This window comes from Onychostruthus taczanowskii, unplaced genomic scaffold, assembly GCF_017590055.1.
Source record: "Onychostruthus taczanowskii isolate IOZ18803 unplaced genomic scaffold, ASM1759005v1 scaffold1, whole genome shotgun sequence".
Classification (NCBI taxonomy): domain Eukaryota; kingdom Metazoa; phylum Chordata; class Aves; order Passeriformes; family Passeridae; genus Onychostruthus; species Onychostruthus taczanowskii.
The window spans coordinates 21,902,589-21,974,677 of NW_024496525.1; the positions used below are offsets into that span (position 1 = coordinate 21,902,589).

Consider the following 72,089-nt stretch of genomic DNA (forward strand, 5'->3'; position numbering starts at 1 on the left):
TGAGTGAAAACCTATTGTTGATAAGAAACCTTTAAAAAGCAAAATAGTATGATTAAGAGATCTTATTAGGCAAAGCAGAATTAAACCACAGAAACAGATGTTTCAGTATAGTGCTAAACCAGAATGTTCATAGCAGTTAGTTCAGTTCAACATTCTAATTCAATATGTAGGATGAATGTAGGAAAACACAGAGGTTGAACCAGGACCAAAAAATTCCATAAATTTATTGGAAAGAGGACAAGCAGTTTCAACATCCCTTTGATTATTAGTATCTTCCTACTACATCCTACCTTTCTCTGAGGCATGTGCTTATAGTGAGGAATTTCACCTTCTTTCCTTGTGAGACACAAGAGCTTATTGTTCTGAGCCATAAGCTCATGGGAGGATCAAAGGCAGCCCCTTGGCAAGACCCAGCTGGGAAGGGAAGAATTCAGGCTTGTTTCTTCTTTTGTTCTTTTGGAAGTTTCTTCTGCTCCCAACAAAATTCCTCTGTGTTTGTTTCTAGCTGAGTATAGATAACATATCTATATGCTATTAAGCCACACAAAACTGAGTTACAATAAAGACTTTAAAATGAGAGTTGTACTTCTTCCTCAAGATGCCCAAAGTTGCACCTGTTATAACAGATTCCATACATTTATTTTAAACACACAGTCAAAATATTTCAATCTCTTATGCTGGAGAACAGTAAGGAGAAGTATTGCGAAACTCTTTGACATATCTCAGCAGCTGTTATTAATATCTTTTAATACCTCTTTTCTAGTAGGTACCTATTTTCACAGCCATTTAGACGCATATCTACATACCTTTGAAAAACTTGTAGTTTTCAGAAATGTACAATAAGGCTGAATTTATTTGAGGAGGAAAGTTAAAGGACTTGAAGTTCTTACACGGCTTTTACTTAAACTGCTCGTATCAGCTTTCTGATTTTACTTCTTTCTGTACATTCCTATCAGCATGCGTGTTATTCTGGGTGTGAGAATACACTTGCTTCATATATCTGGATTTTTGTTTCTAACTTAACATTTGAATTCAGAACTGTGAAATTTTATTGGATTCCTCCTCTATTGTCATACTTCAATCCTGTTAAGCAGACTATTGGGTACTATTTTCATATTTGTTTTTCTGACCTCTTATTTTGGTCTGCATTGTCAGGAAAATCTATATAATGTTAGTTTATTATTGTTAATAAGCCACGTGGTGCCTATAATGTAGCTGTAGCCAAATCAACAATAAAGAAGCAGGAGTAAAATGTTATTTCATTCCAGAGTGGTTATGTATAGGATGCTACAAGGTCAGCACTGGGTCTCGATGAATTCACTATTTTGAATGAAGGATTAAATGATGAATAGTCTTACTGCCTTTGCAGATAAGGAACTGTGAGCAAATGTAAGAACAACGAAGTGTGGAATTAGAATCCAGTCTATATATACAGAAAGAGTTTGAAAATGGTTGAAAAATCTTCAAGTTCAGAGACAATAATTTGTAAGGAATAGGTAACTAGAAAGCAAATTAAATTCTTAAGTGAGTTACATTATGAACTAGATTATGAGTTGAAGAAGAATCAGAAACTCTATGCTCTTGTGAAGCAGGTAAACTTCACTGAGGATTTGGGGAGGGGATAAAAAAGAAAAAAACAAATTTCTGCAGAACAAGAAAAGTAGAAGTAAAAACCAAAATGTTCAACACTGTTATCATGTCAGCTTTTGGGCCCTGCATTACAAGAATATATGCATTGGCCTGAGCTAGTACAGAGAAAAACAACAAAAATTGAGAAACTTTGCAAACATGACACGTGTAGAAAGATTGAAAATATATGTTCACTTGTTTAAAAAAAAAAATGAAAAAAATCTTCAAGGACAAAAAAAGTCTGAAGAAAAATGAATGGTACATTCTCTACCCGTGGCACAAAGTAGTAAAATAAATAAGGAATTTTCCTGATTACATAAATATTTTTTTAATAAGATAATATCAAAGGTGTTTAAGAAAAAGTAATTTACTGTCTGTAAAGATTTTTTTTTAATAAAGTTTAATCCCATCCTGAGCAATAAGGAGGAAAAGAACAATTTTTTTTTCACAGCACTAGCACAGAACTCCTCCATATTAGAGCAAAGGATGGGGCTGAGACAAAGGTGGGTTTTTTTCAGTTATCTCATGTGTAGACAAGAGAGGCTGACTAGAGAAATATCAGAGAATTTACTCTATAGGTTAAAAGTCTGAAACAAGAGGAGGTTATGCTGTGAACAGAGCTTTGAAAGTGAAGACAAGAAACTTGGACTTCATATAAAAATGAAGAGTAAGCTTAGAAAAGTATGCAAATCTATGTCATGGTGTATGACCTTTGTAGGCTTTCTAATTTTTTTTTTTTTTGCTAGTATATCCTTTAGCTAATGTAAATTCACCACTTAGAATCTTGTGGAGTTGATAAAGTGTTTTACTATGTCTTCTCAGTAGCTGTTTCTGTTTCTGGTTACATTGTTCACATATTCCCTCTTGTCTCTTGTCATGCAATTTTTACCTCTTTTTTGTCCTTTGTTTTAGACAGATTTATTACTCCTTTTCCTGGAAGTGTTGTTGGGGAGCTCATGTTTACCTTGGCTTTCTTAGCACTGTTCTACACATTTTCATTTATCCAAATTTCATGTTTATATGGCTACAAAGTGGCAAGTTATTCTAGCTGGATGTTAGCATTTATTATTGATAGCAGCTTTCAGATGGTGCAGTACCCAGATAGTGTTCCATTCTCTCAGATGCTGATTGGCTATTCAGTTTTGTTGTTTATCTTCTGAGGAAGAAGATGAGTACCAGTTTTCATCCATTTGTTTTCTATTGTGCTTTACATTTTATTTTCTTAATTTGATACCACCTTTTATTTAGATGCCAAGTTCTGTATTATAGACCAAAATATCAATCATCACATGGAAAACTTCAAGATAGTTTATCTTCATAGGGAAATAAGTTTTATTAATTATGAAAACATAGTTGTACAATTTTTCACTATTTCTTTTGGCAATTAAAGACTTGGTGGAGAGTTGGCAGTAAAGTCTTGTGGTGCATATCAGACAGGCTTTAAGACATTGCCAAAATCTTGAGACAACTACAGGCTTGTTCACTTATCATTTCAGGTATAGGTTATGTGCAGACACAGCTTTTCTATTTGAAATCTCTGGAAAACAATTGTGGCTTTTAATATATTGAAGGTTTTTCTGCTTTTTAGAACTCAGTGCTGTTCTTCCCAAGGGGCAGTTGCCTGACCTGAGGGAATTAGAACAATATTATTTTCTGTAATAGTGAACTCCTTCTAAAGAATTCCTGACCAGAAACAATTAAGAGTTGTAAGAGACCTGACACACACACTTATTGACAGCAACACATACATCAATGATGTAATTTAGTGAATTAGAGACTTAAGTACACAATTTTTTTCCAGAAATTAAGATATCAGAACCTTGTTTTCATGTAGGTTTGCAATAGGATATTGTTATTTTCCACAGACTATTTATTAGGATGTCTACCTTCCTGTGTTTCTTTAATTTTACTGTAAGAAGTTAAAAAGGCTTTTGGTTTCTGGTTTTCACCTATTTCTTCTCCTCTGATCCAACTTGATTTGCAGAAGAAGCAGTTAAACTTCTTCCATGGAAAGTGATTGAAAAAAAAACCAACAAAACCAATGAATTTTAAATGAAACAGAAAAGAGGAATCTTTAAAATTATTGTTCTAATAACTACTAAAATGAATGTAAAATACATGAGGAAAAAGTTGGTTACAAAGTTATTTCAAAATCAATGGATTGTTACATGGATTGTTATACATTGTTATGAATGAACCAAAATATAAAATGTCCTCTCTCCACTCCCCTCAGGATCTTTCATGCCATTGTCTTTAGAGCAATCCTTGGTTGTGCCTACAAGTGGGAAGTCATCAAAAATCCTGAGAGCAGCTACGTGCTACTGCATCTGCAACAGAAGAATTGCAGACTCAGGACTGAGTCTTGTCCACATTGCCTCAAGAGGTGCAAGCTTAGATTCAAGGTCAGTATTATCGCTGACAAAGCAGACAGTAACACAGAGTGGCAAAATTACAGGGAAGGCAAATCTCTACCTCCGAGATAAAAGAGGCTGGAATCTCCTCCAGATACTGATGGAATTTCTGTCTGACTCAGAAGCAGTGGCAGATTTCTTCTTCCAGAAACAAATTACTTCAGCTACTTTAAGGGACTGAGACTTCATTAGATCCTTGGACCCAGTTATCTCCTCCTCACCTCTACTTACCTCTTCCTTCTATCCATTGCTTTTATTGTGGTTTGAGAGAGACACCCTCCAGTTAGCTCGCTGCTGCAGTAAAGTGCACACATCCCAGCGGGCTCTTTAGTGCTTCTAAAATACAGCCCTGCTGTGACAGGAGGGTTTTAGATGGGATAAGGAGCAGAGTATGACAGAAGGCCAAAGGTACAGTCAGTCTTCAATCAAGAATATTGATTATGACACTGATTTATTTTTTGTGTCCAGAATTCCTTGGAAAAATAAAGTTCTTCTCACTATCAAAGCCTCAGTAACAGGACATCTCACCTTCTGTTTAAAATCTAAAATCATAGCAAAAACTGTAAATGTAAACTGCGCAAAGGTCTGCTTACAGCAGACAGATGCATTACCAGTGTTTCAAATGGAGGTGGGGCAGGGAGTAAATATTAGCCAAAAGAGCATAATCCAGACTCAGTTTAGAGGCTTTTACAAAGAAAATTAACTCAGTGAGGTTCTGTCAATTCATAATGCAAGCATCCAGAGGTAAAACAGAAAAAATACTTCCCCCACATGCAGCTCTCCCTTTGAAAGGTTATCAGCTGGAATGACATGTTCACAGATACTTTTGACCCTCATGTGCTTTCACACATTTTTGAAAACACAGAGGAATCACAATAACAATGCAACTCATATTGAACAAGACAGTAATTAGATGCTTAAAAGGTGAAGAAGTAGAGGGAAGAAGGAATTTGAAAACATGCTAGTCAGAATGATTTTCATTCTGTTATTTCTTTCTGAGGTACAACAATTAAATTATAAATTATTTATTTTCTTTACATACAAATTAAAGGAAATATCAATAAGAATGCAGAAGAGACAACAGATCCAACCATTCTGTTTTCTCTCATCTTTTGAATAAACCGTTTTTAAAAAATTGTTTTTCTTTTACTTTTTTATTTTTCTTTTAAATGGCAGTTTTTACATTTCCAAGCTGAGCAAGGTGAAAATAAAGTTACATACAAAATGTGAAATGCATCTATGAGGTGGCCTAAAATCAAAGTTTGTCCATTTAGTAACTGTTTAGATTTGTTATGAGTAACTCTTAGGATTTGTTTTGTTGTATTTTGATTTTCAGGGGCTCTTTATTTTATCTTAGTAGCTAGTTTTGCCCATCCTTAGTCATACTTATCCTGCCCATAGTGAAGTCTATTTGTTTGTATTAAATCTGACCACAAAATAAATTACTAAAACACACTCAGGTTTTAATGGTTGTCAGCCCATTTAATATTTTTTATTTCCCAGTTCAAATAGCAAGTTTCAAGAACAGATCTCTACATTTTAGGGGATGGTGTATTGTGCTGGCTTTGGCTGGAGTTTAGTTGATTTTCTTTACAGCAGCTGTTATGGGGCTGTGTTTAGGATTTGTGCTGAACATGGGGCTGATAACAGAGAGATGTTTCTGTTATTGCTGAGCAGAGCTTACACAGAGCCAAGGACTTTTCTGCTCTTCCTGCTGCCGTGCTGGTGAGGAAGTTGGGATTGCAGGGGATATTGGGAGGAGACACAGCTGGGACAGGTGACTCAAACTAACCAAAAGGATATTCCAGACCATGTGGCATCATACTCAAAGTGGGAGGAAGAAGGAGGAAGAGGGGGGGCACATTTGGAGTGAAATTATTTCTCTTCCTAAGTCACCATGATGTGAAATGGGGCTCTGCTCTCCTCCTGTTGGTGCAGCTTTTGCTACCCTTTGCAGCTTTTGCTTTCCCTTTTAAATAGTCTTTATCTCACCCCATGAGTTTTCCAGCTTTTTTCCTTGTGATTCTCTCCCCAGTTCCACTGTTGAGGGAGTGAGCAAGCGGCTGCATGAGGCTTGTCTGCCAGCTGGGGCTAAGCCATGACATGCAGATATGTTTCTATGATTTCTTATTACTATGATGCTAGGAGCTTTAAACTGGAAACACAGTCAAAAGAGGTGTTAGTCATATCTACAGGTGTATAGTTTTGTGGGATTTTTTTTTCTAGAGAGAGTTAACAACTAACATACTCAAAAATTGAGAGGGGAAAATATGCAATGACAAGTCACTATTGAATTGAATGGAGTTAACCCAAAAGAAATAAATTAATCCAAGTGACTAAGTCTTTCACTAATAATACATTGACTAAACTGAGTGTAGAAATTAACAAAAGATATTTATACCTCTGGTAAATATATTCCTACTTAACTAAGACAAACCATTCTAATGAACAAACATACCAGAAATTATGCACATTTTTTTTTCTCCACACTGATCTGCTATACTGCATCTGTTAAAATCTTTTCAGTATATCAATATCTAAGGTAACTGTGCCTTTTCATGGAACACTGACACTTCTGTCAACAAGAACCAGAGGGTCAGGAATGGTCATTGCCCTAACTGAGAAGCAGCAGAAAAAGCAAACAGATTCTTATAGAAATTAATATGAGAACTTGTCCAACTATCATTTACAGGTCCAAATGTACTGGCAAGTATTTCTCATCTTTACTGCACCTTACAATAAGGGTTCTGTGGTAGCTTCTTCCTATATAAAGACTTCTAATAACTTCTATGTGTCTTATGTCTTCTCTGATTAATTTAATTTCATATAAAAATGTTACATTTAGTTTATTAATATTTGTTGCAGTGTAGATTTTTATCTAACAAGATGGAAGACATTTTGTCTGGGATAAAGACATATTGAAAGCTGAGTTAACATAGTTTGAAATAATGATTATGATACTAAATCTTTAATATACTTTCTCTTTGACGCTTCAGCATATTTATCAGTAGATTGAAGAGAATCATTGCCAATTTCTAAACATAAAGTTATCAGCCATAGTCACCTGGAGAATTCTTTGCATGTTTAGCTATTAGTCATACCCTTGGGGCCCACAAATTCATGAAACAAGAATAACTCAAAAGGTGTGAGGTTTCCCAATGCTACTTATCACATCGCTACCTTCAAAGTAGAATATGAATGGTCTATATAGAGCTTTGCATGAAAAACTGGGTAAGTGATCAGATGAAACCCACTTGCTTCCTGAATAAACATTCTGTTTTAACCCTGGATGCCTTTCCAAGTTTGAAGAAAGAACCCTTCACCTTTTAAGAGAGAAGAGAAGAGGAGTGAACTTTCATTTACTTTTAATCCTTAATAGAGTTGGCTTTTCTCAGCTGAAGTAATTAATTTTTTTTTAGTGTATTATTGGGATGTTATAATAAAATATATATTTAGAGGTTAAAAGACACAGTGACTATAATTTGAAGTGGTGGGGAGTCTCTCCTCAAGGCCCCCAAATTAATACGTGATTAATTATTTGAGGGTAAATTGGAATAAGTAAATATAAACAAAATCTTCTATATTAGATATTAATTGGTTTTCTGAATAGTGATGACTTTAGAATAGATCTTTATGTGTAGAAAATTTAATTTATAAAAATATTCCTAGTATCCTGGTTTGCCACAATTTTCCTTTTTAAACTGTACAAGTTAAAATACATTATAATTTCCACAGGTTATTTATCTTTCCTGCTGGAAAATTCTTCTTTGGACTGCAGGACAAGCCTGGAAATAGGACTGGAAGAGAACAAAGAAAACATAGAATTTGTGCACAAAATATTCACTTATAAAAAAGTTTTCAGGCTATGAGTTTACAAAAGAAAACAAACAGTCTCCTCAATTTAGGACATTTGTTACTGGATAAGGAGTGATTTTTCCATGTAAGACAATATTATCTACTACAAACTGGCTTTTTTGATTGCATTTCAAGCATTTTTTAAGAACATTTTCGCTTACAGCCTGTATGGGATTAGGTATTGTATGTCCTCTCCCAGCTGCTAGAAAACTGGCATAAAATCAGAAATCTGGCATAAACTCTGTTCAACTCACTCTTGGTGATTTGCTAGAAATGCCCTGATGATCTGGACCAAATTTGTATCACATGAGCTATGTCTGTGGAGGCAGATTAAATGTTCCAGGTCTTGGTTTATGTCACTCCTAAAAAGTAAATGTCACAGATAACAACCACCTGGACACACTTGCCTCGTCTGTACTTTTTGTGAAAACAGTTCCAGGTGTTCAGGAATTTCCTGGGATTGTCCAAGTTTCATGAAATATAACCATGCAGAACATGTGGAAAAACAGCAGGACACGTGTCAATGTCTGACCCCCTGCCTTGGCTCTTTGGATTAGTAGAGTAGAAGACCTTGACGTTATCCCTTAGCACTGAGATCTTTACCTCATGAATACAGAAACAGTCTCATGTTCAGGATGAAAATTCTTGTCTGAGACCAGGTCCAGGCAACATTTGGCACACATTTGGGACATGAAATTTCATGTTCCTTTTTCATCAAATTTGTAGTACTGCTGGAGTGACATCACCATCAGCAGTGGGCGACTGCAGATTAACATTTTCCTCACAATAATTCAATATAGGCTGTTTCAATTGACATTGTTGGTATGAAAATCTTTTCAGGTTTAAATAAGTACACTCTAAGAACTGTATCTAAATTTCAGATACAAAATTAATGTTTAATGGAGCCCTTAAAGCAAGTGTTAAATTTTAGTATGCATTACATTTTGAGTTATCAGGGATTTGCAATGAAATTTGAAGGTTTGAGAAACTACACTGATTTTGGATTTCAATACAAGATTTAAAATAAACTTATTCTCAGAATTTATGATAAATTTGGAAACTAATATACAGATAATTTTCCTTTTTTTAAGCTGCTAAGGGGTTTTTTTTTGTTGTGGTTTTTGCTGTTTGGGAGGTTTAATTATTCTTTTTTAATTTGATGAAATAAAGCTCTTCAGACTGAACATTATGAAAACCCCTGAGAGTAAAAGAGAAGCTGCAAGCACATTTTAGCAAACAATTAGACAAAGTTAAGGTCAGTGGGTTCATGTTAATTTTTATCAGATCTAATAATTAAAACAATTAGTGCTATGGATGTTGTAAGTTTGTTAATATATTGTTAAAAGTTTAAAAATGTCAGATTTTTTACAAATGCAATTCATTGTTTTTCAGCTTAGAAAAAAATAACATGGAACAACAGCAATAAAAAATAATCAAGTGTACTTTTAATAAAATGAGATTTTTTGACTTGGTTTATTTCACCAAATCAGAATTGGTTGCTCAGGCATTTAAAAAAAATAGAGAGAAAACAATCTCTCTATGATGAAATCATTACTCTTAGAAAGAGAGAGTTCTAAAGCTACAGTTGTTCAAACAAATTGTTCTCCTTAATTAACATTTAGCACACATTGATGATCTCTATGTACGATAAGAGTGATCAAACTAAACGAGAGGACAGTTGTTCTATAAAAGTCAATTGTAATGCTTCAAGGCGATGCAAAATTGAGGCTAGATGGTCACACATTTCTGTTTAAAACTTTCCATTTTCATCTGTTTCAATCACTTGTTATTACTACTTATTTAATTACATAACCAGCCTTATTTAACAGTGTGGAGATAAATTCTTTGCAAGCACTTGGAAAGACAAGCTCTCTGCTCTAGAATTTTTAAGACAATGTTGTGCAAAGGGCAAAGGAGAAAGATATGTTTAGGTATCTTGTAATTATACAAAATATGAAAGAAATATAGTTTAAGTTTCAGAGAACTTACTGTTCTTACAAATAAAGAATAATTGTCTATCCATGCTTGCTTCTCAAAATATATTTTCCTGCCTAAATTTTAAAGACCCACAATTTGTTTATTGGACTCTGTAGCATCTATAAGTGATACAATGCTTCTGTATTTCCTCCTTGCTCTATTTCTCTTAGCATGTATCAGTTGTAAATTCCTCTGTCTAATAGGGAATTGGAAGAGATGGGAGGCACAGATTACAGCCAGTATTTCTTGGAACACCTTTATGCATTAAGCTATTATTAATAATAGAATCAAGCTGTTGCTTTTAACAGACAATAGCAGAGCACACTTATGTACTCTCACAGCTCATTGTCATCTTCTCCTACTCCTTCCCAGCTGAAGAAATAGCCGGGCGGTCAGCCCCAACGGGTGATGCCTTTTGGGTGCTCCCCTCAAGCAGTGGGGCTGGCTGAGATGTGCCAGGACCTTCTAGGGGGGTGTTAGGAGAGGCCCTTGGGGGCCTGTGGGTACAGAATCTCTCCTGTAGACTTTGTGTGTGCACAGCAGCCACTGGCCATGTGGCACAGAGCCTCAGTGGGTGCCCATGTGTGCTTGTGATTTTCCATGGAGGCATCATGTCCTTCTTGTCCTGACTTTACCAGTTCTGCTGGGTTCAGCACAGTTTTATCACTCCTTGGGAAGCTCTTACACAGCACCTTCCCAATACACACTTTTACTCTTTTGGCCTGTTGTTCCTGAGCTCTGTTTCTCCTTGCTTACCTATGGAGCCCATTCTCAGCCGCTGGCACTGATGGGGATTTTATGATGTATGCATTTAGAGAAAAAACATTATTAGATTTCTATTAGAGAGCTATTTTTAGATTACAATTAGATTTTTTTTCTCTCTAATAACTTTTTACATTTTTTCTTTCCATTTTTTCTTTCTTCCTGCAAGCTACACATTGCAAAATATGAAATATTTACTAAATAATACTTAGACATCTTTTCTATCAAATTCTTTGACTTTATAAAGTAGATTGTTTACAACTGTGCTGCCCTTCTGCTTAATGGGCACCCTGGGGGAATGTTGTTGGCTTTGAGACTCAGCTACATATTTTCAATAAACAACTCCTGAAGCCAGTGAATGCCGAGAGCTGTGAACATTAATCAGTGATCTATGTGAATGGAATACTATCCTGTTCTCCCTTCGGGAGATGGAAAAAAAAGGACACACATCATGATGCGCTATTCACAGTCACACACAGTCAAATAAGCCCAAAGAAATATTTTAATATTCTCTTTTATTGCAAGTTTTTTGGTTAGCTTGAAATTGTGATAGCAAAGCTGACTGCCTTATCAACAGATTTTGCCAACTAGAAAAAGAAAAAAATCTTCCCCAGGATAAGGAGCAACTTCCAACTATTAAAAGGTTTTAGACTGCTGGTAGATTATATTTGGAGTTATTGCATTTGCCATGTCCTTTAGTCCTTGAGTCACATTGCTAAGATGATATCTCTCTGCCTTTGAGGGAAAGCTGCCTGCTCAAGTACTCTCTGGCAGGCTGATTTACATTTAGCTGCTGATATCTTCCTTAGAGGAAATCCCTATTATTGTTTTTAAAACATGAGTTGAAGGTCCAGTTTGGCAATTGCAGGGCTTGTGGTACTGGCGAGGAGAAAGACAGGGGAGTTAAAAGGAAAGAATCAACCTGAGAAAATCCACAGTTGTTTTTAAAGTCAAGTCAGCCATTCCATTATTCAAAATAAATAAAATACAGTGATGCCAGGTATGCAGTGGAGTTCCATGATAGTTTTTTAATAGAAAGATGTGAATTCTAAATGACCATAGTCCAGCTGGATATGTCTAAAGCACAAACCTTGAAAAAGCAACAATAATATTGTCTGATGTATCTTGGCACTTTCAGTCATTAGGAATTTACAGGCCCAATGACAGCACTGATTTTCAGCTTGCAAGATCTGAGACTTTAACTGAAACTCTGTTGTATGTAAATCAAATTTCTACTCTTCCTTTTCCCACTGTGAATGTTAGGTAATGTTGTTTGTGGCCTTGCCTCCCATTCACTTGAAAAATCTCTAACAGCATGATGAAAAGAATTCTTTGTGGTCCTAGGTATTCTAGAGGAATTCTTTGTGGTCCTAGGTATTCTAGAGGTCAAAATTTCTACTGAATTTGGTGGCACAGGATTACATAATACCCCCAGCTACACAGAATTTCAAATCTAGGGAAATTCCCCATGTTACTGGAGGAGGGAAAAATGATGTAGTTCCTTTCTCCAAATCAGTACAATTCTGGAGCAGGAGGCTGAATGAAAGGGTACTGCAATGCCTTCTCATGCTAAGAAGAGAGAGAAAGTAAGAAATAAAAATTAAAGACTGTGAACCCATTAGGCTTTTAAAGGACTGAGCTGCAATTCCAGAGAGTAAGTATAATGCAGAGCATTATATCAGAAGTCATGAAAGTAAACATTTGTAGCACCTGCAGCTGTTTCTACATACTGTTCAGAGATCTATTGAGCTAGCACTTCCCTGATGTACAAGTGAGCTACACTGCTAAAACAAGCCTGCCATGCAGAGCCTTTCACCTTTAGAAGGCAGCCTCAGTCTGTTCCAGGAGGATAACTATCCAACATTTGGAAATGGAGATTCTAAGATCAGGCTTCAACTTCATTTAAAAGTAATAAAATAGCAAAGGAGAGGAAATGGAACAGTAGCTATTAATATCAAAAGGACCAGAATGATTACTTTGGCTGACCTCAGGCATAAATAAGTCATAAAGATAAACCCACACACAGGGTTGTAGTTTCTTGGTAATTCTTCTGATTTCTTTCAGGATGATTTACTTACCCAAGTCCTTTAGAAGACAAATTTGCAAAAAAAAAAAAAAAAAAAAAAAAAAAAAAAAAAAAAAAAAAAAATCAAAGTTAATTCAGGAAAGAATTTAGATATTTTGTGGAGCTGATCCATTAGGAAATGCTGAAAGTCTTGAAAGAGAGGTAGTTATGAAGTCTTTAGTTTGTTTGGTTCCTGTTTGGACTGGAAGTTTCTGACAGGAGTAAAGATATGTTATTAATACCAAGACACACAGAATGTAAATTTGACTGCTTATGGAATATTTTAGTAAATTCTCCAGAAGAGCTGCAGATATATTTTACTCATAGTTTGCTCCTTCTTTTAACTGCCAAAAAATCAGAAAAAGTTGATTCTTTTAAATTTTTTTTCTGAACATCTTTTGCTGACCATTGGTTTCCTTTCATACTGCAGGACTACAAAGGATAAATTCTAATGTTTTGCAGCAGTAAGTGTGTACAAATGCTGGAATCCTTTAAATTTCTGTACATGTTTATAAAATCTGATACTAGGTACTTTGATAACTTTGATAACCTGATGGTCATTATTTTCAGTATTTTCATCACCCCTTTTCCTCTCTTTCTCTTTCCTTTGGTGATTTCGACAGTGACTTTAAAGATTTAATATCCAGTACTGCAACAGTGTGAGTTCTCCTTCTGAAAGGTTTTGAACCAATTATAAACAAAGGAGACTCAGTCTATTAAAAATTTGTTTGCTTTTGAACTTTTATTGTAGCTTTTGCTATTAATAGTATTGACTCCTTCCTGACAGTCTGCCAAATGGACAAGAATAATGCAAACCTCATAATGACTGAAATCTCAAAGTTGATGAATAAAGGAAAGAAAAACTTTGGATGACGTTTTCTCTGGCCAAGAAATTGTTTCATACAGTGTGACGAGCTTTTTGCAATATCTGTCACTAAGACATTACAAATTGGTACTTATTTACAGAGCATTCTAATATTTTCTGTTTCTCACAGCCTCAGAGAAACATGCTCATTAGTTGTAATTGATAACTATACATTTTTTTTTTCTTAGAGAAGAGGGGGTTGTACATGTTCATAAAAATAAATAAATTTTAAAAGTGATTTTGTCCTAGGGGATGCCTGAGAAAATTACATGTTAGTAAAGAGATAGGTGTTGTATCTTTACAATTAAAATCTTTAGCTGCCATCAGTTTTTAAAGAATCCATCTATAGATGCTCTCTTGAAAGAACATTTTCTTCTGAAATAATTTGCATTTAGGGATAAGCAATTGGTCTTTTAAATCTGCTTTGATAAACTGCCATTAAGCAGGATGATAAGACTGAATGATCTCCACAAGTGCCTTCCAACCTCAAATATCCTGCTATTCTGTAAAAACAAGGGATCATATGTAAGAGTTTTTGCTCAAAAGAGATTTACTCAAAAATAAGCATATGTAAAAGATCCCACTAACCTCTTTAGTCAGCTTTTTCAAATAATGTGTAATTTAATGCAACTTCTTTAAAGATCAGTGGGAATGTTTGTATTAATTAAACAGGTGGATCAAATCTTAAGAGCTAAGTTGTTTTTTCAGGAAAATGTCTATAAATTGTAATCCTTAAACTATAATAAAATGCTGACATCATCATATTGAGGGGAAAAAAACACAAATAAATATAATTTTAAACTCTTTATTGACACTAGATTTTTGAGGTGAATATTCAGTTTTCTTTGAAAGCTTCCTGTCCAAGAAATTAAATTACCCTTAATTTTTTTCTGTTTCTTTCGTGATAGCTCTTTAGATTATATCAATTCATACTGTCCTTAATATTGTTTTTTCTATTACATTAAAATAAATTACAATAAATGGTATAGTATAACATGGTAGATAAAATACAAAATTTTATCTGGAATCTCAAAGGTTAAAGTCGTAAGAAGTAAGCAAAAAACAGCATAAATTCCTGGCCATGTCAAAGTCCATGGGACAGACTGGTGGCCCTGGCATGAAAAATTCTAATTTTGCGTCATTAATATTTTTTGTCATCTTGTCCAAAACAATGAGCTGGGTGAGGCTTTTCCTGACTTCAGTGGCACAGCAGCTGTTTGGGATTCATGAAACAATGCAAAACAGGAAATGTGTGTGGCAGACTTCTGACATTCACCATCGCTGGGCCAGAGTTCAGCCGCCTGTTCAGCTGCCTGAGTAGTATAACAGATTCCCTTTTGCCTTCCTGTTCAGGCTGTTTTCCTGAGGTGCTGGATCTTCCTCATTACTGTTCCTTTCTCTCTTTTTTATAAATGTTATTTTTTATTTTACTTTAACAAAGGTCTTTGCTTTCAGATGCAGTAAACTGAAGAGTAGCTGTGATGAATCACTTCTACAGATCTCACAGACTTTCATGTTATGGTCTGATTGCCCTCTGAAATGTAGCTGTAGTGAAATACTTTTAAAAATACTTTGAACTTGGTAACACCTTCTTGCCTCTGCCTCAGGATTCTTTCCATTTCACATTTCTTTTATTACTGTCATCTGGTTGGAATCAAGGTCTTTTGCAGACATCATTTTCTGCCTTCCCCAAAACAACAGTTTTTCTGTTGGCAATGTTCTGAAACTATGCCTTTCTAAAACAGTGCTTAAATATGGTTTCATCCTGGGTTAGAAGGGGAGGATAAAGAATTAGGAAAGAAATTTTATTTCCTTAAAAGAAACTTTATTGCCTTAGATATTTTTTTACCCTGCTTTAAGCCAGTAAGTCTTCGGTAGAGATATACTCCAAAGACCTTTTTCCTGGTTTTAAGTTTACAGGTGGGCATTGTTATTACCAAACCATTATCGGCAGAATTATCAATATTCATTATTACTGAGCTTATTGTTACTCAGCTCATTATTACTGAGCTTATACTCAGCTCAGTTTTTCTGGCATTTTTATTTTATTAATCACAGTTACCATTGTGGCTGATTGCAACTGTTTTTGTTCATTGGAGCTGCCCACAGATATTAAACTCCTAGTAGTACAGAGGTAGTGGAATGAAAGAAATGTTATGTCTTAGAACTGGCTGCACTAAACATCCTCCTAGATACTCTCACCCAGTCTTCTCCTCACTTTTTTTTTTTTTCTCATTTATTTGTATTGTTATAAATTAGAAATGCTTTTTAAGTTTTGTGCAATAAATTCTCTCAAGTTAGTGAGAAGCTCTCCTTTATGTTTGATAATGCCGAGCAAATTTCAATTGAGAAGCAGTCAGTGCATTTTACTTTAAATCATATTCTTGTGAATAATGTGGAATTGTGGCTCAGTAACAGCATAAAACATTAATTTATGCCACAAGCCACTGAATTTAACAATGTCCCATCCCTACCCTCTTAATGCCTGTACACCCACAACTCATCTGTGCATTTGAGACCTGAGTGTGCATTCCTGTACCATGGTTTCCTTTGGAAGGCGTGTTAAAGTGCCTATGGACCATGACCGACCTCTAAAGGCAAATCTACTTCCCTGTTGTTCCTGCTTTGAAAAAATGCTTGGATGACAAATATAGCAAGATGTTCCTTACTATCAAAATCATTCCCTGATGAACTCCAAGGATATCTACCACAATGGACAATCCAGTGACCAATCAGCTCAGTGAGGTTTTTACAAAAAACACTTGCTCTACAGTAGAGTCATCACTCCAAACGCCTAGACAAAATGCATCCAGAGGAAGAACCTTGCTATGAGGGTAACATTTATGGGAGCTTTCTGTGATTCCAAACACAGTGAACAGTATTAAAGAAGTGTCTATTGTACTCTTTTACAAAATAAAGAGCAAAATAATAAACATTCCCTAAAACTTTCAAGGAATTCTGACCATTCTATATATTCACAAATTAATTCCTACCTGCACTAACGTAGAAAGAACTTAGGGTAAGATTAGCCAAAGAAATTGATAACTTGAAAGACAAGTGTCCACTGATGCTGCAAGCCTAAACTAGGTGTAAAATTGAAAGAAAAATATCTTTCTTCCACCTTCTTGAGCCATAATATTTATCTCATGCAAATTTAACTTCTAACATATGTATAGATTATAAGGTATGCTGAAGTAGCCAGAATGACTTCCAAAGCAGATGATTATGACTCAGCAGTCATTACCTTGACTCACTTTACTACATCAACCAAGACAGACATGATCTATAAATACACAAATGTGGCCATTTAGTCATTATGAATGCACTCTTACAGATTTCCTGTATAGTGTACCTATGAATTCACAGAATGATGATCATACTAAATATTCTGCTAATTCAAATATATAAAAGAGATAGCACTTAGTGGTTTATTTAATACCTTTTCAACTTTAACTTGCAGACTTTTGCTTAAATTATAAGCCTTGCTGGATAATTTAAAACAGTCCTAACAAGTTTTCTTGACCTGCAGATAAGCAGTTCCTTGACCCTTCTTTCTATCTTTTTGCCTTTAAAATAATTCACAATTTTGAATCATACCCTTGACAATTAGAGTTACAAATCACTGCTACTTAATAAATATTTTAATGCAGAAGCAATGCATGAAGAAGTGGTGAAATTTCTTTGAGAATTAATTATACACACAAAGCCTTGAAAACTACAGATGCCCTTTTATGATACTGATGCTTCCATTGATATGAGTCAAATATTTCCTTGATTTAAAGAAGAAATATGCCTATTAGAGACATTTGTAAAATAAACAGCTCCTTGATCCCTGCCCTCATATATGATTCATCTTCTTCAGCTTTAATTTTGTTGCACTTACTGAACAAGTGGCACTTAATGAAACAATTTGCTGTGCTGATACAGAATGTCAAAAGGAAAGCATATGCAGTTTCTACACGACACAGATAATCCTGGCACAGAGCTGCAAAGGCAAGCATGTTCTTTGCAAAACTAAAACCAGCAAAACCCAACCTAAACCATAAGAAAAAGAAAAAAGAAGTCTCAAAAAAGTAATGCACAGTATCTATGGAGTGTAAATGCTTCAAAGAGTTTTTTATTAAGAAACCAATAAATCTTTACACACAGACAGTTATTTTAGGAGACTTCTCAGTTTTACAGATAGAGAATCTAAGAAACAAAGTAATTTAGTGCTGATTACACATCAAGACACTAAAAGTAATGAAGACAATTATAGCAATTCTCTTTAAGACACCTGCATTTTTTGTTTTTGGTTATTCTTTCCCCTCCTGTTTCCTGTAGAGTCTGCTGCTTGATCATAGGAGACATGTGACTAAAAACCCTGAATTTCATCTAAATATCTGAATATTCAGATGCAATTTCACATGATTTCTATAAAAATTAATGAATAGGCATTCATATTAATCTTTACTAGGAAAAAGAAAATATTACAGGCCATATATCTGTAAAAAACCTCTAGATTAAATGTGCAGTCACTGGCTATTTAGACTAAAAAAAAAAAAAAAAAAAAAAGTAACCAAACCAAAAAAAACCAAACAACAAAACAGAACACCAAACCCCCAAAAAACTGGTATTAGGAAAAATTCGGGTAAACAATCACAAAATTCAATTAAATATTCTTGTTGAATTCAGGCAGAGCTGAGTAAATCTTTCAGTATGGAATTCTCATCCAACACTGCCATAGTAATGACATCATTCCCCCTGATTCCACCATTTATTGCACTTCCTCACTTGAAACACTTGGATTTTGAATCTGATTAAACTTGCAATACATGAAGGTATCACTATCAAATTGGACTCACCAAAAGGGAAGGAATAGGAATGAGGCTGAGGAGGCCAAAAGAAAGCAGGAGATGAGCTCTTCAGCCTATACAGATAGAACATGAAGCTGTAGGAATGATTTTAGACAACTAATCAATTGAGCCCAGCATTATACCAGCCTGGCATTCACTAGGAGATTGTGGGGGATGACACTCGTGGTGGAAAGGCAGGTGCACTGGGAGAATCCTCCCGGCACAGTGCTGTGTTACACACACACAGCTTCTCTGCAGAGCCCAGCCACATCCTTATCTCTGGGGTATAGACAGGAGTCCCTGTTCTCTTTAACTCAGACACTCTTTGGCTTTTATATTATCTGTCAGCTGCTTGGGAAGAGGGGAATTTGTCCTTCAACATTCCTGTCAAATTCCTTAAACCCCAAATTCCTGGAATTGCTTTTAGATAACCAAGGGATTATCCAACATCAATAGAAAGCCAAGAGGAACCCTAAATAAATACTCACTCACAAAGCCTTTTATCTCACAGAGAGTTAGTAGCAATACTCCATGGACATTTCCTTATGGTTTGTCTCTCATACAGCCCAAATTATTAGTTAGAGAAAAAGATTTTTTTAAAGGATCGCTTGGTTAATTTCCCCAAAATATCAATCCAGATTAAATGAGTCAGTATGACTATTATGGTGATCCCAAGAGGTAGAATTGCTCAAAGATACTATATCTCCATTTCTTTATATATACTAACCTTTCTGGGGGCATTTTTATTGCATATTCAGTATTTTTTTTAATAATTTTTGGTATAATTTTTGCCTTATATTCTGATGGTATATTTTGGGAGAAGCTGACACTTGTGCTGTCTCATCCTCACTTTTTTGTGATTAATCACTCTGGTTTCCATGCCAGCACACATAGTACTTTTAAACATGTTTCCTATTTGATTTTTTCATCAAAACAAAATATTCTAAGCGTTATATTTTCAAGTTTCTCATGAAGACACAGAGAGTTTTGTCCATCTGAGAATCAGAATTACTGTTTGAGAATATCTAAATCACATTTTCTTCTGTATAGTTATTTAACAATTTTTAAAATTTAGTGATTGCTAGGTTTCTTTACTGTCTGTTATATACTTCTTTCCTCCTTACCTTGCAGTAAAAGCTTTAATCGGTTAACAATAGATATTCTCAACATAATGAAATATAATTTGTCATTGATTTCCCAATCACTGTATTTTTAGAAAGCTAATACACTATAAACTTAATTGCCAGATTTTACAGCCTGGAGGAGCAACTGTCTTTGGCAGGACCCAAAAGCAGATCCCAGTGTCTATGAGAAATATATATCAAGAAAGTGGAGACATACAATGATGTGAGTCAGGAAGGTGCAACACAGCATAACCTGAAACAGGAAAGCTTGTGCCTGGATGTAAATGTAAGGATATGGGGAATTTAAGGGCGTTTGATTTGGGACTAGAGACTGGGGAGGTAATACATTAAAACATCCAGACACATCTTCTAGGAACAGAAAATTACAACAAAACCAGAAAGGTCCAGAGCTCTCAAACTACTGATGAAACTACTGAAAGGCTTGAGGAGGTTCAAATGACTCTTTATAACTGGTAAAATGAGAGAAGACGACCATGGCTCTCTTGTAAATTTAAAAATGTCTCATGGAACATTTGAGAGAACTTGTGTAATTGTGAAAATTACACAAGCCTGTAATGGGGATGTCTGGTGTATGCTTGTGCTGGTCTTACAGCTGGCCATATGTACACTTTGTGTGATTTTCTGTGGTTTTGTGCATCAGGTTACCCAGAGAGGCTGACTGATCTCTTTCTTCAGAAGTTTTCAAGACCTGACTGGACAAGGCCTTGGCAACTTGCTCTATCCTTAAAGCTGACCCTGCTCTGAGTCACAGTTGGACTTGAGGTCTGCTGAAGTCTTTTCAGACCAGAATCATCCTATGATTTAGGATTAATGATCCTACAATTATTTTTCTGAGAGGAAAGCCTGTTGCAACTAAAATTGTGTCAGGTTAGCTTGACAGGTAGAGTTCCCCAAGTTCCTGAAGTATTTTCTGCACAAAAGGATACGTGTAGGCTGAAGGATATGCTGACGGGTTTAGACAATGGCTCTTGATTAGTTACCAGTCATTTTATATAGTTTTATATACTATTAAAATATTTTTGGCAAACTTCCTTTCTTTTAACCTCAGCAATCCCCAGTTCAAAAAAGTGGAAGAGAAAAAGGTAAAGGCTCTACACTTTCACAGTTTAGCTTTAAAATGTCCATTTATTTTTATTGGTACTTTAATTAAATGGAGTTTTTTTCATGGTTATATTTTCTGAGCTGATGGGAGTATGCTCACTTTTACAAGATGCATCTCAGCCTGACTGCTGCCAGCAATATCGATGTTAACAGGATGAACAAAGACAGACATTAGTGGAAATTGGGTATGAACAGGAACTTAGTTTTTCTTATAAAGAAGTTGAGAGGAATAAAAGGCTAAAAGTCAAGACACCTGAAATAAACTGGTGAAGAGGAAAACAGAGTGTTAGAGATTGCAGATTGAAAAGAAGAAATAGTAAGAGTACATCCTGCTTTAAAAAGTTAGGGAGTTGGATTTTCTTAGTATATACTCCAATTCTGCAATAAGCAGAAGAAAGCCTAACTTCCAGTTAAAGTACAGGAAGCATATTCATACATTTTATGGAATAAAATTTTGTCTGAGACAAATTTCACAGGAGTAGCTCACTCCAGCTCAGCTTGCTGCAACGTTTTTGCAACCCCACGACTCATTCTTCTGCCTAAATACAGGTGGCCAAGACTGCTAGGAGTATTCAGATGTATCCTATATATAATCATGAGGGTTTTTACAAATAAATGTGTGACTTTTATTTACTTATTTTATGTTATAAAAATGTGTTGGGGTTTTTTTTTCTTCTTTATATATAAGATTCCAGCAGTAAAATCACTGGTCCCTGACACAGAGATTGAAAAAAATTTGTGTGCCTGTTCATTCTGTGCTTCCAAGTGTGCATGGCAAGCAAAAATGAATATAACTTGACCTAGATATTTGGGACTAAATGATTACCATTTCAATTTTCAAATATGCAGCTTTTTCCTCCAGTGCTAAATTTGTATTCCTACTCCAACAATAGAAAACTCCATTTGTCTTGAGTAAATTCAGATATGAATTGCAGTGATTCAAGAATGTTGAATATGGACAAAGTTTTTGGCATCTGTCCTGTGAAAGTACTGAGTTAAATCAATAGAGCCTTCTTATTTCTTAATAATAAACTATGCACCACTAGTCATTCTAGAACAATTGCTACATGTTAAATTATCAGACAAATTACAGAATACCTTTCCTAGGTATTCTTTGTAAGTCTTTGTAACAATGTCTGTAGCTCTTAATCTAAAAAACAAAGGGGTTATGAAATCTTCCTCAGTGCTGAGCCTACATATTTGTAATGACAATGATTTCCTTTCACTAAGAGGGTCCCAACACCCAGCTGGAGTAATTTGGCACGGCTCTGGTAAAGTCACTGGAGCAATACAATATTGTATGAGCTGGGGTTATGGTTCCTGAGAACAATGGGGAAAGCCCAGCTGTGTTATCAACAGAGTTTTGAATACAGTTAAGAAGAAAATCCTTTACACATGCATAAAAATAACCACCCACTGTAAAAACACATTTTCAAGACTGAATTGATTTGTGAATACCATGTGTTACCAATCATAACAATTACATATGTTAGGTAAACTTAATGAGAAAACTCATTTTTTTTATTCATTGACAAAACACTCCTTTCACAAAGCACTTTCTTGTTGTTATTTGCAATTATATTCTTTATAGTTTTCTTTAATTTGCAGTGTTTCCTGTTGATTTTCTTCCAGGTGGAAAAAAGGGACATTTGTTTACTATAAAACAGCAGAGAAAGTAAGAGGCAAATAAAATATTAAATAAATATCATAAAACCTTACTTTTTAAATACTACTCACAATTCATTTTGGAGGATTAAAAAAAAAATTGACTCTAGATCAAGATGCGGATCAAGACTTGAAGATCTTTTCTAGATTATTTATTTCATGATAATGATATGCTTTGAGGTAACCAGACTGGAAAATTTGTTTAAGGGCAAAATATTATTTTTCTTCCTGTACATGAAAAGGTTTGTTCATACCTGTTACATTGCATATAATGGCAGTATAAAAGATTGATTTCTTTTCTACTCAAACATTATATTACAGCCATGACCTGAGGCTTAACACAATATTTTTAGTCATCATAATCATCTCAACAAATTCTAATTTATAGGTGTCCAGACCTCAGAGTCTCTTGACATCTTAGCAGAATTAAGAAAATATGAAGTTTCCATTAAAAAAAAAAAAAACCCAAGTGGTTTTAAACAACACCCCTAATCCCACCTAGTCGCAAACCATATCTATAAAATATTAAAATCCCAAATAAATTTAAATTCACAGAAAAGAGTATTGGGAATTGGACCTAAAGAGTACGCAGTAATGGCTCAATATGTAATCTATTTTCATCCAAAAATCTCCTTTCATCATGGTTTTGACTTTTTTGTTTTCTTTTCATTTTTCTTATTCACTTTAATAACCGATTTTTGTATGGCATGTGAGTCTGAGCAAGGAACTCCATAGCTAGTATTTAAGAAGATTTGTATCTTGAGTTCTGACTGAAACCAAAAGTTTATATCATTTTCTAATATAATTCAAATAACCAATGGCTGAAAAATTACTAAGTATGAACCATGATACTCAGAGAAGTCCTCCATGTTCCTCAGTATGACATGTAAAATTAATAGACTTTTCTGTTTGTGTCACATTTGATGGACACATCATAAGGACAGGTGAGCACACCATAAAGCAACACAGACACCACACATGATTTTATTAACAACATAGGGATTGTAGTGAAAGGGCTGGAGCTCAAGCTAGACTTTGAAAAACATGACTGTCTCTAAAAACTAGTCAGTATTAGGCTGCATTTGCTCACTGTTAAAGCTTAAGCCCAGACTCAGTTTGTGCATGACTGTGTCAATATTTGTGAAGGGAAAAATTTGAATTAATTTAAACATATAATGCATTCTAATGTCTCTCTATTTTTTACTCTACAATATTGTGTAGCTATTTTGGGTAGTTGTCACAAAGTTTGCAGAAGCTGACATAAAATTAGGATGTGGGAGGGAATGGTGTAAGCTGGTGAAGGCTGAGAATCACATTGTGTAGGTTAGACCAGAGAGAAAAATACTGCCATAATAATGTCATGATAAAGATTGAAGTCAAGAAATTAAGATTTTAGATATGAACAAAAAATAGCAACTTGTAGTAGAAGTAGATAGAATCATTTTCCATATGTTTAATCTCACCATGCTTCTAAATCACTGTTTGCCTGTACCCATGTACAATAATTTAGTGTGAGTTTTATTCATTTTGTAGTGAAACAAAAATAATTTTGGAAAAATGTGTTAAATTGAGAAACCTTTTATAAGCAACACATTTATTTTGAAATTAACTGTCTGCTCTACAGTTTGCAAAATATACTATTTTACCTATTCCAAGAAAAAAAAAGAAATAATACAAAATACCAAAGCTGACGGAAAGAATCATTCTTGCTCTTCTGAAGAATCAGTTCAGATTTGATTCTAATTTGTTCATCTAAGTACAAAGGGCAAGGGCTACAAGGAAGAAAAGGAAAAAGTTTATGCAAAGTTTAGGTGTCCACTGGCAAGTGAACAATAGGAAAAACATTATGGTAAATCTTGGAATATCAATTAATTTGCTTTTGGCATTCTTAAAGTAGTACATTTATACAAGTGGAGATAGATTTGTTCAAGACAGGATAAAATCAGTTAACAAACCCACACTGGAAGTGATGGGTTCAATTCTCTTTTCTATTGTGTCCCTCGAGTAACAAGTGATGGGACAAGAGAAATTATCTCAAGTGGCAGAAGGCAAGGTTTAAATCCGATATTAGGAAAAGTTGCTTCAAAAAAGGGGGATCATGCACTGGAATAGGCATCTCAGGGAAGTGGAGTCACCATCCCTGGAGGTATTGGATGGACATGTAGATATGGCACTTGGGGACATACTTTAGGGACTTGGAGCATCTGGGTGAACAGCAGGATGAGAGGATGTTAAAGGCCTTCTTCAAGATGAACGGGTCTGGAGACGTTTTTCCCTGGAGACGTTTTCTGCAGTAAGTTTCTAGTATGTAATGCTTTATTGCATTATTGGAATTATTGAATTATGAAAGGTGTTCTATTTTACATCTCTTAGCAATCATAACTTCCAAATAATGAGTGTGTGGACTTATTAAATCAGTGATCCCTGACACTACTGACAGTTCAGTGTCCTTTGAGCTGCAAATCTCACTTTGAAGAGCAACACTGTCTTTGAGAACTGATGGAGAAAATAGATTAATATTATGTTTAAATAACAGTTAATAGCAATAAGATATCTTTTAGCTGATTACAGTCTTACACAACACTCTTTGACCTCCTTCAGCCTACTGACTATCAGTCTTTCTTGTGGCTGCAGAAGTCTCCTGTGATCACTGATTTGTCAATGAAAAGGATTTCTGAAAATGCCATCAGGCAATTAGGGAAAACAAATGCAGAACTGACCAGAGCCTGCCAGGATTGTGAGGGTGGTAGTAGGAAATTAAGCAACGGGTATTCCTGCCAGACAGAACATGCTGTGAACATGTGGCTGCTTTGGATTGCTAACAATGGGGATAAACAAATGTGAAAGTGTGAGCTTTTAGAGAAATTCATACATTATATATTTCTTTTACTGGAAAATGAAACCTTATAAAAGAGGAGAAAAAAGAAAGCAGTAGAAACAGCTGGCACAGAACTACAGGAGCATTAGAGGAAAAGGAAAATAAATAAGAGGCTAAGGTCTTTCATTTACAAATGAAAGGAGGAAAAATACTGAAATTTGCCAACTGAACCTGCTGTTAATAATTAGGCTGAGGTTGCTGAGAAAATGAAACACTATTTTTTTACTTCAAATTTTAATTCATAAAACAGGCACTAATCTCGTTCATTAGACCTGCCGGCTGGAGCCACGTGCCTGGCTGTTGGTTAGCAGTGCTGTGCTGTCTACATTGTGTCTGGGGACTTTTAAAAGTGTCTTCTGGTTTGTGTTCTTAACAGACGTGGAACTTGGTCTCAAATCACAGACCAAAGCATGTAACTTTAAAAAACTGGGTATGGTTCCTGCTCCAAGTATTGTAATTAAGTCCACTCCTACGGATAGACATTTCTGTTTATTTTTTTGCTTGGCTTTTAGCTGGTTTTGTTTGTTTGTTTATTTGTTTGTTTTAATGGTGTGATGGCTTTAAAGAATGAATATTACAAGAACAGCAGAGAATCCCACAGAGTTGGGCTTATCACAGCAGTGGTGCAATTCATCCATGAGTTCATTTATGGATTTTATTTGTATCTCTGAGTACAAAACAGGGGAGTTCAGGAGTTCAGACTACTCATCTGGCAGATTTAAAACCACTGAGATACATCCTAGTCTCTGTTTCAGATAGAGTGCTGTTTCTAGTTGCCAAATTTGGTACCACATATTACTGGCAAGGCAGTGAAGAGTAGGAATAACTAGTTAGATTCCCTTTGTATTATCAATGCTGTGGTAGTTTACAGCCACAATAATAGAATCAAGATTCTAGCTCGGAGAAGCCAGTAATTTACATTTTAACAAAATAAAGAGCCAGATGATCAGTTAACCCCAAAGTAATAGTTTCGTATTGGGACATTTCTTTCTGTATAGAAATATACTGCTAACAAAACCAATAAAATTCCAATCACTCATTGCTGTCTGAAGCACTGATTTGACATTTAAGTCAAGACTATGTATTTGAATCTTAATTTTGCTCAATATATTTTCTGGAGTCACTACAAAGAAGACATTTGGGCATATTAAAATACTTTAGATTTGGAACATCCAGAAAACAACAGCTTGCCCTAAAATATTTGTTTAATTTGAAAAGCATTAAAACAGAAGAAAATAGAGGTCAAAGTAACCTTCTGTTATACCTTTAAGTATGACTGGAATGGTGCACACTCTTGGTGCACACTCCTGAATCTTGCAATATATGCAATTTGCAAAGTATGCAATATGGGAGGGGAGAGAGAGAGCCCAGAAAGGTGGCAAATGTTCCATCCCCAGAACCATTTAAGGTGAATTTGGACAAAACTCTGAGCAACATTTCAACTAAACTATAATTCTATAATTCTGTAATAATTCAATAATTCAATAATTCAGTAATAATTCTATAATTATATGATTCTATATATGCAAAATCAACTTCTACTGTAAGCTCTTGTCTTGTGTTCCATTTTAAGGTGCAAAATCTTTACTCTTGACTTGACTGATATTTACTGAGGAGTTATGACCAGTCAGTAGGAGAGAGAGTAATCGTTCCTAAATTTAGCCATCTAAAGGTGTAAGCTATTTACTAAGACTCCATTTATAGTCACTGAATAAATTTAGACACATCCAGATTCTTTCTTCTCTTTCTTAAGGTCCTGACTAATTAATCACCTTCTTTTCAGGAGCCTGTCTCTCTTTTCCAGTATAGAGACCCATTTCAGGCAGCTTATAATTGAAGCTTAAAGCTTAGTGGTTACAGGTAAGTAAGAAGATTTGCATCTTACAGTCCAAAGTTTTTTTCATGGATATCTATATTAGATATCTAAATCTCTTACATATTAGAAATTTGTAACTGCAAAGGCTGTACTAAATCCAAATCAATGCCATGATAACTTAATAAAGATATAGATAGTTAACAGTATACAGGAAGTGTGGAAAATGTCTGTAATTTGGTAGTATCACAGGCTGGTTTCAAAACAAGGATTAAAATCAGGTGGGTGAATTGCGGTTTAGGTCTTCCATATCAACCTGTCCATAATAAGAATTTGACATTTTGTATTTCAAAAGTCTGGCAAGGGACTAAGATGGCTGAGTCTAGAGACATTTTCTACTATCACTTACTGAAGGGTAAGAAATACAGAACATTTAGTGACCTTGCTTCTCACATCATAAGTTGGAAAATACTTAGATGCTCATTGTCCTGGGATTTTTGCATCCATAGAAGAAAGAACAGTTCTTTGAGGACTTGTTTTCTAATAAAATCAATAAAATCCATCATCATTAATCACCTTGTGCTTTTGGCTTTCTGCTTTCCAGAGAGCATGTTTGGCTCTCTGAAAAGAGGTGACAGTTTCAGTTATTGTTTGAATATACAACACATATGCATGTGTGTGTATGTGCCTGCATCTCTCTATATATGAATTTCACAATGTGTTGACTGGGAGATGAATTAATAATATTCGTAAAGGTGTAGACCATAATATCAGCTGCTAAATAATTTTCTCAATGTTAAGATTATGCAAATATTTGATGATAGTACCCTTAAAAGCTCTAAGGCCAGAGACTGGAGTTTACATAAATTCATTGTTAAAAACGTCTCTTTTTTTCAAAGGACAGAAAAATTTCACTTTCAGGGATGAGTAACCTGTTCTGTTTCTATAATATCAGGGAGGAGATGAATCGTCTTCTCCAAGTACCTGTCTCTGTCCACTGACTGTAGAGGGAAATAAAATGGCTTTCTGCAGTTATTTTAGCTGATGTTGTACTTGATTCTTAATTAGCAACTAGCAACACTATGTCTTTGTTGTGATTTTCTTTTTGAGCTCTCTTCTGACACCTTAGTCTACTTACTCAGAATGGAAACATGGTCATGGGATAGAATAGAATTTAATAGAATGGGATCCAACTTTTGTGAGCACTCCTGGCATTTCAGGAAAATAACAGTGGCAACTTTGGAACAAAAATCCTTGACCTTACAGTCAACAGTTGGTCACAAAGTAATTCTGCTGCAGGCTGGTTTTGAAATTTTGGGGCAATGGTTCACTGTTGACTCAAAGGGAGTAGTGAGACCTGCAGGATGACTAACACCTGGTGTTTTGTTTGGGAACCTGCCATTTAAGTATTTGAGCATAGGCCAAACCTTATTCTGATTAGCTCCTCTGAGGTGGCACTACAGTAATGCCACACGCAAAACCAATACTGTTGTCAGATACAACAAACGCATGTACTCCTAGGTAAAGTCTTCCAATGCTGATAACAAAGAGCTCTATTGCTTTACCCAATGTAGACTCTTTGTGGTAGTGGGTCTGTCAGACTAGTCAGTTATTAGAAAACAATCTAGTTGTATGCAGACAGAATAATCATTCTGGATAGGGTTTCAAACAGGTCTCAGGAAGTGAGTCACTCACCCCCTTGAAAAGTGAATGGTAGCTGGAGACCTGTTTCCTGAGACACCTTTGAATCTTAGCTTATGTTACAGTATGGCTGTTATCCAACCTTAACTTGGGACATTGAAAGGGTTTTCTTTCTCTTTTCTTTCCTTTTTTTATGCCAAATTAAAAGTAAGAGGGCCTAAAGTGCATTTACACCAAAGCAACTTTCCACTGACTTAGCCATATAAAGAAGCCTTGTAGTAGGCATAAATATGATTTATACTCAATTTAAGACTCATTTCCACCCACCTGAGTGGTGTGAAGCAACCTTTGTTGAAATCAGATTCAGGTCTACACATTCCAGAATGCAGCCAGGTTGTGTTGCTCAGACCTGCTGCAGAAGCAGAAAGTGTTCTGCTCCAGTTGGCAGCAGGGCAACAGGGTTGCCTTGCTATCCAAACAAATTGTTCAGACTCTCTGTGTCTTTCCAGTGTTCATTCTACTTGAGAAAATTACATCACTATCCAGGAAGACCTTTTCAGTCTTTGATAGACTTCTTTTGATTTTGCGGAATAGAAAGACAGAGAGAGGAAAGAGAGAGCAGATTAGATACTTGGATACTCTTTCTTAAGAAGTCATATAAACGATAGGGAAGTGTAACTCAGCTAACAGTTTCTTAATTTTCTAATAGAGGATTTACAGTTGGGAGTAGATCTCTTTAGAAAAATATCCTTAATTCCCACATAGTATTTTTTTTTTAAGAATGCAGAGTGTCTTAGGAAGCAAAAAATATCCAAATTGAATCCAAGTTACCTATTCTGGAGGAATACCATCTGGGTTAAGGGACCAAAGTAAGGTTTTAGCTTTGTTTTGAAAGGGAAATTACTTTATGTTATGACTCATCAGAACAAGTTAATTTTCCTATTAGCATGTTTTACCTTAAAGCTATAATTTTATTTTAAAATCCATGACAATACATCTGGATTGCATTTTGAAAATTAAGTTGATCTGTAAATATGACCTGAAGCTTTAAAAAAAAAAACAAATTTAAAAAATCCTTTTCCTTCATATTTGAAAGTAATGAACATCAATGAAGTGCTTTGGCGTGCATTATTATTACTGAGTGCCTATAAGCGATTTCAATAACATTATCTAATTAATCTTCCTGAATTTCTGAGATGTAGATAGAGTTATTTATTTAACTTCTTTTGCAATTGAATGACAATTAGAAACAACTTGAATGACTTTCCCAAAATATTGCCAAACATCATTTGCAGAGGCAGATTTAAAAAAAAATCTTAGGTTCTAACATAATCATAAATTCCTCTTGTCATTTTTATAATTATGAAGGAATACGTCCTTTCAGCTGACCTTCTTTTACACATAAAAATAAACTCTGCTGTGTTCTCATGTCTCTGTATTGTACAGCTCTTGAAAGTTCTGTGACGATTGTTGTATCTTCTCAAAATTTTTAAAAGATATCTGTCATGAGGGTGCTTGACCCGTGCCAGTAACCCAGGTACTCAATGCATCACCTCACTGCCTTCCGGACACGCATATAAAACAGTGTGACTTTATATTTCCTTTTCCAGTTACTCACAATCTAATTTAAGCTGTGTTTTGCAAGCACTTTTTTATTTTCCCAAATGACAAGTGTATTAGCTAAGACTGTCAGCCTAGCTGCCAGCTCCCCCAAGCAAGCCCAGCAGGCTGTGACCTCATGCATGCAGCACGCAGGACTGACTAGGGGCTCCTAGGAAATAGATGTGAAGCCTGAGCCCTGTCTTAGCTGCCTTGGTAAGCATGTTTTATGATAAACTTTATCTCATTATGGGAGGGAAGGGGGAAATTTTGGTCAAAGTCCAACTCTAGAGCTTATGTTGAGGCTGAACTTTTCTGCTCTCCAAGTCTGCCATATCAAATTAGGGAGAATAAAACCGGCTGCTTGCCCGATTATTTATAACATCACAGGAAACTTGGAATGACTTATTAAGGATGGAAATAGTTCTCTTTCCTCAGAAACGGATCTTACTTTGCCAAGATACACAGTGACTGACTGTGTGTAAGAGTGGTACACAAATACCTTCCACGTTGAAGGTTATTAAAATATACCTGGCCTCGTTTATCAGCACTTACATGATATGCATTTATCCACAAAAAATACTTTAAAAAAGGCTCCAGGGAGCCCTGCTCAATGTCTTTAGGGATATAGCAGTAAAAAGAATCCAACAAATCCAACGCACAAATCAGTGAGCTTTTTGTATCTTTAGCATGGACCTTGACAAATATTTTTGTACAATACCTACTGACCACATTGGCTGTTCATTAAAAATGAAGTTGTTAAGTCTGTCCCTTGAATATTACAAAAATAGATATTGGAAATGCAGGGCAGCCTTAGGAGCAGGAAAGTTTAGTCTGAGGATCATAAAAGGAAATTTTATGTTGGATTTAACTTCTAACTCACTCAGTGACCATATGAGTAATTGTCCCACCTCACTGTTCCAGAACCCTTAACACAGGGCACCAAGACTGACATATAGGTGCTGTGAACCACCCTTTATCATGAGCTTTGATTCATAAAATGTGAATATCTTATTTATGAAGAGGACTTAAAATGGGAAAATAGCACATAGTATTTTGAAAGGGAGTTGCGTAGGATGAGTGGTGTAAATTAGAACTCATGTGTTCAAAGCCCAGTAATTCTGGCTTGATACTTATTGATAGATAATTCACAGGGAAATCTGAGAGAGAAAGTTGGGAGAATTTAAATTTCATGGGTGAAATTAAATTTCTCTAATCCATTCAAAAAAATGTCTCAATACTGCAACTGCCTGCATTTCCAAAACAGTTTTCAAAGAGCACAGATTTGGGCATCTACATGACTGTGATAGTAGTCCAAGTTAGACTACAAAAAAAAATTGCAATATGATTGCAAGCCTGTAGGGTTATAAGGAAGTGAAAGAAAGCAGACATCGAGTTAGATGTAAAGAAAATTGTACTAATTACAGATTTTAATTTTTCTTGTTATATGTAACTGTTACTTCCTGAACTATCTGTACAAATTAAATGACTTTTGGTTTGTCTTATCACTTCATCCTATACTTCATTTGCTGGTAGCTTTGCAAAACAGAAATCTTTATCAGAGATGTCGAGCTCATGGTATCTTTGTGAATGAAATGAACAAAACAGACTATTTGTGCTTTGACTTTTCTGTTCCTGATGAAGCTGATAGAGGAAGAGAGGTCTCACAGAGTTTAGAGTAGAAGAGGTCTGATTCTTTATTTCTACATTTGCACTGCTAAATAGAGCTCTTTCTAGGACTATTGATGTCCTTTAATTTCTGACCAGGAGTTCTTTGAAAAGGCTCTGAAAAAGCAGTTTCTTTCTACATTTTTCAAATTATTTGGTGACCATTTCACAACAATAAGATCTAACTTCCTTTTTTTAGGTATTCAGAACAGAAAGGCACTGTGCACACCCTGATCCATAGAGCAATACACTTTATCTTGAACTTTCAAATATGTGGTTAAGGGTTCAAATCTTAAGAAAAGTACTGGAGGACTACTCAAAGCTCAGTGCCTCAAAATTAGACGCAAGCCTGAGGAGTGAAATTCATAGTGCAACACTGGACATCTAAGCTTTCCAGTACAATCCTCAAACATAATTCATATCAGCCAATACATTTGATGGTGGATATCTAATCTACACATTTGAAAATGTCAGGGAGGGAAGCATCTAAAATTTTGTTTCTTCTGAATTTAGGCCTTTATCCATAGTCCAAATTAGGTTCTGTAGAACTAGGATTTGCAAATGCTTTGCTTGTGGTTCTAGATGTAAGTCATATGAGGTGTCAGCAGACAGCTCTCTCCTGCTTCTCTTTCAGAAGATAGCCAGCGAGAAGAAGGAGGAGGAGGAGGAGGTGATATTACTAAAGAGGTTTTGCATAACTGTCTTGCTATGCAATTACTTTCCGCCTTCTCCTGACCTATTTTTGAATGGAAGTGGCTGTCGGAGCTCTGCAATGTGCTGCCACTGCTGCTGTCACCGTGCGTGAAGTGAGCTCGGAGCACACCTACGGAGCTGGGCCACTTGGCAAATTGAGCACGACACACTGCTTTGCATCCCAGATGGACTAGATGTGGAGGATGTGCACTTCATTCAGCTGAGAAGGTAACATATTTAATGTGTGCAGAGACACACCAAGTTAGAAAACTTAGATGCCTTAGACATGTGAGTACATAGAATTTTTTAGATCACGCTATGTTTAAATTACAGTTTGAGTGTATGGTAGGTGCTTAAGTACTGTCTTGGATTTTACCTTGGATTGTTTGGACATTGTCTCTTCATAAGAGTTTTGGTAATTTTACTTTTTGAGCATCTAACTAGCATTGTGTGACCATGTGGTGTAGAAGAGAAACAATAAAAAGTCTGATTTGAGAAAATTATTTTTTCTCTGTCTTCTGGAACATGATCAAAGTTTTAAATAAGTTTAGATTTTACCCAAAATAGCAAGATATGCAGAAAATTTAAGGAAAAAAAAACCCCTAATTTTTTAATCCCTGGGCTGCAAAAGTTCCGCCTATTCCATTTTGAGATATTTCTGTACAACTTATTTGTGATTTTCTTGTTTGCTTCTTTGTTTTGTTTGTGGCTTGGTTTTTTGTTGTCTGCTTTTCTTTCAGATGTTGTACATCATTCTCTTAATGTTTGTCACTGTCTAAATGAGTAAATGGTATAATTTTATTTTACTGAGCTATCTCACAAAAATATATTGCCAAGAAGAAAGACTTGAGACAAAAGAGTGTCTGGAAAAAGTATAGAAATATGTCTGTCTTTCCTCATGGCTTAAGAATGGTTTTAAAGAGGTTCTTATGAATATTATGACTTTTTAAAAGGCTGTAAGTACAAAGGGTAGATCCTTAAAAGCTAAATAGATCTATACTGAGGTAGTAAAAAAACATGCAGATGTACTTGTAAACCTTCTTACCAGCAAAGGAAACAACTTAATCTCTTTACTGCCTCAGTCTAATTGCTTCCCAAAAAACTGAACCTCCTCATTCAACACATAAAATCTCAGGCATTTTTTCTTTTTACTTTTTCCCTTTTCCTATTTTATTTTTTCTTTACAAACTTCTTAAGACTAAGCTGAAGACATGCAATTTCATTACGTGCAATTAAAGTGCCTGGAGTGGTTTGTCATGCAGAACTCTCAAGTGTGCAGATCTCAAAGACCTCAATCGTCTCAGGTCCCTCAGTTCATAGGCATGGTGTCCAGCAGACAGAATACAACAGATGTTGAGACAAAAAGGGCAAGAATATGTGATTGCAAGCAATTGAGCTGTCCCTGTTAAATGAGTTCCCATAAGCAGTAGTTGTGACTTTCTACCTCCATCATAATGGTGTTTAATACTAACTACGCAGATATATGAAGAAAATAGAAGTCTGATCACTATCGGATCTGTTCTCCTTGTTCCTTGTTTTAGACACATAATAAACACAAGGATCAACTCTGACCCCATTTTTGGTGAGGTTCTTTTTCATGCCTCTATTGATGTCTGGTCAAATTTGTAGCATGTGGACAATAATCTATTAGTCTGCAGAGACAGTGGTGTAGATGGACTCCTTTTGATGAAACAAGAGCTTGTTTAAACTACCTCAGTCTTGAAGTGAAGCCAGTCCCAAATTTTCCTGGAGTTTTAAAGACAGTTTTTAACTGTTAAAAAATTATATATAGAGAGAAATTTATATGCATGTGAATAAATACATATTCATACTCACTTTTATTTTTGCATTTTTTGAGTTCCAACTGGCCTTTTTCTTCGTATATCTTATCCAAACAGTAGAAGGAAGTTTCAAAAAGTTTTCAGAAAAGCCAGCTGCCACTGCATTTCCTGAGCATCTCCACTGTGATCTTTTGGGTCTCTGGAATACTGCTTGGGTCACAGGGGGACATTACATACAGGACCCTGCACTTCCTGCACAGACTATCATCAATATTTATATTGAGTCTTATTTAGAGATATTTTTAGATATCCATAAGATTAGAAGATGGGAGTGAACCATATTTTCTTTTCTCGTATACTACATATATGCATTTCTGTAGCTTGAATGTAGGAAACTGTAGCTAAGCTGAGGAAAACTGAATGAAGCAGTCCAAATTTTGATGTAAAGGAATATAGTGACTCTTCTAAGAGGATTTTAGCTTTGGTCTTGTTCCCATATTTCTAAAAAAAAATTAGTATGCATATGATTTTTTTGTCCAGAAATATTTATTGCAAAGAAAAATATACCTTTAAATACTATAGTTAATGACTCCCACCCTATTTCTTTTCAGATTTTTCCACCTTCTGTTGCAGTCATCGCTCTTAGGTTATGTGTAGAGAGAGAAAAAGATACACAAGAGGAGTTGGAGATCTGTTGATGCTGTATGACGACACATTCACACTTATACAAGTGTCACAGAACTTCTTTCTTACTGTGACATTTTTCTTAATAAAGGCAGCGGTTTTGTTGGAAACTGTGTTCATGCTTACACCAGGGCTAAATTTGTTTCTAATTATCTGGCACAATTGCCATAGCAGAGCATGCTGTGTATACCAGCACTACATAGATAGGGAGTTTGTGAGAAGAAACATGCTCTGGATTTAGAATGTGAAAACCAGCTGAGGAGTTCACCACAAGGCAGGGGTGTGAAAACTTTACTTAGAAGCTGTTTTTTTTCCCCACTGTGTCTTTTCTGCAGCTGATGGAGTAATAGAATTGTAATGGTTTGCTTACAGGCAGTCAATTAGGCACCTACAGTTACTCCACAGGGTGTAGATTTTACGAGTGGCTTATTCATAAATAAAAAGAATTACTGCACATTTTGCACTAATGTTCTCCATTTCTAAACATCAATGCATTATTTATTCCAAATCTTGTCACACTTTTATGCAAGGTCTTTGTTTCCTATTCTGCCCTCTTTACTATCAGGGTAGATTGACATCGACTGATTTGTGATATCCCACTCTAACACACAGCATTAGTTGTACTGGAATTCACAGGTAAAGGGTCAGTTTGAATTGGGCAACTTATAGGAAGACTATGAATCTGAAAGAATTAGTAATGTTGAATTTGTGTCATGAAACCTGAAGCTGATATTGCACTGTGTGGTTTTGAAGGGACAGCACTGCTGGAGATGGTTTTAAAAAGAGATCAGTCTAACCTTCTGACAGTTCTTGAAATCTGAAAGTCAAATATTATGTTACATTTTTTCCATATGAACAAGGAGAGAAATGTATAGTGCCTATGTACAAATTATTGAAAACAAGGAATGATGGTTACTATCCTTACTTTCTCCAAGCATTTGAACACAATTCATACAGTTGCAAGTACATTTATACATGGCCCATTCTGGAAACAATTTAATCTCTTTTCTGCTCTATGTAAATGTATACACATATATGTATGTATATACAAAAAGATTGCAACATAGAGATAAAGAATACATAATATTTTATAATATTTTTATTATTAAAATATAAAATAGCATAGGCAATCATAGATAAAATCAGTATTGTCCCATACATCAAGTCTTAACTCAGTTTCTCCTGTCCCCCACATCCAATTTATACATTCCAGTCATTGTAATCTCTTATCAACAATTTTCCCTTTTATCCCCACCCCCATTATCCTTCCTCTTCTTTCTCTTGTCCTTCTCCCACTGTGGTCTTCAGAGTGGAATGTGGGTGGGATTAAGTTTAGGCAGCCGGCAGGCGGCTGGCAGGAAAAGGCACTATATACAAATGTGTCCCAGGTGTCCTAGCATGTCCTTGCCACACAAATGGTCACACTTGCTGTTGACAGGATGACAAACTTCAGCCCAGAATCAGTGCCTGTAATAAGACAATGATGTCACTGGCTCTACAGACTATTGTGGAAGAGGGATGATGTGAATACAAACAGCTGTAAGTATTTTATTTCATAGGAAGATAATTTCACGTGAGAGATATTTTCTCTGTCTCTTCTGTCCCATTTTCAATATTTAATATATCTTCTTTTTACTATTGATTAATTTACAAATAATGTCATTCATATCTATAACTCAAAGTAAATAAACACGTATAAATACAATACATCTGTTCACAGTCTCTGAGGAGTCTTTTTAAAGAGTAATACCTATCTCCAGCTTACAAAAGATTTAATGTCTGGCCAAAAAACTTTGCATGTTGACTTATGGATGTTGGCACATCTATTGTTATTACAACTACATTTGCCAGGTTCCATAAAACACTGCCATTCTCTACACACTTGCCATGCATTCAATTCTCTCTTCAGGGAGAGGTGGGATTTTATAGCATCTATTATGCAGCAAGGAACACATATGAGAACTTTGACAGACAGATATATAAAAATATATATGTTTATACACATACAGACAAAAAATATATTTTCTTTGGTTATTTATTCATTAAAAATAAGACTTCACAAGGGAGCATTATAGAAAATATGTTTCCTAGACTAATTGTCCTTTTGGAGTTCATTATTTAACACGTTTGTTTGTTTCAGAATGGAGTGTATCTACAGAAATATAGTTGTTATTTAACTTGAATATTGCCCCATACAGTAATTTTTTTATAAAGATACCCACTCATTAACTGATTTCCTATGAATGCTGCAACAAGGGAGTTCAGAAAAAAAGACATGAAGGGGAGAAAGATAATAGTCCCACACTCCAGTCCAGAAAAAATATATTGGATGTAGGAGTTAACATGTGCTACACATTATTAATGTTCTCCAAGTTGCTTTTGTCTAAGTTCAAAGCAGGAGCTGCATTTCATAGCTACTATATAGGATACAGAGCACAAACCTATAATGCACGTCCATGAAATGATGGCTTGGACAGAATCCCCATGCCGTGCCTGTCTGGAATAGTAGGATTGCATTTCCACAGATTTATTTGTCAAAAATATTTACATTTTCTTATAAATATACTTTAAGGCTTTGATTTCTAGGACAGATCAGCATACTTTTGACCCTTGTAAGGTGCTGCCAGTCACAGGGACACTGGATTCAGGCCTGCCTAAAGATGGAATTTCTGCAGCACTTTAGGCCTTTTCCAGGGAAAATCTTGCTGTGTGTACCAGTATCATAGGAGTGGCATTTATATAAATGCAGACACAGCTAGAACCTAGCAGAGTAAATAGGACTAGCAGAAGAGGGGAATGTATGGAAAAATGCTTTGCTAGTCTATAGCCCAGCAGCATGTAGGGAGACTGAGAACAGCTCTAAATGAAGTTGCTTACAGCTCAGCATCTCAGCTGTCAGAGCTATGGGTTCAGAGCTGCTGTATGAGGAATTACATCTTGAAGGTCAGAGGTGAAGATGATGATTGCAGTATGTTGGAAGTATATTTGTCCCAAAAGTAAAAAATATGGAAAAAAACCACAGTCACTTTTTTCTTTTCTTCCTAATAGTGTACACTCTCTAAATTCCTAATATATATAGCTTTAAGATATAACAATTTTATTTTACAACATATTTAAGAATCTGTGCTTGAAGATTACTCTGCATCTCAACAGCCTTCTTAGCAACTCAGTCCAGTTTGCAGAATCCACAAGAATAAATACAGTTTTATTAGAGAGCTACAGTCCTTCTGGTGTGTTTGAAATTAACTGCCAGAACTATTTCAGTGTATGAAACTGAGTTTGTAATCAGCTTTCTTAACTGTTCTGAGAAATGCTGACATTTTCTACAGGATGTATTTTATCCAGTTCAAAGAGAATCTTTGGAACCAAATATCCAAAACTCCCAAGTTTTCAACTAAAATGCAATGCCAGCTCAATTATTTTTTTAAATTTAGATAAGAGAACAGGATTTACCAGTGTTTTGATTTTAAGTTTTTAACTGAAAATGGAAGATGTATTTGGAAAGCACCACCTAGACCACCTCTGTCTTCCAGAGACATTCTACATTGTCATCCACTAAAGAAATTATAAGGTAAGATACTCCTGAACACTCTGGTCCAAAGTTTTTACACACATAGGATTTTCTATTCATGCATAAGAGGTGCACAGCTGTGAATTTTAAGTTGAAACACCCAATGACACTGACTTTCCATAAACTATTTTCTAGTCTATTGTGTTCTGATAGAAGGAATCAAACCAGATATCCTTTCTGGACAAAAGCCCAACCAGAACCAGATTGGCTGACAATAATTTGCAGGTTTCCAGTGTACACTGAGTCTCCTACACACCAGTTTCACTAACAACTTGGCATGCATTCAGTAGTGGCATCCTTTGAAGGGGCAGACACTCATAGGAAAATTTATGTGCTAGATTCTGTTTCCTGAAACTGCTTTGCTTAAGGGATCAGTGCACAGGCTTCCTGGAGTTTCCTTTAATTGTTTGTGGAGATCTGTGTTGCAGCTACTGAACAAAACCACTATGAAACTTTAGTGGGCTTTGATTTATTTTGACAATTTATTTTATAATTTATATGTGTAACCAACCAATTATATTTAACTCTGTTGTGACTAGTCTGTGTGTAGTGACTTCCTAGACCAAATGTGACAGGCTGTCACCACAGACAGCTACCAAGCAGTTCTTTGGCAGATCAGCCAGTAGCACTTGTACTTCTGAGACTGTGATTGTAGGCATTATATCTGCACTGCAGTCATGGGTGAGTTCTGTTTTGTGCATAGTTTGGAGGGACATTTATTGAGCTGTCAGTGTTGTAATCTAAATATACCATATTAACATCAGCTCTGTTAGGTGGGACTGATGTCTAGAAAGAGCTATAATTTTTGGAAAAGCCTAACTTGCATAGTCAATATGCCATCAGAAAAAGATGCTACTACTGCATTCTTCTTCAATGTGTTTAGAAAACAGTTTGCAACAAGCATACTAAGCAATAAGGGAAATCTTTGCTCTTGTTTGCTTAATCCCACTCTTGGTGCAATGGTCCTTTGGGTCTTGTGCACAGGGACCAAAATCCATGCTAAATAGCAGCGTAGAAGTGAAATAAAGGAGGAGCATTCATATTTAGCCAGATGTAGGGAGGGATGCAATACAAAGATTTATGTATCTAATACTTACACATCTCCTCAGCTGACCAATTCATTATTCTTCTGCCAAGGCTTTAAGCTGCTGACATACAGCTGGATATTTTATTTATTTAAGTGTCTAAATGTTTGAGATTATGTTTCAAACTGCAGCTTTGCAACCTTTTTGCAACATTTTTCAGCTGCCTTCTCTCATTGCAATATTGGTGCAATAAGTATGTCATCCACCTTTAAAATTGCTTAAAAAGAAAAGATAAAAAAAAAAAAAACCAAAAAAACACAAAAAGAGGTAAAGGTTTCACCTCTTCAAAGAGCAGATAATTTCTGACTCATACCATCATGTCCCACTAATAGTACTTCAATTGTTTGGAGAGGGTTTGGCCAGCCTTCTAAACAATGATAACCTACCTTTACTAGCATTGAGTAGGCCAGATGTGAAGTACCCACTAGAGATTACTGCCCTAATCTTTTTTCCTCTTGGATGATCTGCTATTAAGGCACTTAAGAATATTTCTAGTCACCATAACTCACTGGCTTACTCTCAAGGACCTGTCATCGTCCCAAAGCTTCCAACCAACTTTCCTCTTGAAAGAGAAAAATTGACGGAAATGCCCGATTGAAGTTTAAATTCAGTGTGAAAGAGATGACATAAATGTTTTTGTTTAGTTTTAAGAATTGCCTACTTAAAGAAAAGAATATATCTCATAATTTTAAGCTCTTGTGAATGTGAACAAAATTATGTTCAGGGCGAAATATGGTTAACTGTGTCTTATAAAACATATAAACAAAAGGTTACCATTTACTTTAATGTCACAGCATTAAGTTTTATTTCTCATTGACCACCACTGATTTAAAGATAAATTCTGCCAACTTGACTAACAAGGAATTCACCCCTATGAAAAGTCAAACAAGTTTTTTATAAGCTGCTAAGGTAGAGCAGGTAGGTAGCAATAAACTCAATATTGCTGTTCATTACAAGATCTAAAGAAGTTCTCCATGTTCCTATCACAGGACAATGCCTACTTGGATGATTATTCCTATGCAGCATAATAGACTGTGCTGCAAAGATCCCTGAAGTGATGCCATCCTGATCATATGTGCATGACAAGAGACACATTTCTGCTAGTAATTTATATCTGTCTCTAAGCAAGTGTTTTTTCAACAATCTTTCAACAAGAATACACTCTCTCTGATTCTTTTATATATGTAGAGAGAGGTGGAAATGTTATTAAATCTACGAGTTTGGGTTAGTTCTCCAACATATTATATGGCTGGTGTATTAAAACCACCTGTGCCTGATTAAAGAGTGGGAGAATTGGTGACTATCATCCTGGCAAAAACCATACATAGAGGACTAAAGATAACAAATATATATATACTTTTTGTGATGAGAAAGGGATAGAGAAATCCAGACACTAAATATACAAATGAAAGTATTTAAACAAAAAAGCATCTATTCAAAAGCGATTACATAAATTGTTTGCAAACTTTTACACTCATAATTGAATACCAAAATGTTTAAGTAGGAAATACATTTGTGGTACTCTTTTAGCTAATTCAGAAACAGAAAAAGTGGATAAATTTAAAGTATTTAGTAAAAGTGGCTTACTAATCTGTCATGATTTTGCTAATGCTTTTACAAGCATATTTCCAGTTCTTTGTTATAGGGAGAAATCTTGCTCTGACAGGCTCAAGTATAAAATGATCAGGACTTTCCTTCATTATTATTGATAGTATTGAGTACTGTAAATTTTACCTACTAATGGAGACTTACTATGGATTTTTTATTTCTAGCTTCATGGTGTCATTACAGTGTAATGGCTTAAGGGGAAGAAAGTTAACATTTGAAAAAAAAAGGTTTGTTTCACACACAGAATGACTAGGTTAGAAGATACCTTAAAGATTATCAAGTCCAACCCATGCCCTAACACATCAATTAAACCATGGCACTGAGTGCCATATCCAGTCTTTTCTTAAACACATCCAAGGATGGTAACTCCACCATCTCCCCGGGCAGCCCATTCCAGAATGTTTGGTTGTGAATTTTTTCCAGCAGATAAAAAAAAAGGTTGAAAAAATGATTCAAATGATTTAATGATCTTGCTGAAAGAATATGTAATCAGAAATACTGTTCATTTTCACTTCCCGTAGACATTTATTCTCTTGGTTTTAAGGTCCACAAGTAGACAAGTGACTGAGAATGTAGAGGACCAGCCTTTCCAAACAGTTATCACCTTTCCAAACAGTTTTGAAAATTGGTAAGTGTCCTGAAATGGTTATCTTCAATGCATCAGTTCAGTGACAGTGTTTTGATGCTTCATCTTTGATATTTCATGACAAGTTTAGATATATATATATATGTAATGTATATATGTATATATATGTGTGTATCATAAAGACTTGTTTTCTCTACCGCAGATCCAGATATGAAAGCCTTTTGAGCAAGAACTGAAGAATATAGAAGTTTCCAGTAGCAACAGGAGCAATTCCTTCTGTGCTGAAGACTCATCTTTTCACTAGAACTGAATGTATCTTCTTTATACTCAATATCAAGAACATCAAAAAAACCCCAAATTTACATCACTAGAAAATTGTGTGAAGCTGAATTTAAGTAGAACTAGTCTTTTTAAGAATAAAAGAAAACAAGATGTTAAAAGCTAATTTTAATTTGTGACATGCAGCTAAACCGTCTGTTTCTACTTGTTCTCTGATATTTGGAGTTGGCTTCCTTGGACATAGGACATCTGTGTTGATATGTAGCCATAATGATTGCTAAAAGAATCCTAATCTTTATGTCTAATTTCTCAGTTATGTCATTTGAGACTTAGACATTTCTTATATTATTCATCACAGGTATTGAAAATAATTGAAGTATTTCCAAGGAAGTCTTGAGGACAAAATGCCAAATCTTGAGGACAGGGGAGAGTTTGCAAATTGCAGGGATGCAGCATCAAGCTAAAGAACAAGGGATTAACCATTTTAGTGTGCAGTACACCAGAGAGGGCAAGAAGTACAGGAGAAAGCAAAAGTCATTGTATGTTAAGTACTGAACTAGTGAAAGCTGTCATATAATTTCTGAGAGGGTTGGTTGACTTCTACTTTGTATCTGTCATATGTTTCAATCTGTGTGCTATTGTACTTTACTCATGCAAATCTAAGTGGAAATAAATAAAATTCCAAATACTTTGTAAGACTAATTTCAAAGAGTTCGTTTTTTCCTAAGCTAAAAAAGTCATATATTCCATTTATCTCCTGTCATTACTGATTACTTCAGCACTCTGGATAACATTTAAAACCAGGCAGTTTATAAAATAGAGGTGGAATTACCTCTTATATGGGGATAAAAAAATTTCCACCTATAATTAATTAAAAAAAAAAAAAAGTAAATGGGTAAACAATGAAAATACAATTATTTTATCCCAAGAAAATTCAACCAAGTGGAGAGAACTAATTGCTTAGAAATTATTCATATTTATATTGCTGTATGCCAGGTATTCCCTAAAATCCTGAATCACATTTTCTATTTTTTTTTGTGTTAGTCCAGCCCTGAAAAAACCTATTTCAATTTTCCATGCTATATTCAAGTTTCATATTGAAAACAAATGTGAACCCTCTTTAGAATAACAACCTTATGTTACTTTTTCCATAAGTATTTTTTTCCTTTTCCCCTTTTAAGTCTGTAATTCTTTCTGTCTGACTTTATTAAGTGTGTGAAAAGGTAGGCAGGCTGCCCAGCTCTTGGAAATTAAAGTTCCCTAAGTAGCTCAGGTGCTTGCATGAAATTCAGAAGCATGACAGCTAAGAAAGAAACAACATACGACAAGATGATCCCACGTACAGAGAAAAACTGAGGACATCCCCATCTACTGTTATATCTGCACACTGGGTTCTGAAGCTTTATCATGATGGTAAAACGAGGGAAATTAATCTTAAAAGCTGGGCATTCTATTTGCATACTGTGGAGAAAGGAAAAGTCTCACAATCCCTTTTATGGTACACACTCAGGCCCTCAGCCTTTTTAGTTCAGTGCAAACTGTTGAAAAGCAAGTGATTTTATTTTATTTTATTTTATTTTATTTTATTTTATTTTATTTTATTTTATTACCTTCCTTTGCCTTATTTGTCTTAAATAATTCTTACAATAATGCTCACAGAAGTAAAAACTTACAAAACTGTACTTTATGAAAAACAAAAACAACAATATGCAACAATTTAATAAATAAACAATATCAAAAACATGTTTAAAAAATGAACAAGCTTCAAGAAAAAGTAAATGTCTTATATTTTTCTCTCTGACTTCTAAAAGTATTATTAGATCTTTCTCTCCATGTGTTTCCCCACTTCCAGCCAGTATGGATTTTCATTTTCAGATTGCGTGGTTCTGGCCTGAGACTGATTTGAATTGCAACCTTCTGTACAGACTTATTTACTTTTTTCACTATTATGTTTGATAAATGAAAGTGATTGAAATAACTCAGTTTCAAGTTATGTAAAACTTAGTCTGATTATTTACTTGACCTCCCAGTGTCCTCTAAAGTGCCACATGTCATTTGTTTCCGGTTATTGCACTTGAACATACAGACAAGCACATAAGATTGATTCAAAATCACCAAACACAGCAAAGAGATAGAGGTGCATTTTAGATGGCCTATGACCAGGGCCACAGGCCTGTTTGTGCTGGGATTCCAGAAAGGCTCATGTCTTTATGTGCATGAATCCCTTTTTCATTTAATTGAAAATTTATACTGATTAACCATGAATTATGATACCCAGTTCACAGCATGATGTGGGCTGTAGACAACAAATCTCTGAAGTATGAATTCTGTGTGTATTTGTATCTGTATACACACACACACACACACAATTTCTGTAAAGAAACTGTCTATAAATACAGAACTAAAAGAACTTAGTGATACCAATAGAGACATAATAATGAAAAATGACAACTTTCTCAATGCATATTGTTGGGTTACTCTGATTACTTCTATCTGTTTTCTCTGCTTTAGTGGCTGGGCAATTTATATGTCCATCCCTAGTTTACAGTCTCAAACCTCTCATACAGTGGATTTCATTGTCATTAACTTTTGAATATTAAATTCTAATATTTATGGGCTCCGTCACTGAATTGTAGAATTGTCACACATTTAATTATAATTTCTTTCACATATTCAGCTAATGAGACTTATTAATGGTATTGAGAATTAAGATAATGTTAAATAAAATAGTAATGCAACTATTTCATATGCCATTGTTCATCTCACTAGAGCTTAGATATTTGAGATATTTCTTATTCAAAGAGGCTAAAGTGAGTTAGACGAATATCGGCTACCTCCTCATCACAATCTTCTTTCTTGATTAAAATAAAGGTTAGCACCATCATCTTTCTTTCTGTTTTTATCGAGGTGGACATGTTCTGAGGAATAGAGCACACCATCTTCACTCAATCTTAATTTACATTATAGGACAATGAAGATGTGTTAGATTCTCAGAATTACAGGAAATTGTTCTTGTAACAGCAAGTGATTAATCCTCTGGTTTCCATTACAGTCTCTTACAGAAACAATTAAGTTTTATACATAATCATAAGAACAGCTGCAGAATTGCCCCAAAGCTTATCTGAAGTGCCATTATAAAAAATTTCCCGCAAAGTGGTGTCTGATTCCATTATGAAAGAAACATCACCAAAACTTTAATGATACGGTTTAAAGACAAGTTTTCTACAGTAAGGAGTGAATAGAACTCAATGTGTTTGTTCTTATGCATTATGTATTGTTCCATAAGGCTTATGCATAATGCATAAAGACATACCTATTCATATAGATACATACTAGTTTGAGTAAAGTGAAAAACAATAAAACTGTAAACACAGATGTTTTTCAAAAAACTTATCCAGATGCACTAACAAAAATTATTTAAATAAAAAGTAGAGAATAAACACTTTAGTGGTAAATACATCTCCACAAGACTTAGGCAGTCCACAGATTATGAATTTTTGAGGCACTTAACAAAGGGAAAACTTTATGTCTAGATGTTTAGGAATCAAATGAAAACTTCATTAACTAATTATGAGGCTAACAACAATCATAAAATCAGTTTCTCTATAACTAGGAACTTCATCAAGGTTTCTAAAGAAATTTTCTAAAAGCTGGTAAAAATGTGAAAGTCACAAGTGGAATTGAGCAATGCACCTCTGGCAGGATAGTTATAATTTTCATTGAATTTGTAATTACTTTTGTCTGAATCCAAATATTTATGTTAGAGAAATGTAAAACCAGTTCATTTCAGCATTTACACAAAAAAAAACTCTATTGGTATTTTTGAGACATTATATTTTTAGTCATGTCAAGACAGACAGGGACAAGCAAAAGAAATATTCACATACCAGCTGGAGGAATGAGCCCTTTTCCTGCCTGAAAATCCATTCAAGGCATGAGGGGGGCAGGCTTAAATCTCCCCTTTGCTTCAGAGGTTAATTTCCCTTTATTAAGATGATCTTCAATTTGGGAGTAAACATTCCAGAACTGAGAGCTGACAACATCTCCTGATATTACTAATCTTTTTTTTCAGTGAATGCACAAAATTTTTGGAGGAAGAGAGAAAGAATGAACAGCTTCATGGCCTAATAGCTGACATCTTTGCCTTGAAATCCATTTATTTTCTGTTAAATTTGCTAGATTCCAATCTTTTTTTTTTTTTTTTCCAATGGCACGTAGAGATATCAAGAAGTTAAGTGATTTGTACAGGCAGACACAGAGCTAGTGATAAACTCAAAGCTAATAACAAGAAATCTCATTCCTACACATTAAGTAATGTCAATGGTTTCACTTCTTTGGTGTGGCTTGCTGACAGTCATGTTCCAGTTGGTCTAGAAAGATAAACATATTTGTACACAAAGCCAATGTCTGTGAAATGAAACACTATTCACAGAATCTGATGAACCCCAAGACTGTTAAGAGTTTTGAGTTTGCCAGAATTCTTTGCAGTATCATGGATCACAGCAGTGATGTTTTCAGTATTTTTCAAGTCTCTCATTCATGGAAATTAAATTTACACAAGATCCCAGAGTGTAATCAGACTGCAAAAGTTCTTAATTTTGCTTTTGAAGTTAAATGTGAAGTTAAATTTTCTGTCACAGTGCAGAAGCTCCAAAGTGCAGGTATAAGAACAGCCAAATTGTTTAGACAAATATTAAATAAAAGTCTCATGCACTTTAGCCCAAAGCACTTATTAGAGAAAGACACAGAACAATTTTTTTTCCTTTACAAAAATGAAGATGTTATTGACAATAGAGACAATTCTGAGTCAGGCTTTAAAAATATTTGATGTTTGCAATTATGTCCTGCAGCAATTAAAAAAAAATCATAGCAGCTCAGAACAAAAATTTGTGAGTATAAGATAAATCACTGCCACTTAAAGGTTTTAAATTGGGTCAGAAATTTAGCAACTTTAATATCGACTGGCTGTTTCCTCACTGATTTTAAAGTGACTATTATCACTCACATATCTGTATCATAGTGTTCTCTATATGGACTTGGAATTTCCATTGAGTTAACTGTTGTACAAAACAAACATTTAAAAAAATCCAAATATTGATCCATGAAATTTGCTTGCCAAAGTGTGCTACTAAGGTGATGATCGTGAGATGGCACACATGATTGGCACCAGTCTTGCTGACAGACCACTGGTTAGCACACCAACTGCTGGAGAAGTTCTCTGGAGGCAGTCCATAATGATGAGGTGGCTTGATGTATTCTTACAATATTCTCTCATCTATAAAGGAATGTCAAGAACTAAAGTCCAAAAATATAGGATGAAAATATTTACTCCATAGTGATGCAGGAATCCTAAAACACACAGAGGAAAGCAATCTAGTCCTGAATGAGAGATAATACAGAGGTAGAGAATTGAGAAAAAGAAAAGAACAAATTATCTGTGTTTGGTCTGCTAGCAAAATACTGCCAAGATAAAGAGAGACAAAACAAGGTATGATAGTTAAAACAAGAAGCAAGGATACCTGTCCTTGTCTCAGTCTTTGAATAGCATAATTATCAATTTAAAAAACCTGTCATATTAATCAAGGCTCACATTTTCTGATTAAAAAACAGTTTGATGTGCACTGAAGAACTAGATACAACGCACGTGCAGAATGACTACATAATGAAGGTCACTATACTTTCCTCCACTTTCAGTGACAGAACACTTTTTCTTCTTCCCAGATCTTTAACTGCTTTAACTGTTCCCAGATTTTTAACTCCTGCAAAATAAATTTAATCTCTTCTTCATATGTAAAATTTACTTCCAGTAAAACTATATGGAAGTGTATGGAAAAAACTGGCAAAACATGCTATGTATGCTAAGTTTCAGTATCCATTTTCATTAGTAGTTGATGCACAGTGTAGTTGGAAAACAGGTTAGAATTACAAAATGGTGAAATTACATTTCTTCCAAGTCTGGAGTATTCAAACCTATTCATGTAGTGTGACCCATGAAAAATGGTAGTGGAATTATGAAAAATGATTAGTGATTTATGTAAAATGATAGCGAAATTCAGACATTAAATTTTGTCTAGTTAAATTCCCATCCTATATCTACTTTCCTTCCTTGGGATTAAGTTAGGCAGAAATTTCCATTTCAGCATCAACAGTGAAGTTAATATGATCAATTTATTCCATAAGAATATAGATTTTCTCCCCCAAGAAAAAAAAAAAAATATAAGCTTAATTTTTTTTTTTATTTTTATAGAGAAAACCTTGCATGGAACTTCACATACTACTTTTGAGGTGGTTTAAATATGAAAGATTGAAGCCAAATTCTGAGATAAAATATAATATATTAATTAAAACAAAAGGGAACTTTCATTCTGAAAATATTGTCTTTTTTGTTGTTACACCTGTATGGTCTCATTTTTTTTTTAATTTGTACCATGAACTGACAGTAGATAGAAAGATATGAAAGAGTGACCGCAGCAATAATTTTGAAAAATAATTTTTAAAAGGTATCACTTACTGAAAGAAATTTTTATAGTATTTTCCCAGCATCAAGTAATGAGACAATTCTATAACAAATTTATCAAATCTGTAAATCTTTTTGTTTTAACTTAAAGCAGGTAAAAATAGTAAATTAGTGAAAAGAGGTAGCTTACTTTATTTGATTCAGCAGATGAAAATAATAAAAAAAACCTTCCTCTTTATAAGAGAAATCCTCCATTATGAGAATATTTTTGTTGTCACTGTCACAATACAGAGTATGGATGGATAATTAAAAAAAAAAACAAAAAAACCCCAAAAACAAAAAACAAAGCCTAAACGCAGGAAAATAAGGAAAAGTCACACTTATATGCAGAAAATCCCGTGAATGCATGCCTATTTAGTAGGTGAAGACTCAGGTCTTCAGTAAAAAAAATCTTACAGAGCTCATTAATAATAAAAGAGAGAAAACAGCTGATGGATTCCCTCAAAACCTTATTAGAACAGGTCAACTCACTCTCCTGAACAAGGCAAGAAAATAGTCACCAGCTGAGTAAAGCTGAAGGCTGACATAATGATGGATGGCCAGATGGTTTCACCACAAAGGGAATAACTTGTCCCCAAACAGGAGAAGTAAGTTCTCAAGGATAAATATTCTCTTTTCAAGCAATATATTCTCTTGCCCAGCCTGCAAGAGAAAAGGAGAATAAGCCAGTTTAAATTGAAGGCCCCACAATTACTTTTATTCAGTATTCCCTCAATGATTCTCTCCACTGAGGAATAGAGAATGTGAATAAAAATGAGACCCATGCAAGTTCTTTTGCAAATGTTATTTTCCTTTTTCCCGCCTAAATGCATCAATGACTATTGATATTTTATACAATTTTTTCTTATATGCAAAGTTTTCACAAAAAACTCATGTTCAAACATCTATCAACTTTTGAAAGAGTTTAGCTCCAAATGTAGTTTTGAAGTCCATGTGTTTTCTTCTGTCAGGAATAGAATCATTTTGGAGAAAAAGTTTTTGATTAAAACTATAAAGTTCATATTATTTAGCACAATATTCCATTGTGGGGAAGAGATAATTTGTAGGTGACTATTTTCGTAGTTCCAGAGTATGTTTTTCCATCTATCACTCCCACCTTAATAAGCTTTGAAACTTTTACTCAGTCCTCAACAAAAAAGTACATTATGGCTTTCAGTGTCATGGATATTCTGTTCTTTTTCATACAAAAATGTTAAGATGGATGCAGGAGATGAACTCTATTATTTGAGAAGAAAGTAGTCTAAGTTCTCAAGTTCTGATTGGAATTTTGGGTCACCAAAAGCAACAACAGTATGCCTTACCTCTTTACCAGATGATGATCTAATGATACAAAAGGCAACTTTGGGATTTGCAGGTAGGGTTAATGGAGCTGTGATGGAAAGAATCAGAGAAATTACTGTAGAATAGTTAAAAGCAAGAAAAAATATCAAGTCAACTCTTTAAGTTATGTTGAGAGACACAGATGCCTAGAAAATAAGATTTAATTTATTCCTCTGCTCATAGCACATTTTGCTCTTCATTTTATTTTTCAAAGCTAAAAAAAGAATAAAAGATAAGCCACAAAGCTTTTTGCAATCCTTTTTTTTGTCATCGTTCTGAGAATTAGACTGACTCCAAAACAAAATCAAGATTTTTGACACCAAAACTTGAAATAAATTTGCAGTTAAAAAAAGTCAACCTTATGTTTTTCTCTCACCTTTTTCTTTTTCTTTTCAAATTTATTTTCCAAATCTAACTGATTCTAGTTATTTGGACAGAATCCAGTCTAACCTTACAGAAATGGGGCCTTAGAACTTTACGCATATAAAGCACTGCAAGGTGTCTCCTTTATAGAAAATATTACTAAAAAGAGTAACAGCAGGCCTTAAGTGTTAAATACATGCATATGTTCGTATGGCATAAGCATGCATATAACTTACAGATTAATGCTTTAGGAAAAATTAATTGAATCATTTTTCATGGTTATATAACTATGTCTACATTATGGGGAAATTTGAACCTTTCTTGTATTATCTGGAATACATTTGTCATTGGAAGTTTTGCCAGGACTTGTGATGAAAGTTAAACAGAATCCTCCCACTTGTTTTACTGTATCAGACCAAAATATCTTTTTCTTTCAGTCTCATTGAACGCCTGATCTCTTTCTTCCCTCAGTCAGCTACCATTCCTTGTTACTTTCTGACAGTTTTGACCACAGATTCCATTTTGTTTCTTCCTAATACTTATCTGCTTGACTTCATCTCGCTTGCAGCCTTTTTGATACACTGAAGAGAGAAAGAAGCTGTGTCTCACCTGCATCTCAAAGGCTTCACGTGGAGCCATCATCAATATATATTCACAAAACAATGAAAAGAAAGTGAATCAGGGACTGCTGAGAGTAGGAATTGGCAGCCAGAAGAGAGGATAAAGAGACCAGAATAAATTGGGTTTTGGGGTTTCTGATTGTTTTGTTTTGTTGTTTTTGTCCTCTAAAAAAATCACTCTGGCAGCTCTGAATGAGATAAATTTTCATTAATTAGCATAAATGTTGATTGCTTGTTTGTGAAGGGTGATTCTATGCCATTAAGGCAGGTTTTTGATTTTCCCTCCCTAAAGCTACAGCAGGGAATTTGGATTCATCAGTTATAACTTGTGATGGAATGAAGAAGAGCCTATTTTAAATGTTATGGAAGTATAAAGTAGAGAAGCTTTGTGGTACTTTAAAATCTGCTGAATATGCGTATTTTTTATTTTATTTTATGGGACACAAGGGGACCGAGTAATTATGATTGCAAGTATCAAATATATGTCAGCTTATCTGCAACAACATCTCAGTCACAGATTTATAGGTGGTTCTCAGATCATCCTGAGGCTCAGAATAGCTCTTTGTACTGTTAGAACCTTGAGATGTTGAAGGTTAATTCTCCAAAGTGAGGTAAAACTTATTAAAAAAATAAAGGTATTTTTTCCTTGTTAAGAGTACTTTGAAAAAACACCTCAAACACCATTGAAATATACTAGGCTGAAAAAATATTGAGTTTGCTCAAAACATTTTGTGAAATGTAATTAATATATAGACATACTCAGCTGAGATTAACATGTAGTGTGGATTTTAACTTTATCAACTTGAAGCTACTGTTTATACTATGCACAAAAGGGTTTTTGTCTTCATTCTTGAGCACATTCTGGCCTGAAAATCTTTCATAGAATTATCTTCACATGTCTTAAATTACTGTGGAGGAGTTGAGTGCACTCAGCAAGATGTAGAACTCATATCCACTGCCCATGTTTTTAGTATGATACATATATTAAATCACATTAGCTGAGAAGCCAAAAGATACCTCTGATAGGTTTCTGCTAATGCAAGCTTGATTCCATGCCCATGTTTTTCTCCAGTGAAGCAGTAAGCCACTGAACTTTGCTTGAACTCAGATTCACAGAACGGTGCAACCCATCCTGTTCATATTCAATTTCTTTTTTTGTTCATTAATAAAAAAAAGAATTCACTTACTACCCAGCTGAGCAAGAAAGACTGTGAAGACTGACTGTTATTTGCTCAAGAATCTGAACTCTATTAAGACATGTTCCAGGAAAAGCTATCTTACAAAATTCTACTCCAACCCTTAATATTTTTCCACAAACTCTGAAAACCAAGAAGACAAAGACCTCTGAAATAGAAATTTTATATTATAATCAATAATAATGTTATTTCAACAGCAAGATTCATAATATGGGCAAGGGCTAAAAAACCCCCATATTATTTTCTCAAGCATATTAGATTTGATCTCTACTTTATGTTAAAAATATTTATTTCTATAGTTGTTCTTTTCCCCATAAAAAACTGGATTTTTTTTTCTGCAGAAGATGAAAAATAATAAAAAAAAGAGATAAGTTGTTATAATAAGTAGCAACCTTATTCTGGAATTAACCAATGAAGTCATGTTCTAGTAGACTGTACTGTGGGATGGACACAACAGACTTCTTATGCATGTTCAGATACCAATACCTTCTTTCAAGAGTTATAAGTAGTTCAGCTCATTGAAAACAGACTAAATATATATTTCAGCTTTAATTAGTGTAATTTCTTTCTTCAGAAGCTCATCTGCTTGAGTTGTACAGGATTTTCAAATGCCTGTTGTGTTTTGCTTTGGTGTTAATTTCAGTGAAATGGTCTCCAGAATAAGGTTCTGCCCAAACACAGAAAATAATGTAGTCAAAAGCCACCCAGGATCACTTTAGTAAAAAAGATGAGACTACCTGTATACTGGTCATCACTTTGGATCTTTACTTAAGGAACACAATTTCTTTACAGTTAGTTTACTAAGGAAATCCAAAGTTCAAAAAAAAAATACAGTATAGGGTCTCCTAGATGGTTTAAATTATGTGAGTGGACAATAAAATAATGGGATTAAAAGAGGTAAATCCACAAAGGAAGACACTAAAAAAAAGTCATTGCTGCACTGACACTCAAGGAAGGGCAAGGGAAGAAGGAAAGAAGGTAATTCAGAGCTGACTCACAGTCTCAAAGGCAGACAGCTCTGCTGGAAAAATAGTGTGTCTTCTGAAGTAAAGCTAAATAAGGACTTAACATACATTTGCAGTTATTTATACTTGTTGCAAAATTATGCTTTTTATCATAATTAACAGGATAAGAAGCCAGATTTTGCCCTTATGAGACAGAAGATTTTAGCAGAAAAACACTAAGTAGAAAATTTCCTTCTGTTCTGCAAATAATGAATTGGTTTTCATGAGCTTGTTGTAGTGGTGCTGAGGTTTTCTGATGAAGCTAAAAATGAATCTGTGTTAATATCTTTTTTATAGCTTTGTAAGTCAAATCTGAACAGAAAGCAAAATAATTCTTTTTATCCTACCTTATTTTTATCCTACCTTCTTAATTATATCTGTAAATACATTAATATAAAATACCCACAGTTTTCATCTCCTTTTCACTGTACTTTCAGATGAATTAGGTTATTATGTTTATTTTTATTTGAGATATATTACTTATTCTGACTAATAGGAACTGCTAAGCTTATTTGTTAGCAAACAGATCAGTGTAGAGTGAAATAAAAAGTAATTAGCTACTTAATATTGGTAGTATAATTCTAATTCAAATAAATTAGGTTCATCATTATTTTAATTCAAACAATCCCCTAGAATGATTATTTTTTCATATTTGTACAATCTACAGTGAGAAATGTAAATATTCTAAGCCATACATGAGATTCGAGGATATGTGTAAACCTTTAGTAAATACTTTTAGATTTTGAATGGAAAAAAATTTATTTCTATTTTTTGGGGGTTTTCTGTTTTTGTTTTTTCTCCTGATTCAGTATGGTTCAGAATATTTTCTAGAAATCTTTTAAATACTATTAGTTTCAGACTTTTAAATACTATCAGTTTTGGACTTTTAAATACTATTAATTTTGGATAATTAGTTGTTTTTCTGATCAAATAGAAAGAGAATTGACCTAAAGGCAACATATAACAAAAAAACCAGCACAATTTCCTTGTAGTGGAGAAGACAACACCTGCAGCTTCTATCGCATTTTTACTTAAAGAAATGTCATGTGCAACTACAGCCAATTGTAAAAAAATCCTAGTTATGTTTGTAAAATAAAAGTGCAAAACTTCCAATGACAACACTTTTTATGGAGGCAAATATTCCCACAAATGTTTTCATTGCTGACTTTTGTACATAATAATATTTATAATGATAATGTTGTGAGATAATAGATGTTACCTCAGTGTTGGAGGTAGTTGCTACCGTGTGTATAGCACATGACAATTACTTTTTCTCATAATTTCTTTTGGTTTGATTTTTGTATTTCACCTACAGGTGAACTGTTTTCAGCAGCAATTGTTGGAGGATGGTTTCAAGGCCTCTACATTCAGTTGCTCCGTAATTCTTTTGCAGTGAATGGTGAAAGCACATATTTGGTTATGTAACGCTGATTTGGATGACAATGGAGAACTGGTGGTTTATCTTCACCCAGAGCTGATGAGCAGCTTAAGGTGCGTTAGCAGTTTGAACCAGAAGAATCACAAGACTTTGGTGAGGTTTTACTTGTATAGACTAATATGCAGTGGTAAGGTAGAGAAAGCATGGCACAACAGTTAAGCAGGAAACTGAGCTAAACTGAAGTGAAGCCACATCATCACTGTAAACTGCTGAATCATTCACTTTCTCTTTCTAAATTTCCAAAAATCACATTTTAGAGAAGAAAAAGAAAATGTGAAATTTGAATAGAAGAAATTTTGGATTTATCTTTGCATATAGTCTCTTCTTCAGTTGTGTCCACTCAGAAATTAATTACCTTATAGGCAGTCGACAGCTTACACTGATTACTCAGACCCGCTTTGCTCACAGAAACAGATTATACCAAAATGAATGTGAAACTTATTGAACATGAGAAAACAAAGGCTATGGCAAGGAATGCTATTGAAGTAGGAATTGGTCCTTTCATTGAAACAGGACAAATTATATTCCAGCTGAAAGAAGTGTGGCACTTCTCAAAAAATAATTTGCTGTTTTAAGCATAAAAATAAGTTATGTCCTGACCACTGGGTGCCACTATTTTTGCATTTGATACTTTTATTTTGTGGAAATATTTCTAGCAAATTACACTCTTGGAATACAGCAGACAGTTTGAGCTGGAAAAATAATTCATGAAGATAAACACAATCTGGTCAATGTCTCTGATTTTTCCTTTGCTGTTCACAGAAACTGGGAGATATTAAGTATTTTCAGAGGCTTGAAACAATACAACAATCAGCTCTTCACCATTTATTGATTAGCGTTAGAGTATTGTCACAGAAATGAAAATAATTCCTTTCACCCATCAGTCTGTGTAATTCAGCATTTCTTTGTTATCATACTAACTTGATGTGAACCTATGAAACAGTGTCTCATATTCATTATTTTTTGCCATGCACTGTGTGCTGCAAAAGTCAATGAAAGATACATACTTGTATTCATTGCTTGGGACTTTTAAATCCAGTGTGAAACAATCCAGTCAAAGATGGCAAAAGCTGTTAAAATCATAATTAGTCTGAGGGGACGAAAAAAATTTTGGAGATTTTTAAAAGTATAGGTAAAATCAATATTTGCCTCCTGACATGTCTTTAAGAGGGAGGAAAGAAAGTTTCTAATATTTCCAAATAGTATTTATTTTTTTGCCTGTATATAAGAATCTAGACAAGTCTCTACAGCTTAATGCACAGATCCATGGATTTTAAGATCAAAAAGAACTACCATGATTATCTTATCTGACCCACAAAATAACTTAAGCTATTAAATTTCACCTTTCATTCCTGCAATGGGGTAATTATTCTTTCCTGCTATGTAAGCTAATGTTATTGAACCAAATGTGAATTGCTTGCTTTGTCCTTGGAAAGACCCTCCACAAGAGGTTCTACTATCCTGCTATAAACCAATTCAATTTATTAAATTCATCTGAGTTGCTTGCTTCCTCACAGTGAGATTGCTTCAGTCCTTTAGGTTTCTGCCACAGAGTATGAGCAAAAGGATTGGCTATATCCCTGAGGAGAAAGAAAGCCCATGCAAAGCTGGAAGTTATCTGATTCCATCTCCTATTTTCTTCAGACTATCAGCTCAGCATAGCAGAACTCTGAATCAGACCTGCAGTGTTCGAATTTGTCTGCATCCATGTCTTGCCACAGTTCAATGATATTGGTTTATAAAAAAGTACATTTTCTATTACCAGATGGCTACTTCTAGAATTTTAAGACCTCTGTAATTCCATACATACATTATATGTGTTTTCAGTCAAACATATGGGTAGCTAGGTATACATTGCCCAAATGTTTTGTTACTGTTTTTATATAGCATAAAAGCCCTAAAATTTAAATATATTGAAAAGGGGTCAGGAAGCCCTTGTTATTATGTTTTATCCTTCTGTTTTAAGATGACTAGTAAAGCAATTTTCCATGAGCTTGACATTTTTTCTAACAAAACCATGAACCTTGGGCTGCTAGACCACAGTGTTTATGAAGGTTGTTGATCTGACGTAGTGGACTTGGTAATTAATAAGGTTTTAATTTTTTCCTAAATATTTTAAATTGGACATTTCTGGGGTTACATTTGGATGTAAAAATGTAATTTATAGTGTTATCTCTTAGTTAGCTGCTTGTGCATATGTATAATTTCCAACATATGAAAGGTAATAATGAAGTCCATGTTTATGCACTTTAAGCACTTTAAATTACATCTATGCCACAATGCCTTGCAGAGCTGAAACTGAAGTCTAAATATTTAGGCACAGGATAAGCAGGTAGAGAATGATACAGACATTTGACAAGCAACAGATATAACAGGACCTTGTGTTCATTTGTTTAAAATATATAAAAACAAGCACAACCTCTGCTTAATACACAGACACAGGGAATCTCTTATATCTGCTGGCATGGGAAATCCTGATAAGATTTCCCAGCAGAAGTTTCTCAAGCAGGTTTCTCTAAAGCTGGATACTTGTGCCATTATCTAACTTGGTCCTGAACTTAGGCAGCCAAACACCGAGCACACACTCAGAATTAATCTTTGACTTTAAAAAATAAAAACAATGCCCTGAACATGTTATTTTTTGATAGTTATTCAGTAGTATTGCAGGCAGATAGGTGAGCAATATCATAGCAACATCCCATTAATTTAGGGCAAATTGAATGAAAATAACTTGACCCATCCTGACTTAGGAATCATCTCTCTGTCCTGATTATCTATAGTCCTCATCTTTATCCTGTAGCTGGACCAGCCAACCCATTCACCCAATCAGACTTGGACAAATCTGTTCAAGTGTTGTCTTATACTTGTGCTCCACAACTTAAATTGTCTGGTATTGAGAGCATTAAATCATCTTTATGTGATATTGTTTTTTAGTGCACACCACCTGAATATTTCAAAAATAATGTGTGGCATCATATTGGCTTTTGTTTCAATTTTAGCTATCCGTTTTATCAGCAATTCATGTAAAGATTTAAAGACATAAAGATGTAAAAGTGAAAAATGATATAACACTGAATAACCTGCTGCAAAACCAAAAGACTACTAATTCTTTTGGTAATTTTGAATATTAGTAGTCAAACAATCATTCTTGTTCATCTGGGAAATAAACTCTTTCACCCTGAATGACTAGAAAAATTCAGGTATACCAATACCAAATAATTTTGGAATTGAAACTATTGGCTGAGGAAAATTAAACTCTCAGATTATTGTAATTTCTTCACCAAAATTTATCACAGCTGAAGAAACAGTAAACTAATGATCTTGCCACCAGTATATCAGCTTTGCACTTTTAGAAGAAGTACAAATTAAATCATATTAGTAAAAACATTGATTCTAGTGAAAGCTCAGGGCAGTAAAATCAATTCTAAAGTCAGAGGTATTTCTCTCATTAAATAGTATCCCCATTTTTTTGCATTAGGTGATTAATATTGTTTAATGTTACTAAAACATTATGGAAAAAAAGAGGTATTTTAAAAAATAATAATGCAGATGGATAATTTGACCACACCTTTTTAATTATAAATAAAATTCAGTTACAAAGTTTCTTTATATATTGCTTGTAGTTAGTTATGGAAATCATTTTATATTGCAGTACAAATATTGGATTGTACAATGCAAAAATAAAAAAAATAAAAGGTGCTTTAATAATCTGGAATAAATAAGGTTAAGCTTAGTCCTTCAAAAGTACTGAGAGTGAGGATAAATTTTGCTGTTCGAAAAATCTTCAGTACAGAGTTTTGGGTTTTATTTTTCATTTTCTCAATTTTCTTGCATATTTTTCAGGAACAGTGATCAAAATTGCCCAAAATAGAACAAGATCTCTTGCTGCATTTCTTGCTGATAAAGACTGCATGATATTAAGTAACATTCTTTAATGTGAAGGTCCAGGCTGAAGTCTAAAGAAAATTTTGAGTAAGTTAGGGGTGAGTCAAAACCCTTATCTATAGTTTCTACTGATGGATGTACATCTGTCCTACACACCTAGTTGTGAAACCCTGTGAGCTGGAGAACAAATTGCTGTAACTTTCCTTGCTCAAATAGTCATAATGGACATTACTAATCTTTTAATCTACCTTTTCAAGGGTTTCTGACAAGCTCACAAGAGGCTGAAACATAGACAATTGTCTGCAGTTTGGGCTATTACTGCAAATTTTTGCTGAATCCTTATGAAGCAAAGCCCTTAAAAGTACTGGAAAATGCAAAGAAAATTTTTCCTCCATTTGGGAGCAAACCATGAGGCTGGTTAAGCATGCATCTATTTTTAGAGTTGAGTGTTCTCTGGAAACACTGGTAGGAAATTTTAGTAACAATTTAGGTTAATAAAATAAATACAGGTAAATAAACACTACAAAACTTGAGATCTTAATATTCTGAAAAATTTACTCTGTTTTTGTGGTTAGGGAAAACTATATGGACTGTAGAATTTGACTGGATGCATGCTATAAAGAGTTATTTTTTGCCATTTTATCTGGCCATATCATATGTTGTAAAGAGAAGACAACTTTCCATTGTAATTCCATGTAATTCCAAAGTTGATTTCTATTAATTTGTTCCTTAACATAAACTTCTGTTTTAACTATAAGAAAGGAGTTAGATTTCTTTGTACATCATTTCTTTCCCTACAAATTAGCATAATAAAACTTCTGTTCTTTATTTTACCTAAATGTTCCTCTCAAAGTAGAAAACATTTTTAACAGAGGAGTTTATCCACTTTATGAAAAGAGACATATTTTTTACTTTAAGCCTCTATTTTCAACAAGAACAGTAATAGTCATCATCACCATCCAAGATCTATTATCTTGACCAGGAGTCAAACAAGAAAAACTTTTTAATTAGTTTGACTGTCTCAAATAAGGATTTCTCCCTGAAATTTTTTGTTTAAAAAAGGTAAAAAGGTTTTAATTTTTTTTTCCAATACTTTTCCTCGGGGATTTTTCACCCTTATGAAAAGAAATCTGTTGGGCATCTCCTGCCTCTATTTCCTCATGTTTTATTAAAAAACCCCAGCGGCTTCAGTATCTAGAGTTCCCTGTGACTACAGAGGGAAGAGATTATTCAGATTTTAGGATATGATTACTTGAGCAAACAATCATTCAGCCTGAAGTTTTCCTCTGCAATTTTTCCTTACTATAAACCCCTTTATGTGAACTACTTTTTTTTTTTTTTTTTCTTTTAATGATTTAGTACTTTATACCAGGTCTCTCTGCTTGGGGGGAGGAGGCAGGAGGCATCTTGCAGAGGAGGGTGGGCATTCAAAGGACTTGCACTGTGGGTCCCCCACTCTGTGAAGAGGTGAAGAAGTGTCTGGCTCCAGGAAAGTTGTGAGGGTGTGAATGATGTGCCTCCCGGAGAGCAGCAAAGTGTCCCAGTCCTCGGGGCATGGAGAGGATGGGACAGAGCCTTCTTCTGCAGGGGATGGGTGGTGGGTCTGGTTGCAGGTGGGGGGCTCCTCAGAGTGCCTGCAGCCTCCAGGGCCAAGGAAACCATGGCAGATTTTCATATTGTATTTATAATGCTTGCTTGTATGTTTAATATTCACCTCTGATGCCTATTCATACAAGTGCTTGCACAAACTCCTGCAGGTAATGGAATGGGGTGATAAATACAAGAGCCAAGTTTTTTCACTTTCACATAGCACACAATGTTGTGCTGTGTTTTGCTTGGTGTACTACATTTTTCTTACTTGTAAGCTGTTTTTCCAGGCTGCTGACTGTTCATGCCTGCATCAATCTCAAGTAATTCCTGAAGTGAGGTTCTGCGGGTGACTGTACATTTACGAAGGATGAAATATATTTAAACTTCAGTACAACATTTCTTTTCCTTTCAGAGTCAGTAAAGTTCTCTAGGAGAAAAAGAAAAAAATAAAATACTAAAACACATCACAATTTTTGCGTTGCACTTTATTTCTTTTCTATATATGCTCTGGCTGTTCATAGTTCTGTTGTGTCAGTGAGGCTATGGAATAACAGCAGTGATATACTTCTAAGGAAATGTTTTACATCTTTTTTATTATTACTATTATTGTTTTCTTTCTTTCCTCCTTCCTAGTTGTGCTAAAGTGAGCCATGCCTCAGCTTCTCATTTAGATGCGCTTTCTGCTGCCACAATGTGGGTGTACTCCTGGTCTGTTGATGACAGAGTTTGCAGGGACTTCCTGCTGCTTAGCCAATGGAAGAGACTTGTTAACTTATCTGTTTCTCAGAGAAACGCTGAGGATGAGTTACAGCCCATGAAATAGACGCTGAACAGTCATATAATGCAAGAGGATTGTGGGTTTTGACAGATATGATGCTGTGCCATTGAGGTAATGGGAAATTTTGTTACTGATTGAAGAGAGAAAGACTTTATTTTTTATGTGAAACAGAGAAGTCATAACATAACTATTCACAGAATTTCACATTTATCACCTTTAGTATATTTATATCACTGTAAAGCAGTGTTCTCATTACTATTTTTACTTTAATTCTTAAATAACATTTCTCTTAGGAAGAGTACTATTTTAAAAGCACTTATTTGGGTCTAATTCATGATATACAGAAATAACATTCAAAAGGGGTCTGAATATACATATTAAATTATAAGTAAGCATAACTCATGTAGTACTTATTAAAATAGACTGCAATCTATAGCTGTATTAGCATTGTTTATACATCAAACACAATTTATCCTGATACCAGTACATGGATTAACAAAGATACACTGAAGGCTGGGCAGTTGACTATATTTACATAGTGTAGGTACCTACTTCTATGAACATCTGCGTTTGTATGCTTACAATATAGCTCTTTTCATTAAAAAGCCACAAACTAAACCCCACCTTTTCAAAATAACAGATTTCAAAAACTATATATCTAAATGAGGCATTTTGAGAAAAAATAAGTGGAAAATTTTCATTTCATTTATTGTTTCTAGTGAATTAAATTGACTTGTTATTGTGGTATGTCTTTTAGCCTGAGGCTCTTTCTTTTTCTCTCAAGCCAAACCAATAGTAAAACCTTAAAGGACCATTTGTGTAGCTAAAATTTAAACCACAGAGGGTCATGCAGAAATTAAATTAGTGCCACTGTTAACAAATCCTTTCAACAGAAACTTTGCTCCAGTGCTGTTAAAGACATTAATTAGGGAACTAGGTATAGACAACTGTTTCCAAGGGAGAGATGCTTCTAATCATGTGATTCTCTCTCTGCATCATATGGTGCAAGAATTTCAGATACCATTGCCTGCTTATTAGTTAGGAAGCTGATGACAAGACCTTATGACTATTTTTAGTTGTGCTCTGTTGTGAGGTTGCAAGAAATACAGTACTTAGTGTACTTGTACAATAACTGGAAGCAAAGAGAAAAAACAAGCTTACCTGCAGCTGTGAACCATTCACATTTCTTAGTACTTTGGGTAAAATCTTTTATGCCTTTCTGTCAAAAAGGATTGAAGATTTTTCCTGGGTGATTTGCAGGGGAATGAAGCAGTTTTCCTAAAGGATAACATAATAGAGCATGTGTTAGCAAGCAGTGGAATTAATGGGACGTAATTAAAGAAACTAGAATTTCACAGAGCAGTGGATACCCTTCTTTCTCCTTAAAATAAAGGTCATTGTCAATATGGAGAGAAATGACCTTCGCAAAACAGGAAAACATTCTTGCAGAAAGTAGCATTTTATTATCACTTTGGTTTGTAATATCAGTAATCTGATTATGTATCCTTTGGCATGAAATACACTGAAAGGTAAAGGAGAGGTGATCTGTTCTATGGACAGATCTAACTGTTTGGGAGTCAGGCATGTGTTCCCCCCACCACTTGCTTTTGTGTTGAGTGGTGCCAAATTCATATGAGGTTTCCTGTCTTCAGGTCAATGAAATTAAGATGGCTGGATTTGCACATAAACACAGGGACATTTGTTTGTTGACTATTACATATTTGGTTTCCAAAGAACAAGCGAAAACCAGAAGTCAAAGAGAGAAAATAAATAATCAAAATTCAAATCATCATTTCCACTACCTCTATTACATGCAGTGCGGGGACGTCCTCGATCCTAGTTGCAAGAGATGAACATCAATGGAAGGAGTTCATAGGGCAGTGTGTTCATGTATTTCCTGAAGTTGACTCTTCAGGGCAAAAAGTAGGAAAAGATTTGAAGCACACTTAGGTCACTCTTTTATTTCAGCTGTATTACTGAAGATGGAATTCGTATTTATTTTAATGAAGATATTTGTGGCTAGTAACTTAATAATCAGTAGACAGAAAGAAACCTGTTCAGATGGCATGGATCGCTGAATTTATAATACAGTTTGATGAAAAAAAAATGTGAATAGCCTTGATTTCAGTAGAAGAAAAAACAAACTTAGAAATTAAGTGAAAGGGGTGGGTGTGTATGTGTGGGAGACACAGGTTAACAGAGCTTCCTTTCACTCAGGAATTTCCACAGAAATAAACTCAGAAAAAGAACAATGAAAACAAAAATTAGTATAATTCTATTTTTTATTAAAAGAGAAAAATGAAAGGTTAAGAGCAATGCTAGCTATTAGAAAAAGGGATTAGATTCAGTGTCTAGAATATTTTAAATGTCACCTAATTCTGTTGAAGAAGCAAAAAAATATCTTCCATCTGTTCATTGTTTAATTTACTGCTTCTTTCAAACATCAAGGCTATTGGTTTCTTTTTGCAATATTTATGTAAAATATATACACTCCTGGCTGCAAAGCTGTAAAAATCTGAAAACACAATATGAAACATTCCTCAACCTACTGTATCAGCTTGACGCAATATAGATGCACACATACAGCTGGCACTCTTTTGAAGCCAGATTAGTTCTTTGGCACTAGAGGCACAAGTAAGTGTTGAAAACGAGTAAGGGCTTCTCCAGTGTATCCAGAATGACTACACCATCTAGATTCAGTAAAGTTCAAGGAAGATAAGCTTTGTCAAGTGTTAAATGCTAGAGAGAACGTGTTTCATTCATGTGACAGGGAGTAAGACACCACTCTGTCATTGTGTGGAAATAAGAAAACTAATAATTTATGTTAATTTGTTTACAATGGCTGGGAATGAACTCAGCTGAGAGAAAAACAAGACCATGGCAACAGAGCTGTTGCAACAGTACTCAGAAAACAGATATGAAGGAAATGCAGTAGATGAAGTTTAATACTGAGTTATGGTTCAGGGTTCTGGAACTTTCTTTTTGGCTCTGTCATTTTCTTGAAAATTTTCAGTGGCAAACTAAAAACAATTTTTTTTTTTCTGTAAAAGCATTTTATCAGAAATTCACAGCATGTAGTAAAAAGTTGATTTAAGAAGGCTATTGTTTGAAAAGAAGGTAAAATCACAACAAAAAAAGACTAAATAAGTGAAAACCAGTATGTGAGTATCATACTTATTTCCTCCCCCAAAAAAATGGAGTATGAATCAAGCTAGATGCAAAAAGAATTTATGCTAAATTGAGTGCTTTATTTTAAATCTTCTCTGAATTTAATTTGAGAGTTCTTGATAAACCAAGAAACCCCTACTTGAATCAGATGGTGATGGGCTAAATAGCACCTGCAAACCCCAGAGTTAGTGCAGGTATGCCAGCCCAGGGGTCCTATGTGGACTTTAACCAGGGCCTAAACCAATGGCATACACATTTCAATTATTTTGTTCTGTAACCAGCTCATCTGGATCTAGCCTTCAAAACCCCATACAGTTATCTCACAAATTGTTCTGAAAAGAATCCTAATGCTGCCAAATTCACTGAAACTAGCCTGTCTGTGTTTTCTTCCAGACAAGGAAACTCTTCAGAGCAGAAGCATTATCTAAAACTCAATCATTTTTTACTGCTCTTTCCGGACTCATACTTGAATCACATTTTCAATCCAGCTTCACATTTCCTCTTACATAATATTTCCTTCCTGTCCTATGTTTGTACTTTACCAAGTAGTTACTGTGAATATAAAACCTAAGTACAGGCAGCTTTGCAGGACTTGCTTAAACATAAAATCACCAGCTATCCTCAACAATGATTCCAATCCTAAATATACCAATTTCTGCTGGTCCCAGACAAAACTTAATGAAGTAAAAACTGTGGACCAAGCCAATGGAACAAAACCCTGATCTAGAAGTAGAATTATGCTTCCATTAGAAAAGGGGCAGGGTTATGCCTTGAATTTGGTTTCATAAACCAATGGTCTTGAGAGTGTTCAAAAAAGGAAAAAAATGTGGTGTTGTTTCTTGCTTACTTACCTTGTTATTTCCTCAACTGGTTATGCTATATTTTTATAGCTGATTTTATTCTCTCTTTCTCAAAATTTACATATTTCCTTTCCCTACTGAATTACTGTTATTTTATGCTGTGGGAAGCTCAGAGTCCATAAAGACCACATTCTATGCCAATTTTGAGAGGAAGAAAGATCAAAAATGAATTCCTCCTGGTTATTTTATCATTAGTTCTATTCTGGTGTAAGCATTTCACCCTCATTTTTATGCAGGTTTTTTCAGCCTTTACCTTTATCTTATCTAGGTATCAGAAAATTCTGCCAACAGTTTGAGAATTTACATAGTGCAAGACTACTTTGCATCAAATGTTATGCAGAATCATGAATTAATGCTGCTTCAAAACTAACTAGAAACATTTTCCTGATGAGAAAACTGTCCTGTAGTGCTGTTACATGTTCCATTCCCTGACATACAGTATTAAAAAAAAGGGAGTAAAAAACTAGAAACCTCCCGCACAAGCCCCCCCAAAACCAAACCAAACCAAACAAACCAAAGCAACAACAACCATACCACTCCCCCAAAATCCCCAAAAATAATTTAAAAAACCCCAAAAAACAACAAACCACCAAGCCCCAACAATAAAAAAAATAAGCCTCCTGGCAATTTTTGATCTTCATAGTTAAATGAAGAGACTTCCATGCCAAACTGACAATTCTATGTTCTTTTTTCCAGTCAGGCAATTCAAAGGCCAAGAAAGATCCCATGTGATGTGAACTTCAATTATTAATGCGATGAGAAAAGTGGATAAGGTGAATAAGACGCAGCTAGTGGCTGGTGATAGAGCTAAGCAGTTATTTTACATTGTATATACATGTTTTATTGCAGGAGGGAAGAGGGTCAAAAGCCTGGTTTTGTCATTTTACAAATGTTCCCATAATTTTGGTATTTGGGCATTTATTTGGAGCAATGCAATCAATTAAGAAAAAGAGAAACTAAAGTTCTGCTTAATCTCATTGTACATTGTGTATTTCAACCAATGGCAGGAGATATTTCAAAAGTCTGTGTGAATGTCAGACTTCTTGTATCCCAATGAAAATTCTTATCCAAACCACAAAATAATAAAATTTTAGGGAATTGTTTGAGAAATGTGTGTGTTCAAATTACTGGTCCTGGCTGGGAGTGGGGAGGAAGGGGAAGAAAGGCTTTGGATGTGCACAGGAATTTAGAATAGTTTCACGCACTCGATGTGAGCCAGAGTTGATAAGGAAGAGATCCTCCTATCAATGGCTCTTCCATATTTACTGTGTTCGTTGCTTTTCTACAAAATTTTTTTTTACCCATGAAAATGTTTGAATACCACTGGATTCTCATACCAATACTGAGCTTTACAAACAAAGGTATTCATATTCTGGTCAGGATTAAAGGGAGGACAGAGGCAGGTGATTTTATTGTGTGGGTCTGCCCAGAAGGCCAAGACAATGAAGCCCCCTACAGAGAGGCACAGCCTTATGTTTTCAAGACCTGGCCCTCATGGGGAGCTCCAACCACACCAACATCTTTTGAAGGGACTACAGGGCAGGACACAGGCAATCCAGGAGATTCCTAGAATGCATTGATAACAACTTTCTTCTCAAAGTTACTGAGGATCCAACCAGGAAAGGCTATGCTGGACCTTGTTCTCAACAACAAAGTCCAGCAAGGAGGGGTTAGTGGGGAATGTGAAGACAAAAGGTAGCCTGAGCTGTTCTGACAATTAAACAGTGAAGTTTGAGATCTGCGAGGCAATAAAGAGGATAAAATCTCATTATCCTGAACTTCAGGAGAGCAGACTTCAATGGTCTCTTTGATAGACTGCCATGAGATGGAGTCCTGGAGAGAAGAGGGGCCCAAGAGAGCTGGGTAATAGTCAAGGATTCTCTCCAGACTCAACAGCAATGCATCCCTACAAACAGCAAGTAGGTAAAAAAGCTCTTGAACAAAGTTAAACACAAACAGGTAGCTTAAAGACGGTGGAAGTGGTGAAAGGTATCCTGGGAGAAACAAACAGAAATTGTCTGAGCAGCCAGGGAGCAGGTTAGGAAGGCTAAAACAGTGCAGAAGTAAATCTGGCCAAGGACATCAAGGGTAACATAATACGATTCTTTATGTAAATCAGTGAGAAGAGAAAGAATAAGAAAAATGTGGGTCCTGGATAGAGGAGTCATGATTAGTCAGGAGAGGGAGAAAGCTCAGATACTCAACAGCTTTTTCCTCAAACCATTTTTATTCATGGCTAGGATACTGAAGAAATATAAAATTTGTCATATATTTTATATGCATTGGTGACAACTACTAACAGATTATTTAACTAAATTTCACATTTTGAGGTGTCAAGCAGACATTTGTATGATGTGCATGGACGCTTTTATTAAGTAGCTTTGAATAAACTACAAATTATTTTTTAAAGTATTTGATTAACTATGTTAACAAAAAAATTCAACTCTAAAGCTTTCTTTCATCTTATGTTTGTGAAAGTTAGTAGATTGATTTTGAAAATGGTGTAAAGAAAAGGTTACAGCTACACAAATTTATACCCTTCGAGTCTGATCACTTTCTCATTTTTTTTTGTGTGTGTACACTTGGTTTCTGTTACTCTCACAAATTTACAAATCCCTGGTGACCTGATATTTGTCCAGTACTTACTGGAGCAGTGATAATCTCTCTATTTTGTTCAGTGCTCTAGCTTTCCTTTTTTAATTTTTTTTTAAATTTCTTTTAACTTTTTAATGAGTAGTAACCCTCCATGGTTTATATTTACTGTTGTTCTCCTTCATGGTCATGTACAGTCTCCTAAGTCCAGGAAGCAGTTTTCTATATGAATGAAGTGTTTCTTAAATGTCTGCTGGGAAGTTTTTTCTGTGCGGTATCTGGTACCTAAAGAAAAGGTATGAATCAAAGCTGACTGGTTTTCTACAATGGCACTGTAGTTCTTGTGGGGCTGTGTACTGAAGGGTAAAAGTTTGGATCTCAGATCTGTGAAGCATTATGTCCTGGCCCCCAGGAATTTACCCACTGAATATGTCTCAGAATTAGGGTCAAAGGTGTCTCAAAGAAGTTGTCTGATGAGCTGACCCTAGGGAACAGGACAGATTCTGAAAAAGTCTGTCTAGTGCAAAATGTTCTTAAAGGAAACATTTGAGCTCAAAGAATAGTCCTTTGTTTCAGTAGGAAGTTTCTAAGGACTCCTAACAGATACTGGTTGGTATGGGATCAAAAAAAAAAGAGCAGTGTTTCAGATGTGTGGTTTGTTTATTTTGTTAGGTTGAAGGTTTTGGTGGTTGTTTTTGGTTTTCTTCTGTTGGGGTTTTTTTGGTTTGTTGTTTTGGGTTTTTTTCTTCTTTTTTTTTTTTTATTTGTTTTGTTTTGTTTTATGTTTGTTCTTTTTTTTTTTTTTTTTTTTTTTTTAATCCACTAGCAATTTATCCAGTAATTAAGCATATTGATAATGGTTTTAAGTAGATGAAAGGAAGATCAGTGGGGTAGACTCTGTGAATCCACTAGCAATTTATCCAGTAATTAAGCATATTGATAATGGTTTTAAGTAGATGAAAGGAAGATCAGTGGGGTAGACTCTGTGACACTATTTGTGTAACGGAGAGAGGTACCTAAGACTTAGCTCCCTGTGCTTTAAAAAAACTATTTAAAAGTGGAAGCTCAGATGGAAATGTCACTAGGAAAGTCTTCCGTATTCTATTTTTCTTCTTTGGGTTGAAACTTAGGGGCAAGTAACAGAGGAGTGAGCCAGTGCTCCCAGTGAGCCTGTGTAGAGAGGAGGTGTTATTCTGCTGGTAAGAGAACGTGCACACTACAGGTGCACCTGGATGTGGCCAGGTCAGGCTGAAGTGTGCTCAGCTGCCTGTGAAAGGTGAGCTGTAACACCAACTCTACCACCAAGAGTGCTAGTACAGTTCAAGATGCTTTCTGCAGGAGCAACAACAAAGTTTCTTAACTTTATGCAGATGCCCTGCATATTTTTAGTCTGCTGTGGTAAGTCTGCGGTAAAATGTAACTTCTGAAAGCAGACATGCTTCACAACTGCAATAGAAAACAGTGAATACTTGCCCCTTTTTCTCCCTTTCAACTAGCTATTTTTGCTTATGTTACGTTGTGTTCTCTCCCTTCACTTCTACTTAAAGAAATGAAGAACTATTCTTTCTATGAATTTATTTATTTACTATTTATTTGTCAAGCTGGATTTTTTTCACTGAAGGAGTGGCATAGCAGGCACAAAGTACCTAGAAATCCATCAGCAGCAACTCTTCAAGCCGTACAGATGTTTTGTTTGTTTTACTTGAGGTCTTACCATGGGACTATGTCTAAGGTTAACAAATTAGTAGTTTTTTGTATTCTCGCCACTGCCTGTGTATGCAAAATATGATACCCTATTGCACTCAGGAGAGAGCTCTGATTTTCTAAATTCTTTAATGCTGTGCTAGCTTTGATGTAGAAGGGTAAATCAAACTGACATACTCAGCAGAAGTTTATTACCATTTGTAAACCAAGTACTTTATTAATGTTAATTTTTTTTTTTAATTTATTCTTTCCTCTTATCTGACTCAACTGGACATTCCTCAGCAAAGATGAACATTTATAAACAGAAGCACTGAAAGTCTCCTGTGGTGGCTCTGGGCGCACCCTGGGTATAATAATTTCAAAGATACCCAAAGCCCACAATATTGTAAAGGCAAGTACAAAGAAACCAATGTGAAGAGATGGAAAAATAAAGTTGAAAAATCTCTGAGTTGACATGTTTTCTCTTCATCTTTAACAGTACTGTGCTGTCTGTCAACTGGAGAAATCTCAAAGCCCTGGCAGTAGCACTAATGTAATCTGGTAGTAATTTATGTGCCACTCAAGAAGGGGTCTTTTTTTAACATGAAGAAATTACTCTGATTATATAATTGAATGGCAGGATTCATTACTGGGAAATGCCACCTGTAGAGAAAGATTTGCTCTAAATCCATTTCAACTGTGGAGCAGCAGATTAGTGCAGCATAAGTCACTCAAGAAGCCATCATGAAAATTATAGATGGAATAGACCCAATAACTATGTAATCCAATGCCATCAGAGTATGATTGTTCTTTATAATGTATTTTATCTTGCAAGTGCAATACAGAGTGGCTCAGATGATGAGTATTTACCTACTTTTATAGGAAATAAATGAAATGACAATATGCTAATGACAGATCCAGATTGTGGCTGCTAGCAAAGTATTATTACCATTAGGATTAGCTAGTGTGTTTTCAGTAAAGTTTAAGAAAATAAGTTTCAAATATTCTGTATAGTGCATTCTGAACCAAAAGGACAAGGAAATATTCACTGCTGACTCTTTCTATGATAAGCCCACAATTTGAAGGGTCTGATATATATGCAAAAAAGCATCTGTTTCTAGCTAAAATGATAATGCACTTTGACAAGAGAAAATAGTTACTTTAATATTTTGCATCCCTCTCTTTGCTACTGAAGGCACCCAATATTCTGGTTAATAGTCATCTCTTGGTGAAATTAGTCAGAGATTGTTCTTTACCCCAAAGTGAGGGTAAGAGTGTAGGATAATCTGAACGATTATTTCTTCTGTTTAGATTTACACTTTTATTTATCTTGCAGGGTTGAGCAAAATAATCTTCATTACTGTTTAGCACCTTTATTAAAGATAGTATTGAAAAACAATTATTTGAGTGACATTTATGCATATTTTCTGTTAGCATGAAAAAAGGAGATGTAGAAATGTTGTTTTGACAGTTTTTAAATGAAGCATTTCAACCTTTTTTTTACACAGGTGTACTTTTCATTTGAATGTGACTGAAATTAAAAAGAAGGCTAGAAAAAAGCACTAACTAACCTGACATTAAAAAACCCACTACACTTTTGTTGAGCAAAATGCTTCATTCCATTTCAAATATTTTCCCACTTGAAAGAACATAAAATTTCCCAAAATAGTTTTTTGTTAAGTTTTCACTTTGTGTAAATCGTCAGCTATTTCAGTTCAATGCAAAATGAGTTGATTTTTAGATCTCCAGTAATTTTAGCCAGACTGTAAAATCCATTGAGAGGCCAATGGTACAAGTAATTTTATTTTAACCTTTAACATGTTTCATAAAATTATTGACTCAAGTCATGCCGCTTGTCTCACTGTGAACTGAGGAAAAAATGTGATTTATTTTTCTACTGTAGAGCTTTTGTTGGAGTTTCCTAACTTTAAGGTAGTAATCATTCAAGTCCTGCTATTAGATTAATATTAACTTCACATTTTACAGTTGCAAAATGGAGTCAGAAGAAAGAATTAGTCCAGCAGAGATAAATTTATATCTTATCTTTGCATTGTGTGAATATTCCCCTTTATTTCTGCAGCTTCTCATTGCACATGTGAGAAGAAAGGGTATTAATCTAAAGTCACTAGCATAGAGCAAAGATAGTAATAGAGGTCAGGTCTCATAAGTCTTGTTGTTTTAAAATACTAGATCAAACTGGAAAATAAACTTGATTTTAAATTATGTCACAATGGACAGCTTGATAATATGAGTCATAAATAAAAGGTCAGAGTAATTTTTTATAATTATCTGTTGGGAAACTTAAGTGTAGTTTGAATAAATTTGTTAAAATTATAAGGTATACAGCCTCAAAACTTGAGAAAAACTAAGTCATGGAAGCACAATAGTAATGAGATCCAGTACTGAAAAAAGTCTGCATTTCAAAGACAATTAGATTTTCTATATTTTTCGACCTACAGGCAACAAACAATACAGCTGTCACTCATAGAATGGCTTATAGCAGCACTCATTTTGAAAACTCACTTTATTTTTCCCAATATTCATAAAATTTTAAAATTGAAGGAGAGGGAGTGAAGATAATTAATCTGAATAATTCTGCTGAAGTGTTTCTTAACTTTTTTTTTAAATTTTTTTTTTAATGAAGGGCTTTGAAGCAAATTTGAGGCTATGAAGTCCAAATACTGCCTCCAGTCTCCTGATGATTTGTTTACTACTAGAAAAATACTATTTTTTTTTTTTTTTTTGTTCTATGTGGTAAAAGCATATATTGCTACTCATGACTGCTTTAATGATTTAATGCAGATAACTTCAGCTATCAAGAATAATTGGTGCAATCTAAAATGTCAGCCTAGTGGAGATATTTATGATGAGGTGCTTCA

General features: G+C 34.8%; 1 long non-coding RNA gene across 1 annotated transcript; it reads left to right on the forward strand.

The window, feature by feature from the left end:
- The first annotated feature begins 32,572 nt into the window (after positions 1–32,572).
- On the forward strand, positions 32,573–42,873 carry LOC121333009. Its single transcript, XR_005952233.1, has 5 exons — positions 32,573–32,830; positions 36,506–36,606; positions 38,502–38,638; positions 41,876–41,959; positions 42,120–42,873. It is a non-coding gene; the product is annotated as an uncharacterized LOC121333009 (long non-coding RNA).
- Positions 42,874–72,089: the final 29,216 nt, after the last annotated feature.